Raw genomic sequence first — 72,089 nt, 5'->3', positions numbered from 1 at the left:
TGTATCGGTCTGACGATCCAGATCTGTTTGTGGTGGTAAGGATCTTCTGGGATCTGCATCTTGGTGTGGATTTTACGACACTTGAGCCTGAAAATACTGAGAAAGCTCTGCAGGATGAGCCACTTCTAAAAAATACAGGTTTTGAACGGGTCTTTGAAGTTCCATTATGGCCAGTTGATGCGCTTTTCCGGAGTTCCAGTCAGCACCACATCAACCACTTGTAATGTGAGTGTTCTTCGTTCTTTTTTCTGTATGGGCTAGCATGGCTAGGTACTCATTTCTGAATCTTGAGAGTAAATCATTCCGTAGTTTTTACAACTACCGCAAGCGACGATTTAAATTGCTCCTGTCAATATATCCAGATTCTTTACATCTTGTGAGGGATTATTTGTATAAAATATGCAGGTGTCAATGGCTTCAACTTCGGCGTCTCGTCTTCTATATATGTTAGTGGTCGGGAATTCATTGTTGCTTCAGAATCGCAGTGTGGTTTCCAGTTCAATGTAACTTACCGTCTTGGGACCCAAAATTCGTCTTAAAAGTTCTTTTACCATCCATAGCAACCTCTCCCAAAATCCTCCCCACCAAGCGGCGGTTGAAGGATTAAACTTCCACTTAATCATCTCATTTGTTGGAAACTCCATTATTTTCTCCTAATCAAGTTCGTTTAATGTATTATTCATTCCCATAAATTTCGTGCTATCGACCGTATATATGATGCTTACTGTACCCCTTCTTGCTATGAATCTTCTGAGTGCCATTATAAAGGATTCTGATGATAAAGATTTTGTCAATTCGAAGTGCACAGCACGATAAATGGCCCAAGTAAAAATCACACTCCATGTCTTTTGCCAGACAATACGTACAGTAGGATCCAGATCAATACTAGCCAGATCGATACCAGTGACTTCAATAGCTGTAGCATAATTTACACGGTCTTTTGGTAAGGGTGCGAATGATGGCTGAATAGATTTCACTTTGAATCTTTTGCAATTAACACACTTTGAGTAATTTCTCTTCACAAGACGTTCCACACCGACAATCCAATAATCTTCTCGAAAGTTGGAAATCAAGTTTCCGGTTCTTGTATGTTGCAGTCACTGATGCTTCTGTTGTATTAGTTGATGAAACAGTGTATGATTTCCTGACAATAGCATAGGACGCTAAAAGTCTTCGTAACATAAAATTAGTTTAATTCTTACTCGAAAAAGAATTAAACTAATTTTATGTTACGAAGTGTGGATTTATGTTAGTGAAGATTTATGTTACATATATCTCATCCTTAAATATATGCATTACCTTTTTATGAAAGATTTCGCCCTTATAAATTAAATATATTACATTTTTTTTCTGGAAAACTCATTTCTTCTGAGGTAAACTCATTACATACTGCATTTTTACCAAGATGAATGTTGTTAGAAAATCTAAAAATCGAAGATAATACGCTCACATTCTTATAATAGCTAAACAATCGCGTAAATCTATTGGTGAAGTTTGGGGGGTTCATACAGGAAACACCAGAAACCGTATTTTCCCTTTTTTTTAATTAACTGTCCTTTCATCTACTTCTGATTCATAGATCATTTATCTGGTTCTTTTTAAGACAGTCAGGCCCCGTTCTCTATCTGCTTTATAGCAATATTTTAGCATCGCACCCTCTACAAGAATGATCAGCTGGATTGATTGAACCTGGAACATAATGCCAGTCTTCCTGACTTGAGCATCTCCTTACTTCAGCTGTACAATTTGTCACGAAAACACTCCGGTGGGAATCTCTTTGGATCCACTTCAGAACGAATCACTCCAAAAGTATGCTTGGCTTTTTGTCAATTAAAAATTGTGGATGACTTGACGATACAAACGAGTAGCTATAAGTGCTCCAAGCGACTCTAATCTAGGAATAATTACATATTTTGCAAGCGGTACTCTTGATTTACGTATTACCAATTGTACCGAAGTTTTGCTTTCAAAATATTCACGTAAGATATCTTACTAGCATCACTAAAACAATGTAGAATGACAAAGCATTCAAAAAGGGCCCGATCACAAGCCCTGAAGTTTTACAATAATTCAAGAAATGTACCCTTTTGAGCAAAGCCAGAAATTCTTTTTCTATACCTTACGGAGAATTTTCACCCCAAGAAAGTTTCGTTTTCCATGCTTTTAGAGAATCAGTTTTGGAATTAACGTGTTGTACTAGCAAATTAGATAGGGTCGAATATTCTTTGTGAAATTGACAGCAGAGACCTTTTTGTATGGGTACCCTAAAAAAATGTCAAAGGCATTAAATTGCAATGAATTTCATCATTCTTAGAGTCCTAAGAGAGTCCCAGAATTGGAATGGACTGGAAGTCATGATTCTGTTTTTGAATGATGCTAAAAGCCACCCTCTAAGGTCAAAACCTTCTGAAAACGTTAGAGTATGGGATTCTTCTTTGAACGCGACTATTTCCTCTTCGGTTTCGAAACTAGCTGTACAATTGTCGGCATAAAAGGATTTCTTCAAGCTAAGCGCCATTACTCTTAAATCTCAGATGCATCATCCAAATGGCGGGAAATTATTGTTGCCAACAGGAATGAACCCGAAAAAATGCCGAACACGTCACGACAATGTCTAGGTAATAAATTCGGTTTGATTTGTACTTTTCTACTACAGAAATTTCAAGAAGTCTCTGTTCCTAGCAGACAAGCTTATTTTTAGGAAGGTCTTCTTAATATGGGCAGTAACACCAGTTGAAGTTTGCCTGAATTGCATCAAAAGTTTTGATGAATTTCTTTTAAATTCAGGCCCTTTCCAAGGCAAGCAATCAAGGAATTCCATTTTTCACGCATCAAAGGTGCATCGAATGCATGCCGAACTTTTGTTGTCAGACTGGAATCCTTTATTACCGATTGATGAGATAGATAGTGACCAGTTTTACTATTATTTGGAGTTATTTCTATTATATGTTCTTCGTGCGAGCTTTTAATAATACTGTGGTATTCTTCAAGATATTCCATCTTCTGAAGTCTTCGTGTATTGATGAAAAGTCTCTTTTCCTCTGGTTCTTTATCTCCAAGACTCCGATGATTATCCTTCCAAGGTAAACAGACTTCATACCTATTGACCTTGATTACTTTGATATTTTCTTGAAATAATTTGATGATTTCATTATCTAAATTCTCCTTGGTCTTCACTTCTTCTAGCACTTTTATGTCAATTGTATTTAAATTCTACAGTTCTGTGACGTCTACAATTCTGTAACATCTACGAGTAAATAGCAAAGTCCAACGATGTCAAGCAAGGTAGTGCGAATTTGTACCGGGTTCTTAGAGTCCAGCCCAGTTTTGTTTCAATAGCAATAAGATTTATATCATTTGGAATCATATCTTTCATCATCAACTGTCCATAGTAATCGGCTTCTAGTAATAATCCGATATTCGGAGTATCTCTATTAGAATTGTTGATTTTGATTTTATGTTTTTGAAGTGAGGAACATATAAGTTTGAATTTCACTGTAGGAATATATTCACAGATTTTGTCTTTATATCTAAAACTGATAATTCGTATTTGAATACGTTTTCTGTATTTCGTTTCTCGATATAAAAAATACCATGGACCTGAAATTTAGTTTCAACTCCTCCAAAGAGATTGCGGCTCTTGATCTAATGGGAATAAATTTAGTCTCTTTATTGTGTCCTTTCGTAAGTAAGATCTTTGTAACCCACTGTCAAAAAGCACTTGTACAAGTTCCGTTTTTTCACTTTGAACAGTCTTTACCATTATACTTTGTAGAAGATGTGTTTGCATTTTTTTTTGTTCAATAATAAAGTTTCACTCGTTTCGTTGGCTAATTTAAGTTGCTCTTTTTGGGAACTTCTGGAACCTTTTAGTTTTCTGCACATCACCGTTGCATGACGTTTGTTACAAAGTAGATATTTCACAGAACTTTTACGCTTTTCTGGAACGCGTCCAATTTTTAAGCACTTCAAGCAAATCTTTTTCTTCTTCAGCAAATTTTTCTTATCTTCCAATGAAAGCGTGTGCAGCACTCATAGAAATTATGTGTTACCTTACCAAACTAGACCCAAAAATGAAAGTTTTTCTTCTTTGAGTGTCCTGCATAAATACAGGCTGCTGTGGCTGGAACCGATTCAACTTTTTCTGGAGCAGAAAAACTTGTACCCCCCCCTACTGAAGACGCTCTTCACTTTCAACTTCAGTACGGAGAAAATGTAATAAATTTTGAAGATTTTCAGTGTGTGTGACACTTTTCCTACACTGAAGAAATCGCTCCCATGACCTCAGGATTTCTTTATGTAATGAAGGGGATATAATGACTCGGTAATGAAGGGGATATAGCATAGCTGCACAAATCTCACTTTTTACTCCCAACGTCACCAAAACTCTGAGTTTCGTCTCTTATCATATAATTTGGACAGAGTCATACTTCCTTCTTTGCCAGCTGGAGCCAAAACCAACTTTAATAGTTCGCGAACAATCGTCTCTTGCAAATATGGATTTTGGCTGTTTGATAGTTTCTTTATAATTTGCGTTCAAGGAAGGATAATTATCTATGAGCTCTCTCGCGGGGGATCCAACGACAGTAGCTTATAATAGGTACTGAAATTTGTTATCGTCATCTATATTTTCAACTTCGTCGATCTTCTTAATCTGTCCGCAAAATCCTAACCCATTTCGGGTCTCCCCATTAAATTTTTGAAGCTCTAACTTCGGTAATTTAAAACTCCTCCGCGTATAATTTTCTAAAGTTTCATATATAACTACAAGAATGTGGTTCGCGATTTTATTCTCTACTTTTTTCTTTGTACTAATATATCTATCGCGATATGTTTCATTCGTGTAAAACTTCGCGAAATGTTTGCTTTCATTTTCATATTTCAACAAAAGTTCGGAAATTTGCGATTGAACTTCATCTAATCTGTTGAATTTATCTTAGAGTTGTCTTGGGGAATTTATCTTTTAATTATACTTGGAGTTGATCAAACTCCACGTCAGCCTTTTAAACGTCTGCATTTAAAGCATTGGCGGGGAAGTAAACGACTGCCTTAGTGGCTTACCCTTCCGCAATAAAACTTTTAAAAGAAATATGTTCAGGGATATAATGAAATAAATCATGAAACACGATAAATTCCAATATAAAATCGATGTTTCGTTTTCAAACCGTTGTTCCATTTTCTTCAAATAATCATTCCGTCCTGTCACGGACGCAGGGGCGTACCTAGGGTGGGGCAAGGACATCTGTCCCCGGGTGCAGCGTCCAGAGGGCGCCAAATTGATGCTACGAAATTTTTTTAATGAAATGTTTTCCATTCTTGCCACACAGAAAGGGGCGCAAATACGTCAGTTGTTCCCGGGCGCTGGAATCCTAGCTACGCCACTGCACGGACGCCACTTATTTAAAATCACTTATATTCTTGTGTTGTGTTGTGGCTTATCGCACTTGTCTGACAGTAAAATCAGAACAAGACCACAATATTTATCTTGGCAAGGAGTGCAAGATTGCGCCTGTCGTTAACAAGAGCCTTGAGCACCATACGGGTGACAATACGACTTCGCTGAATTCTGCCTTCAATTTTGATGCAGAGCACCCGGGGGGGGGGAGGTCCGGACCGAGGATCTCCCTCTCTCTTTCCCTATCACCACCCTCTCGAAGGGACTTTCTGTTTGTCGCATATTTAGAGTGCCCCCATGCCTCACAGACACTATACAAACATATGTGCCTTCTCCAGGATTCGAACCCGGAAATTCGGTACTGCAGTAGGCAATACTGCAGTACCGAATTAATCCTTAATCACTCTACCGTCTGGACGGATATTCTTAGCTTATTTTAATGAATGAAAAGAAAAGAAATGAAACCACATTTTTCAACGAAAACCTTTTTAATTAACAACGATAATTTTAGTTAGCATTTCGATATATCAACTGATCATCATCAAGTGCGTTATATCAAGTGAAGTATATATAAGCAAAAAAGCTGTTGCCACAAAAAATCTGCATTATTATAAATATATTAAATTACATTTAATTTATTGAATTCGTTCACGTTCCTGGATCAGTACTGCTATGCATGCGAAGCAGCTCTTGAAGAAACAGCAAGTCACCATTCATCAAACCATTCACCCTACTTTCCTAACATAATGTTTTTCTACTATTTTTTTTTTTTTTTTTTTTTTTTTTTTTTTTTGTCGAAACTGTAATCTATGATAAAAGGAAAAAGGAACCCACTGTTCCTGTGATGTGGGGATAAAGCTCAGTTTTAGAGCATTCGACTGCAGATCGAGAGGTCCCCGGTTAAAACCCGGGTGCCCCCTTTCATTTTCTGTGTAGCAGCTTTTTAAGAGCACTCTCCATATATTTCTCTTACGGATTAATTTACGATATTTTTTTTTACAGTTACTCTCTCTCCGTAATTAAGGGGACTTCATAAAGGCTGAATTTTCTCTATGTGAGAGCTATCGTAAATAGGATTATTATTATTACTTTAGAAAGCGTCTGTAACAGCAATCTAGGAATATGAAAATTGCGTCGTAGTATCAAAATACGTTTAAGAGATTCAAAAACTATGATAACGAAATTTTGACGTGTAGTTTCAAATGAGTATACAAATTGTTTCAATAATTCGCACATTTGAAATGCTGTAGTGAATGCTATAGCGGATAGAGGTGATTATTTTGAAGAATTTTTATTTTCGTGATTTATTTCATAGTGTTGACACCCCAGTCCTGAAACTTTTTAAATGAACTTTTGTAGAATATAATAGCAGGAATAAAAATAGTACTTATAATAGCCGAATGAGGAAATAATATATATTAGTTATTTTATTAACTTTACGTTTTTATAAATATTTTAAATAGGTTTATGACTTTATTAATTTTTATATATTATTGCATTTATTACAGCATTTATTATGTGTTTAATACAGCATATTTTGCTCCGAATTTCTACTCGATTTGTGTGACTCTTTGCTGGTGTTGCCACCTATGGGGCAGTTATTGAACCATATGATTTGCAGATTTTGATAATCAAACCCGATTCCTTTGTAGATGAAAATGTTACAAATCAGCCAGCTCCGAGCTTGAATGCATATATAACAAACTAAGAACTTTTATTAAAAGAGCATATTATTTTTAACTATATCACATCATAATCAACTAAACTCAAATTTGATCCAAAGAAGAGCTTTCTTTTGGGTATTGCCAAAACTAATACTAGATCAATACATCCTAGGTGCAAACTGTATGGACAACCAATTAGAGTTTCTAAGACAATCAAATATTTGGGCATTACGATCGATGAACAGCTCACTTTGATGCCTCACCTAGATCAAATAAAGATCGAATGCATCCATATTCTTAATAGACTTAATAAAATGAATCTCCAAGGTAAAGGTCTTAAGAGTTTAATATAAAAGAGTTATTGAGAGAAAAATCTTGTATGCATGTGGCGCATGGTGGACTGGAATGGTCCGAATGCGTAACAAAATTTTGCAAATTCAAAGAATCGCTTTATTGGGGATTACTACGTGTTTTAGAACTGTTCTTCAAATTTTGGCTGGATGTCCTCCGATCGATATTTTAGCGGGAAAAGAATATGCTATCTTTAAATTAAAAGCTGGTAATAAAACTGTCGATTGTTTCAGTGAGATCTTCTCAGCTAGAGATTTTGATTTTGAGAAAGGATTAGACATTCATCCAGCTTTATTGAAACGGTTGAATTGGCATAAAGGCCTCCCCAATACAGGCTACATGGTTTTTACAGATGGATCTAAATTAAATAGTCATGTGGGAGCAGCCTTTTGTGTGTTCTCACATGAGAAACTAAGCTTACAAAGGAAATATAGACCTTCTGACAATGTCTCTGTCTATCAGGCAGAGTTAGTGGCCATGCGAAAGGCTTTATATTAGCTTATTTCTAATTCTGCTCTAGATCCTGTAGAAATCTATAGTGACTGCGAAAGCGAAATTGTTTCAATTACGGATGTTTGTCCAAGTAACGATTTAATTAAACAGATAAAAGATATGCTCATTTTTCTTAGCGCTTTCAGAGATATTAAACTCCTTTGGGCAAAGAGTCATATTGGTACCGTTGGTAACGAGTTAGCACATAGATTGGCAAAGGCTGCAACTGAAAATCAAATTATTGATTTTGAAGTAAAGACTTCCTTTGACAGTTTGAAATCCTTGTTGAAAAGAAAAAGTTTGACTCTATGTCAAACCTTTTCTTTTCAACAAGGATTGCAGTATGGCAAGCAAAGTGGAACGACCCAGATTTTAAAGGAAGATTTAGATATAATTTAATCTCAACTGTAAGAGAAGATGCCTAAGTGACAAGTATCTAAACTAAGCTTTAACTAATCATGAACACTTTTCCTTTTATTATAATAAGTTTTCGATTAAAAACTGTGCCTGTCCATGTGGCATGAGTAGTGTCGATATTGAGCACCTGTTGTTTAGATGCTCTAAGATTTATTAAAGATATTGCTAAATTTAATACTCTGAAGGATCTAAGTAAAAACACAGTGAATAAATTGAAATTGCTAAATTTCATAAAATATGGATCTGTAAATGAAATGAATTTATATATTGATTGCGTTTAAAATTTCCCTGTCTGTTTTAAGAAAAACTAGGGTGTTTATGATATTCTGTTATTTTATTTCTTTGTATATGTAAGTAACATATTTTTATGTATGTAAGTAACATGCGTTATATTTTACAAAGTATTTAATGATGTGCTTTTTGTTGGTGTAGCTGGTAAAACTCACCAGCTCCTAGACTTTAAGTTCATATTTTAGTTGTTTATTCTATTTAAAGTCATTTCAGGTTGTTTGGTGGTAGTTCTACTGCTTAATGGGCCTGATTTAAGCCTTGTTTTAGATCTTAATGTTTCTTTCATTAAATAGCTTCACTAAGCCCTGTTAAGCCTCTAATGGCGGTACGGGAAGTTCGACTAGTCATCATAATCAAGTATATACAATATTTCCTAGCATATTTTCCCATTTTTTCGTGGCGTGAAAATCTAAAGGAGACTATGTGAATAATATAATTTACGAAGGACATTGTTACAGTACGAACGCAACAAATGAAATGTAGTCATGGAAAAACCAGAGATAACTATCACGATATTATCTCTTTGAAAGAAAACTACATTCCAATCAGAATACATAATAATTAATATTACAGTATCGAATGAAATATCTTCAAATATAACTCGAATCTCGTCAGTTCTTATTTTTATTTCTACTACATCTTAGGTCTCAAATCATCCATAAATAACATGGACGAATCCATTTTAAAGCTTAGGGAAGCTCGTTCTCTCAATGAATTGAGGAAGAGAAAAATTGTGCGAATATTTTTTTTAAATTTCAGTCCCTAGTGCTAAAATGATGAGTGAGGATATGCGAGGAGGAGAAATAAGCAAAGAAATTACGGCATTATTTAATATACCCCACTTTCTTGATTATTTTGATTCCATGGCATCAGTATTATGATACAACTTATAAATGTGGGCGTTATTGATGTTACATATTATAAACATATTGTTACAAATTTTGTATTTAGATAGTAATTTTTAGTAGAATTATAATTAAAATTGTTGTATTTCTCCGTGCAATGCAGCGCGAGACAAATTTTAAGAGTAAACTATGCCGAAAAAGTAAGAATACAGGGACACATGCATTTAACATTGAGTAAATGGATATCTCGGTAGTTTGTATTGAAATTGAATAAATGTAATGGGCACTATGTTAGCTGTAACCGTAATTTCGCACTCGTATTGCTTTCCAGTAATTTTGAGAAGCAGAAATTGCCAGAAATATCTCGCGCAGCCGGTTGAATACTATAAAAGGCCATAGAGAAAGCGTCTGAGTTCAATCAGTTAGTTAGAATTTGTTTGAATTTGAATGTTGATATTTTCTTTGCTCCGCTATTTTGTTGATTGTTTTTCATACGATATGGATCTGTTCAACTTGAAAGCTGGTGAGTATATTGTTAATTATGCCATCTAACATTTGCTCGGTTTAAGACGACGGTAGACATCATGGACAAGGATGAGACAGATTTAAATTCGGTCCTATACCAACCATTGAGTGACTTGAAAGGAAACTTAGTGAATTAAATATCAAAAGTTTTTTGCTGAGAGGGCCAAATTTACTGACAGTAAAGGCCCCGAAGATGATAAAAGACGCCTCTCTGAATATTGGCAAAAGGTGCAGAAAGATATTGATAATACTTTACTTTTGATTGAGGATCTCAAAAAAAAAAAAAAAAAAAAAAAAAAAAAAAAAAAAGTCTTAACACAAACAACAAAAGAAAACAGTTTGCAAGAAAAGGTTGATAAAAATGTTCCTTCCACTTCTAAAGTTACTAAAAAGAAAAAACTCACACTAACTGACAGCGAAGGATTTATTTCCCCTCGTAACTCAGTTAAACGTTCATCGGACGAGAATCAAAATGAACCAACTCAGTCGAATAAATTCGCTAATCTTAGTGATGACGACCAAATGGACGAGGAAATTCCTTTGAATCAGAATCCTCAAATAAAAAGAAAACACATTCCCCCGATTGTTCTCGACAATTTCATCGGGGATTGGGATGCACTTAAGGAAGAAATTGAAAGTAATGGTATCATTCATTACTTAGGAAACATGAAAGGTGAAAGCTTAACTATCCCAGTCTGAGATCCTGATCACTTCAGATTTATCACTAGCCTCCTACAAGAGCGTGAGATACAATATCACAGTTTTAAAGCTAACAATGAAAACATCCTAAAAGCGTCTATTAAAAAACTCCCAAAGAATTCTAATCCAGAAATAATTAAACAAGAAATTCAACAAAAAGGTATTCCTGTTCTTAAAGTTCGTCAGCATACTACTGTAAGAGATGGAAACATTCTTAAATTACCGCTTTTTCAAGTTGAATGCAAACGAGATATTGAAGACAAAAAAAAGTTCATGACATAACGGAACTGAGAGGATTAGATGTCTTTATCACCCCATATAAATCCAAAAAAGGCCCCGTGCAATATCACAAATGTCAAAGATATGGGCATACACGGGAGCTATGTCATTATTCAGAGAAGTGCATGAAATGCGCTAAACCTCATGAAACTTATACCTGCACCCAAAAGAAAGAGGATAATAAACCTGCTTGCTTGCCCTTTGAGGAGAAAATCACGTCTCGATTTATAAGGGTTGTGTTAAACACCCAAATACAAAAAGCCATCGCTGCAGCGAAAGCCAAAAAAGAAGCAGAAGCAAGCAATAAATTCCAACTTAAAGCCGCTGACTTCCCCACGCTACCAAATAATACAAATAAATCAGCTTGGGCAAAAAATAATCTAAATACTGAAAATGAAAATGAAACTTCGATCTTTTCATGGATTAAAGTACATATTAATAAAGCAAAAGAATTCCTTCAAAAATTCAGAACTGAGATGATGAACTGAAATCAATGATGAGTAAAATCGAAGTAGGCATAGCCGCTTTCGATTATTTTACGAGTATTGACTTGGAATTCTAGTTTAATTTACTACAATTCCACAACTGTAACTAATTATTTCATCTCATCCTCATTCTGTATATATCATTCTTCAACTTTTCTGTAAATAGTTTTATTTACTTAAGATTTACCTGTTTTGGACTTGGTTTATTTTATGATTTTATGCTTCGAGCTCTAACTGCACTGCATTGGTTCTCATAAGCCATTTTCCCTATGGACTATGTTTTAAAGCAAAATACAAAAATTTATATCAAATTAAGCAATTTTCTAGCTTAATTAAGAACTTTTAACGAACTTTGCTTACTCCGAAGCTGACCAACCAGGTGCCTTCTCAAGATCACATGACTCTCCTCTGGCTGCCTTCACGCCAACATAGCGCAAGATGCAGAACATCCTTCGTACAGACTTTACAAACTCATGAACTTTCCTTTTGTTTGACTTTCGCCCATGTGTGCTAATGTACATCTTTATTAATTTTAAACCTAAGAAATGCATAATGGTTGTAATTTTCATGATACTGGTAAAACCCTTGGAGGTTGAGGCCAGAAACAAAGATCAAAAGTTTGAGTTCAATGCTTAGTTACTGTTGTTGCGAGTTGTTATTTCCGCATGAATAGAGAAATCCGAGTTAGCTTTCTCTTTAGATATGCTTTGCATTGCGTTGTATTTTAACGTTTTCAGTAGTATACTACGTGATATTATGAACACTTGTACGAATATTTCTGAGGAAAATTCCAGAGTTCTGATGTATTCCTGTTGATAAGAATAAATTTTATTAAATTATTATCGGACTTTCTAAAATTATTACAAACCCGTACGCACGCAGCACTTTTTGGTGTCATGAGTGAGGTTAAATGCCAGTGACATGAGCGATGGATGAGCAATTAAGACAGCTCGTAACTATCTTTGCTGCATTTCAAGAAAAGCTGGAAGGGGCAACTCGCAGTGCGAGGCAATTCTGCCCTGGCTATTGGCCTTTCAGATTAGTGCCGCCCTGCACAAAATTCAATCTACAATGTGGCGACCCAACAGAGCAAGGGCAGACAAGGTAGCACCAGTACGGTCCCTGCCGAGCCTTAAAGCCGCTTTTCCACTACTGCGTATGCGTTGCGGTGCGTATGCGTTTCTCCAATCAGCGAGCGAATTCGCTTTCATTGACGTTTGCAATCCGGTCGATGTGCGGTGACGGATGACGTACGGATGGAGTTCAACAATGTTCAACTTCTATTCGTATATCTGCGGATGCGTTCAAGGCCAACAACTAATCAAAAAAAAAAAAAAAATTATAAATATGCATAAGTGAATAATAGGATTAATAAATTTTTCGAATTATATATTTATGCATGGATTTTGACACTTGCACTTGATTTACATATGCTCTCAGAATTTAAATGATATTGTAGATTAGTTCGCAGCAATAATTAATCATTTATTTGTTTGCATTAAATTTCATTTAAATTTAATTAACTTTAAATTTGCTTTTTACGAATAGAGAATGTTTGTTAAATTCAAATTTCCTTCCTTGCAGCAACAGAACAAGAGAATTGCTTAAAGTTAATTTAACTTTACTATTTATTCTTTTGAAACCCTGTGCATATATATATATATATTCGTTTCACTTTTATGTGAATGCACATACATATGCTCAGACTTTGGGATGTTTACGGCTCTTAACTTTCATTACCAATTAACATGAGACAGCATTAATGCCCTAAACATTTTTTAACAAAAAATTACTATAATAATTGCTTTTAAATTTAGTCCTTTCCAGCAGAAGCGCAGGAATTAATTAAATATTTCCATTTTCTTTACCTAATGTGTGCATAGATAAAGAGAAAAAGCTTATTTTTATATTTTCTGCTATAAAAAGAAATATGAATTTAAATATTTTTAATTAAAAATAATATTTTATGGATTATGCATAAAATATAACTGCCCATAGTGCATTTTAAAACAAACGCGATTTCTAATAAATTATCCAGCTATGACCCTGAAGTCAGCGGTATACAAGCATAGCAAATTTTGTGTAAATATTGTGAACCTTTCTTTACAGTTGCTCTGTATTTTTAAAGTACCAATTATTTTTTAATTCGTTTAACTTTTTTATTTTATTTATATATTTGTTTATTTTTTCACTTACAGTACCTTTTAGTTTTAATAATATATATATTATTTCATTAATATTTAAGGCTTCTAGAAAGGCAATGAAATTTTTAAAATTTACTTCAGCTTCTATGCAATTAGGGATGTTCATAATATGCTTTATAACCTTACTTATCTAAAAATTGCTAGTGTACTTTACTTTCGCAGTTCATAATCAGAAATAAAAATTTCCAATTAAATGGAATTTAGTAAACAAAACTTTTCTGCGTTTTAAGTCAGGATCCATATCAAATCCAAAACAAGCAATACTCGCTTAAGCGGGAAAAATTCAGATGTTTAGCGTCGTAACTCGCGAACTGCTTGTTTGGCACCAAAATATTACAGTGACACCTAGCGGCAGAAAATGAAAATAATGTACGCATACGCGGCAGTGGAAACGCTTGTACGGATGCCGTAGGCGTGTCTTCAACTGACGCAACGCGTTCTTACGCAGTAGTGGAAACTGGCCTGTACTCTGTCCTGAGAGCCTTCAGGCCTTCTGTGAAGTCTGTTTTTATGCTCCCGTGGTTGAGACTGCCTAGGTACAGATCCTAACCAGTACTTCACAGGCGTTAGCCTGAGTCAACCCCGGGGGGCATGGAAGGGGCAGTCAACTCTTTTAAAGCAGAGATAAAAGCGCGCCAAGAATCTGTTAAAGATGAGATGAAAGCCTGTGAACGAAAGATTGAAGCACGCCAAGAACAAATGAAAAGAGAAATTACCCGCATAATGGGAAAAAAATTGAGGCTATGGGAAACAGAATACACGCGGATGAAAATGAAGTTGAATACATTGAAGAAAAAGTTTCCTCTGTCAAAGAACAAATAGAAGAGAGAGTTTCTGCCATGGAACAACAAACTGATGACAGGGTTTCTGAAGGTCGCCAAAGAAGTTGATACCTTGAAGAAATTCGTAGCAACGGTAGAGAGCAATTCTGGTCTTAAATTTTTGCCCATGCCTGCTCGCCTCTCCCTGAAGTTATACGCATATGATGGGAAGACCTCTTGGCAAGTGTATAAGACGCAGTTTTTCATAGTGACGGAAGCGAACGGATGGGATTCCCAAGCTCAGGCCTGTCATCTCGCCGCTTCTTTTAAAGCAGACGCTGTGGATATTCTTCAAATTCTTCCAGAAAACTAGAGACTAGATTTCGGAGCTCTATCTGGCGCGTTGTAGCTGCGTTTTGGTGGTTAGAATAGTATTAAATCCCTTTGAAGCCAGATGGAGCTGCCATCGCTACTGTTTACAAAAAGAATGTCATTACTTTACTTTTTAGAGTTTGCTTCAATGGTGAAGCAGAGAGTGAGTATGGAAGCCTGAGTGTCTTTCACAAATTAGTAAAATAAAGATGATGATATATTACAGCTTAGTTTGTTAATTAGTTTAATTAAGAGTTACAGTTCATTTAAAATTTAGGCGGACCATTTTGAGTGGTCCGTCGAGCCGGAGCTATATCGGCTAAGTAAACAAGCTAGGAACAGTGATTTTGCCACATTTGTTCCTGAAGAATTTGCGTTTGTGGATTATAGCCAGTTGCTGAAAGAAAGAGATATGAATTAAACCCTTGAAACTCTATTCATTATTAACTGGTGCATTTAGTAAATTTTGAATTAAGTTTGTGTGATAATTTGTTATTATTGATAAGTGTAGCGAAAATGGCTACGAAATTAAAAGATGTTCTCACTAAAAAGAGAACTCAGAAAACTATCTTATTGAAGTTGCAAAAGAAACCTTTGTGAGCCAAATTTAAGTGTTAGTGCTTTAGAATTGTTAAAAACTAAATTTAACAATCTGCAAAATGAATTTGATAATATTTTTGATTCCATTATCAATTTAAGTGGCGAAGAAAGTATCGAAAACATCTTCAGTGAGCAAGATGAAATCAATAGTAGTATTATTGATACAGAATTTGAAATAAATAATAGATCGTCGAAAAGTGTTAAAGAAAACAGTAATTTCTGAAAATACTGTTCTGAATTTACCTAAGATTTCATTCCCGACATTATCAGGAGAAATGTATTCTTGCCTTTCCTTTAAGGTTATTTTTAAAGCGAGTATTGATCAAAACCCAAATTTATCAGATGCTGTAAAATTGCAATATTTGAAATCAGCAGTTAAAGGAGATGCCTTTAGAATTATCCAAACGGTAGCTATAACGGATAATAATTATAAGTTAGCATGGTCTCTCCTTGATGAAAGATACTCAAACCCTAGAGAACAAGTGTATGCTCATCTTAGAAGATTTATGAGTATTCACGTTATTAAAAACGAGTCAGCTTCTGCAATTCTAAATTTAATTGATGTTACAAATGAAGTTGTAAGATCGTTAGAATGTTTAGAACAAAAGTTAGATGGGGTTTCATCCTCTATACTTGCCTTTATTCTTAGTCAGAAACTTGATCAGAATACTAAGTTATGGTGGGAAAGGTATTTAAAGAAAGAAAAAATACCGAACATTATAGAGTTATTAGAATTTCTAAAGAATCATGCGAGGACATTATAAGCTTCTAGAATTCCAGTAATGTCTAAACCAAAAGTTCCAGTAAGTCAACCAAAGGTTTCTTCAATGGTTTCATGTGTGACAGAAATATGTATTTATTTGTAAACTATGTAATGGGGAACATAAATTATTTAAATTTCCTAAATTTCAATTTGATGCCTTCTAGACAAATTGATGTCTGTAATATTACGATTCCACAAGGAGTTACGTTAGCTGATCCAGACTTTCACAAAACGGGTAAAATTCAGTGACTTTCAGGATTTGAATTATTTTTCGATTTAATAAGCTCCGGAATTTAGGGAATAAGGGCAAATTTATGTACCAAATACAAATTTAGTGTTAAAAAACTCAGCATTTGAGTATTTAGTGAGCGGGAGCATTGAAGATTTACCACATGAGAAACAATTAATGGGTTGTAGGTTAATTTATGACAATACCGAAGCGCAGTTGAAGAAATCTTTTGATTTGGAATCCATTGGTATTAGAGATGATCCCAATTCTTACGATGAAGATAAAGTATTAGAGATATTCAATAAAACTGTTAGTTTCAAAGATGGTCGGTATATTGTTAGCCTGCCTTGGAAGAAAAGTTGGGAACATCTAGGCGAAAATTTTGGTGTCGCAGAAAAAAGAATTAAGATCCTGATGAGGAAAATGCAGCATGATAATGCATTATACTTAAAATATAGAGAAACTTTAGAAGAATTCCTAAATCAAGGGATAATAAAAAAGTATTAGATTCTACAAAACCAGTAAACAAGCCAGTTTTTTATATGCCGCATCAGGCAGTTTATAGAGAAGAAAGCATTACGACAAAAATGCGTATTGTATTTGCTGCGAGCTCACGTGAACTAGGTAGTCTGTCCCTGAATAATTGTTTGTGGCCTGATGTCAATTTGAATCAAAATATATTTCACTTGCTGACATATTTTAGACTTAATAGAGTTTAGATCTTAGGAGATATCGAAAAGGCATTTTTACAGATCGTGTTAGCTGAGAAAGATAGAGGCGCGGTTAGATTTTTATTTGTTAAGAATATTGATACACCTTTGCAGAATACCGAGGATCAGCTAGAGGTGTATAGATTTAAGCGTGTGCTCTTTGGTGTTAATTCCCGTCCCTTTTTGTTAGCGGCAACTATAAAACTGCATATCCAAAAGTATAGGAACGTGTATCCCGATATTTTTCAAATTCTTCATACATGTATGTATGTTGATGATCTTGTTACGGAGCGGATGATGTATCAGAAGCCTTAAAAATTTCGAGGGAAGCAAAGGAAATTATGAGCTGGGATGAACCTACGCAAATGGGTGACGAATAATTATCATTTAGTTAAGAAATGGGAAGAAGAACATTTTGACATTTATCCGCTAAGCTCAAATGAAAAGATACTCGAAGTATTAGGAATTCAGTGGAACATTTAGGAAGATAGGTTGAGTATAGAGACTTCTTGAAATTTCGGGGAGAAAGAAAAGTACCAAATGCTTCATCCTCCAAACAGCTGGAAAAATATATGATCCTCTTGGACTCATCACACCATCCACTGTTAGAATAAAACTTTTACTACAAAAGCTATGGCTACGTAAATTACCATAGAATGCTGAGCTTCCTTCTGATTTAAACGACGAGTGGTCTCAATGGTGCAGCGAGCTTTCAGAACTTAGAAACATTAGTGTTCCAAGATTTGTTTTGGATTCATGAAAATATAGAGATCCATGTTTTTTCTGACGCAAACCAAAAGTCGTATGGTGCAGCCGTTTACGTAAAAGTACAGAATCGAGAAAAAAATTATGTGAATTTGCTGGCCTCCAAGAGCAGAGTTTTATCTGTCAAAAAAATTTCCTTGCCTCGACTTGAATTGCTAGCTGCACTGATTGCTGCAAGATTGGGAACGGAAGTTAAAGTTCTAGATCGTAAAAGTTCATCTAATATCTTTTTTTTTTGGAGTGATTCTAAAGTCCCACTGCATTGGATTAAAGGATCAAGCAGAAGTTGGAAGTATTTCGCTCAAAATCGCGTTGACGAGATTCAGAAGTTCACTAATCCAGATTCATGATTTCATTGTTCAATCAAGGACAATCCAGCCGATCTTCTAACGCGTGGAGTTAGTGCCTCTTCTCTAGTGAACAATTTTAAGTGGTGGACTTGTGCAGAATTTTTTACAGAGCCGCATCTTGCCAACAAGTGCTTACAACCAATAGTTCCAGAGGTTGAGAACCTAACACTAAGTGAAAGGGAACCCTTTGTGCACGAAAGCAAAAGTTCTAGTGACATTAATGACATTTCTGAGAGAACTATGTTGATTGACATGAAAGCTAACGTTTTAGACGAACTCTTGAATATTAGTAACAATTATTATACAATTATTAATGTTCTTTATTAGGTTTATTTGTAAGTTGATTGTATATTTAAATTTTTAGGTTTATTTGTAATTGCAGGAAAGGTGGATCAAGAAAGGTAGGCTCTCTTCAACTAGAAGAGGTAAGAATAGCTGAGAAAACGCTTATTAAGCATGAGCAGAGGGTTCTATTTTGTAAAAAAGCCATAGCATGTAATTTAAAAAGTTTACATCCCTTTGTTGATCGTAAAGGAATAATTCGTGTTGGTGGCCGTCTTGAAAAAGCTTCTTTACCATTTTCTCAGAAATATCCTGCTATCCTCCCAAAAAAGTTTAAGCTAAGTAAGATTTATTTTTCTAGTGTGAACAGAAGATTATTGCATATTGGCCCTCAAGGATTATTGAGTGCAGTACGTTTAAAATTTTGGCCATTAGGTGGTAGAGATTTGGCGCGAAAAACAGTACATCTTTGTGTTACATGCTTTAAATGCAAACCGATTTTGTCTTTTATGGGTAATTTGCCATACGAGAGAGTTAATAGAACACCCCATTTATTGTTTCAGGTTTGGATCTATGCGGTCTCTTTTATGTAGCTTATCAAGTATTTGTTCGAAAGGTTCAAAGTACGTTAAGGCTATCTTCCAATGAGAAAGTATGCCCTTCTTGAAAAAAAGTTCGAAGAGAAACCTATTTTTCTTTACATTATGTGAAAAAAAAAATCATTTGAATTCGATCTCTTCCAGATAATATTTAAATTACTTCGTACTGCAATAAAAAATTGGAAGCGGTTAATTTCCGTGTGCAATGCAAGAAAAGCATGGATATGAGCCAGTTTCTCTTTAAAAAACATCTTTTCCCCTTTTTTTTAATATCCAACTAAATCGTTGTTGTAGCTCTGCTACATTTGCAACAATGATATATTAAATGCTATAATGTAGGTGGCAGATTGGTTTTTGCACACCAATAATTACACTCGAAATGGCGTTTTCGATTTATTTTGCATCACAACATTTGAGCACAGATCATATACACTACTTGCAAAGATTTAATTTTTTTTCATAAAACTACCAGGTTTTTAAACTCACCACATCAACTATACAGCTTTTCCTGACGAGAGCCACTCTCTAATTTTTTCATCAACATAGTAAGCGCTACTTAATTTTAATTTATATTCTTGAGGATCAGGTATCACAGATATCTTCTGAGTGCAATTATATGAAATTGACTGAGAATGTTTAGAAACGTTTTAGATATTTATTACTCTTACGTCATCAAATTATTACTGAAAACTCGTCATTTAATACAGAAACAGAATGTTAACAACTAAAAACTTCTCGAAGCATTTATAGGCCTGATAAACCATGCACAGTTGTATGTATAAATAGAACATGCTACTTGATCTCATCTGTGCTTATGTTGAACTATAACTGATACTATATAACTTCGCTCCCTTGGAATAGAAAAATGAAATGTCCCTACAAGGAACCTGACCATATGCAAAGGATCGATTGAAATAATTTAGAATGATTCTTACTAAGATCATGTGAACATAACTGTAATATTTGTATATTACAGTAAATTATTCAAGTAATTGTTTAAAAATTTGTTCCAAAAGTGCTTAGACACCCAAATTTTTCAAACTTGTTGGTATTCTGCGTTTGCTTTCTAATGCCCGTTACTGCTCTTTAGACCGGCAATGTCCCGTTTGATCTCCACAAAGCCCCCAAGTAGGTTATAAAGTTTCGCGTTGGAAACTATCCATTATAAAGGTCGTATCACACATTCAAAACATCTCGGAAGAATAACTCTTTAGAACAATTTTTCTGCTTCGTCACCCGGTCAAAAACAGCCAATCACCGCGGATCGTTTAGGGATTACTGTGTAAAGAGGGAACTAGCTCGTCTAATTCAAAATGATTAGATGCTGTTAGCTGATTGGTTGTTCAAAAATAAGAATTTAAAATTTTTTGCGAAAGAAAGGGAAAAACGTGCGTTTTTCTTTCAGTGGTAAAAAAAGGCAGGTAGAAAAATTGTTTGAAACGGTTTTTCGTCTGAAATGAAAGGATGTGTGATACCAGCCTAACAGGGAGGAGGAAGCTTTTCATCCAGATTAAACTTTGACAGCAGGGAATAAGGTAGCACAAGTTCATTTAATATTAAGCATTATTGTTCTGCAATTATTAGAAAATTATTTTTGAAATATATTTACTGTATTATAAATAAAAGTACAAAAAGTAAAATTTAAATGCGAGTTGCATATAAAAATATGAAAATATTAGGTAGTTGTTACAGTTTACAAGCGTAAAACGCACAATTCAATTTAATGCGATTTTTATATTTGTTCGTTGCTGAATAGTAATCCAGTATTTGATTTCAGCTACACAATTCGTAGTTTGAGTTGGTCTTCTAAATGAAAATAGTTACCTGTCATCTTAAATGATTTTTAATTTATATCATGTATGGAAATGTTGATTTTCAAGAGTACTTTCAAAGCAGGAAAGCAAACTGTGTGCATGGTCTAGCAAGTTTAGGAATTCAATTGCATTTCTCCATATTTTTTTTTTTTTTTTTGAATTCATTTTGGAATCGAAAAGAAATTTAGTATTATTATCTTCCCCCAACTCATTTAGTTCCTTCTATAGTTTCATCAGCGCTTTTGAGGCATCGATCAGATCGTTCACTTGTTGCCTTAAGAATAGTATGCGCTACAAATTTCAGCATTTGTCTACGTATTATTCAACTAAGCAGCCAAGACAGCTGCATAATTATCAACTTTTCCATATTCATATTTCTGTTCGTTTAACATATTTGACTATAGCGAGAAACGTTCTTTAGATTCATACTAGCGAGATAATAAAGTTTTGAAAAACGTCAGCTTCTTTCAAAAGACTTGAATTTTTTTGTTACATATCAAATATAGGGTGTTTCATAGATCATGGGACAAACTTAGAGGGTTGGTGGAGCGTACTAAAACATGCATATTTTGTATAGAAATGTACGGTCTAAAATGACAGGTTAAGGCAGGAACGCAAAAGAACGACACGAGAGGGAAATATGTTTATATACAAAATCAACGCAAAGTGCTTCTTTGGAGCAATACAGTATTCACAATAAATGTTCAAAAAGGGAACACTAACAGTAATAAGAACTACAGCTGTGATTGGCTGGCAGTGCAGCGGTAGAGGGTGGTAGTGAGCCGGACAAACCACGATCCGATGCATCAGAGGATCATTCGCAACTCAGATGTCGAGCGTGATGGGTGAGTTGACGCACAGGGAAAAAGCTGACATGCATCTCATGTATGGTGCTGCTAATGGAAACGGCAGAGCGGCGCTGCGATTGTACCAGGGACGGTTTCTGAACAGGAGTATGCCGAAGCACACAATGTTGCATCGGTTGTCTATGTGAAAATGGGTCATTTGAAGCCACCTCTGACACTAGGAGTGGAAGAAGAAGTGCACGACAACCTCGCATTGAAGAATCCATCTTGAACATTGTGCATGAATCACGCCAGACAAGTACAAGAGCTATTGCACGTCGTCTGCAGCTGAGTCATTCCACCGTTTGGAGAGTTTTGCATGAAAATGGTTTGCATCCATACCATTTGCAAAGAGTCCAAGCCTTGCAAGAGACAGATTACTCTCTTCGAGTTCATTTCTGTCATTTGTTCCTGCAGCAGTGTGCGGTGCAGGCGGATTTCTCATCGGATATGCTTTTTACGGACAAGGCAACTTCCTCACAGGACGGCATTTTCAATAGCTACAGCACGCACGTGCGGGCAACTCATAATCCACATGGCACACGTACACATGCATTCCAAAGCCGATTCTCCGTGAATGTGTGGGCGGGTATTGTTAACGATATCTCATAGGCCCATACCTCTTACCTGCACGTACAAATGGCTTATGTCATCATATTTTTCTGCAAGAGGTGCTACCGGAATTGCTGCAGGATGTTCCGGCTGTCGTTCGTGATCGCATGTGGTTCCAGCATGATGGTGCACCAGCCCATAACCACGTGCGGGTCCGCAGTTGCTTGGATGGGACATTTCCTTGCCGATGGATTGGTCGTGGTGGACTCGTTCGGTGGCCAACCCGTTCGCCAGATTTATCCAACTTGGATTTTTTATGGGGCCATCTGAAGAGCATCATTTACGAGACTCCCGTTGACTCACTGGAGGACCTCGTTGCACGACTATCCATTGCGGCTGCAAGCGTGCGCGAAATGCCTGTCGTTTTTTTAAAATGTTCGTCAATCCCTTCTGCGACGTTACCAAGCATGTATTATTGCTGGTGGTCGCAATTTTGAACATTTATTGTGAATACTGTATTGCTACAAAGAAGCACTTTGCGTTGATTTTGTACATAAACACATTTTCCTCTCGTATCATCCTTTTTGTTTCCTGCCTTAACCCGTCACTTTAGACCGTACATTCCTATAAAAAATGCATGTTTTAGTACGCTCCACTACCCCTCCAAGTTTGTCTCATGATCTATGAAACACCCTGTATGTATTTTGTTTTAATTTGAAGGGAAATATTTAAATCGTTTATTTTGTTGGCATATCAGACTAAAATTCAGCGTTTTTGTCAGATTCTTTACCTGATAACTCGCATAGTTTTTTTCACTTTTTGCAGAATGTTAAACTTTCTTTTCGTAAAGTAACGTAAACTTTACGTTACTCGTAAAGTTTCGTAAACTTTATTGAGTTTCCCCCCCTTGTTAACCAACGAATTTTGAAAAAAAAAAAAAAATCGAAACTATGTGTTTAATCGCCTAACATAAACATTTTTTGGAATACATTCTGGCGCATTGCATTCCCTCGAATAAAGTTAATAGTTGCTGTAACCTTATCGATTGTATCTTGCAAAAATAGTTTCTTTTAGAACAAAGATTTTGCTCGAGGAGTAGATACAGTGAAACAGCAACAATTTTTCTAAATGCTTATTTTCCTTTTTCAACAAAGAAAAAAATCTTTCTCCCTTGCATTTCATAGAAGGTGTACCGTTGGTCAATTTAGTTCTAATTGACGACATATTTTTTTTAAGTTGTTAGAAATATCAGTTTCGCTATTTCCGTCTGTAAATATACTCAATGCGAGCAGTTTCTTATAACAATGAAGTTTTTTAGTTATGGTACGAATAAAATATAACTTACGAGTTCATTCATCAGTGCTCTTGTGTCATTTTTTAAATATAAGGTAAATTTATAATTTCGTATTCATTTAAAAAATTTTAATTGAAAGAAATGGTTTTTCATTTCTCGTTGAAACTCCTCATTTGATTTAGCATATTTATGTATTTTTGAGATAAAGAAGAGGATTTGATCAGCTGAGGGCACGAATGCATATAAAATCATTATTACGTTCATCTACTAACTATCCTCAACAACCTCGCTTCGAAAGGAACATTTCCGAGAATCTTGGCTTCTAGAACATCTTGTTGGTTGACCTACTTGTAAACCGATTTTTGGCTAGATTTCTCCGGTAAGTTTCTTCTAGCATCGCCAAATGTGATAACCCCATTGACCTTTACATGAGCGTTTTTTCTATCTCTTTAATTTTTGAGCTTGCGATTCAATTAAAATTGTAAATAACACGTAAGGCTGCACATAAAACTTTAATAGGCCACATGCGATCTTAAATTCTCAGATTATTCTCCACCTCGCACTATCGACAATCGTCGAAAAAGAAAATTGGTCTATTATTCTTTTGAAAGTTTAACGACTTCTTATCATAAGAAACATGGACGGTAAGATAAAACTGTCACAATTTCTTTCTTTTTCTTCTTTTAAATTATTTGGCTGACTATGTTATTTTCAAATATTACTTCTTGCTTTAATATCAAATTTCAGGAAAGATAATGCATTTTCACTTTCGAAATGAATAAAAGTAAGAAATAACTCTCTTTCCTGTATTATTTCTTCTCTGAAGTTTGAACAGATTATATAAATATGATTTTCATATATCTTGAGGAAAAGACATAAAATGAAAGATAAGAAGTTTTTATTTGCTCTTATGTACTTTGTAATTAATTGAAAAAAAAAAAAAAGAATTAAATGGATATGAAGTGTTTAAATTTCGATCTGAGCTACAATATTTTTGCACAGTCGTTTTACTTTATTTGTAACGGGAAGTTTTGTAGCATGAGTATGTGAGGAGTTTTCTCCTTTTTTACCGCGTGCCTTTGAGGTGTAAGGTGGAAGCGCGGCGGCTAGAGAAAGAGAGGTCTGGAATTCGAATCTTGATGAATCCCCAGAATACGAATGTCAGTGTCGCTGATTTTTCACATTAAAATGTGATAAACGCTAATTCGACACCACCTCGAGGAGGATTAACACATTAGTTTGGTGTGGAGGAGAACGTCTCCTTTGTAGTTTTTTATTATGGAATTGAGACAAACTGTGAGAAATATAAACTGAATAGATATAATTCGGTATTTAGAGCGGAAGCCACTGCTATTTATTTTGCTTTGAAGTGGATAAAAAAGATTCCTAAAATTGGGAGTACATTTAATATACTTACGATAGTTTATCAACTTTACAGGGCCTTTCCTGCCCAGATCACAAAAATGAACTGATATTACAGAGAGTGTTTAACATTTTTATAACGATTTCTGGATCGTTTAATCAATGGTTAAAATGTAAAAGGTATTTTTTAAATGTTCGACCTGACAGTCGTTTTTCTGGACTATAAGTCGGCTTCGTAATTTTCATAACAGAAGAGCATTTTTGTAAAATTTCCAGGGATACAGATTTTCATTCCTCTTTCACTACAACAGTCCATAGGTGAAACGTCAGAGAACTTCTCAGGAACACGTTAAAAACGTATATATGCAGTATCCATGTCAGTCTTCTTTTTCAAGTACAGTAGTGGACTTTTCGAGGCATGACTTCTTGCTTCTTCTTGATGAATGGAGTTTCGTTGTAAACATCGGACGTAAAAGTTTCTTGATAGTACGTTGAATTGATTTTTAACATTTTATCCCACTTTTCTTATTTTTTATTTCCCATTGTAAGAGAATCTTGCGACAAACATACTAAAATATACTTTACTAAAACTTTCATTATCGGAAACAGGTTTGTAGACATTTCTTTCTCTTCGTTTTCGATAATAAATATATCCTTTTTTGCTGCAGTCATTTAGGTAAACCCAAGTTTCATTAAGGGTCACAACGAATTTCCATTTATCTCATCCTAAATAGTTTTCATACAGGTTTTAAAAATTGTTTTTTGAGCCACATGTCTCAACAAAAGCTGGTGAACAGAATGTTTCTGAAACTTTTTAAATTTTAAATCTTGGTTTAATATTTTATTGATTGTTGCTACAGACGCATTTACAGATTGCAATTGATTTCTGCGTTGGCGAGTTTTCTGTTGTTCCAACTGTTTAATTTTAGAAACATTAGAAACAGAACATGCCTTTTTCGGGTATTCGTTTAGAGACTTTCCAGGTAGAAGTAATGATTGGCGGTTTTTCCCTTTCCGATTAGTAATTCTGGTTATTTTGCATTTAGAAAGTTTAATAGCATGCATTTGACAACATTTTTGAACTACGGAATAGGAATATTTCTCTTCGACAAGCGCAAAAACATGTCCTTCAATCCACAGCTTGTTTACATGCGACATTTTCAAAGAAGAACATATTTAAATGCAACAGACGTTATTTGTAATTAGCTCAATAATAAGCTGTTGCCAGAAATGTTTATTCTAAAACATTTGTTTTTTCTAATTTTTTAACGAAGTTGTTCTAAAAATGTGTAAACGCTCTCTGGGAAACATTGCTACAAATTCAGCAAACCACATAAAATTTATCATGTTGTAAATACCCTGGTATGCAAAAGATATATGCAATGAAAAAAAATAGAGAGATTTACCTCAAAATTTCAGTTAAAGAGATTTCTTTGTATTTTTGAAGCTAAAAAAGTTCCGAAAAGTGAGCGAGAAACAGTTGTTTATTTTGATGGTAAAGCAGCTAAGCTAGACATCGGTGCTCAGATCAATGTTTTACCGTTACATGTTATCTTAGCAATATATAAAAATCTGAAATTCGAGAAAAGAAGTATAATTTTAGATATTTATGGAGGATAAAAAATGTAACCTGTTGGTAAAATTAAAGTACCGAGTTCATAATAAACAAACAATTGTGGATTTTGCTATTGTAAAGAATAATAAATCACGACCTTTACTAGGATTAGAAGGATATGTGAAACTGTTTTAAACGTGTTGATAAAACAGGTATTGTCCCAATTAAACCAAGGTAGTTTCTGCAAAATAATAGGGAAATCTCTTGATGGTGTAGAGAAATTTAACGCGGAGGGCATTGTTAAAATTAAAGAAAATTGTTCACTGATCGTTCGTCCACCTAGAAATATGCCAGTCAATGTTTGCTCTAACCTAGAGAAGAAATTAAAACAATTGAAAGGGCAATCGATTATCCTTAAATCTGAAAGAGAGGGTTAGTAATCCTGTGGTAATGGAGAAGACAGATGGTTGTCTTAGACTTTGCTTAGACCGTCATACCGTCACGTTTCAATATTCAGATCTGAGGAACTTAATCTTAATTATGTAGTTTTTTTTTTTTTTTTTTTTTTTTTTTCAAACTGAACTGGACAAAAAAGCACTGATTTATTTACGTTAAGCACTCCATTTAGATGCTATAAATTTTTGCGATTTCCAATGGGATTATCGTATGTACCTTAAAATGCTCAAAAAAGAAATGAAAAATATTTTGGCAGCATTTCAGAGGTGTTAGTTTATTTTGACAACCTTTTATTGCTGTGAAAACACGTAAAGAACGTGATGAGAATTTTGTTCAGGTAATTAAAAGAGCTAAAGAATTGAATGTGAAATTTAACCAGAATAAATAATAAAAAAATAAATAAAAATGTAGCCAATGAATAGATTCAGTATAAAGTATACTGGAAAATAGGTATTTTGGATGTGTATTTGATTTTATAGGAATGGAACGTTCTCCCGGTAATGCCAAAACTATCACTGAAATGGCCAAACCAATTAATAAAGGCAAATTGAAAAGTATATTAAGCCTACTTATTTGAGGCAATTTGTACACGACATACTAATTATATCAGCTCAATAAAGGGAACTTTTGAATAAAAATATAATATGGCAAAGATTATCCATGCATCCAAAATCTCTTGAAACTTTGAAAAATAAGATTGATAATGCAGCAGTTTTGTGTATTTTTGATAGTTTAAACCTCATACAAGCAGATAATTCCAAAGATGGATTATGTTTTTTCATTGTACCGGACGTGAACATGTAACGTGTATACCAGCCCAGTTTCTCTTAGAAAGTCCTACACGAAGGCATCCCTCCCCTTAGGCCTAGTGTGCTTTGCCGTAACCAAATGAACCAAACCAAACTACCGGACGCGAAGCCAACTACATTTCGTCTAGAAACTAATCTGAAGCAGAAAAAGATTATGCACAAATTAACAAAACAATTTTAAGTAAAATATTTGCTGTTTCTAAATTTCATTATTTCATTTGTGATCAAACAGTTGATGCGCTAACTCATCACAAACCTTTAGTTTCCATAGTAAATAAAAATATAACCAATGTAATATCACGTAGATTACATCGGATGATAATAAAATTGTTAAAATACGGATTAAATCTCAAGTATCTTCCTATCAAATATATATATATATATATACTGCAGATTTATAATTACGATCATTTATCACCAAATCCATTAAAGACGATACAGAAAAAACATAAAATTTTCGCAGTTTAACTAAGCATTTACAGACGAGTTCCAGTAAGCGAATGGAGTTCGGAATGATGTAGGATTCGCCTGCTTTATGAAATTTAGTTTTAAGGGAACGGCTTTCAGATTAGAAAAGTGTACCCGTTGAAACTCAAAAATACCTTAAATTTCGAAATGAGAGACATGTTCAAGGAAATCGAACATTTTTAAATGACAGCGTAATGGTGTTAATGAATTTAAGAACAAAAAATGTTACAGCCGTTTCATAAGGCTCACTTTGGAATAAAGAAATTAAATACAGAGCAAGGCAAGAATTATTTTAAACTGGTATCAATAAAGATACTACAGATTTATAGATCTAAAAATGTAAAAGAAAGTTTAATAAATCGTGGTATACCAAATTTGCCTTATGAAAAAATGGGCATGGTTATTAGTGAATATGGGGATAAAATTTACCTGGGAAATGGATCTTATCTATTAAAATAACAATATATCATAAAATTATAGAACGCAAACTTCTGAGAAAATTATAATAAAGCTTATAACAAATTTGCATTCTATATGCAACGCATGAGATAACATGCCTTTCCCTAGTATAAAAATGAATTAGTAAATGCCTGGCGATTTCGATGTGGTGTGGTGGTGTATTTAATTATGGCAAAGCATACTAGGGCTATCTGCCTAAGAGGAGGGATGCCTTTCGTGGAGGACTTTCTAAGGGAAACTGGCTCGTATGCACGTTACACATGGGGAAAACCACGAAAACACCCATGCAGCCAGCCCGTTCGCGGGATTCGAACCTCGGACCGAACTACCAGTGTTCAGCGACTTTACCGCTCGGCCGCTGGTGGGCCTCCTGGCGATTTCGACTTTTAAACAGAAGACATAATTCATCCAAATCGAATACCTCATAAGGACACACAGAACAAATACATAATTACCAGTTATTATGTCAGCCTTAAAACCAAAATTAATAACAAAATTATAAACGATTTTAAGAAGCAGGTAAGCGTCACAAAAACATTATCAGTGATTGTTTGACTGATTATATACAATGCTATATGCATAAACTGAACAAAACTGAATGATGGATCTCCGATATAAATTGCTTGCAAACCTTAATTGAAAAAATTTACAATTCAGGCTAAAAACTAATGAATTAAAATTTTTTATAATGTCGATTTCATTATTTTATAAGCTGTGCAGTATTTGATAATATTAACGCGCAAACAATTTAGCAATATTCAAGTACATATACCGCTAACTTTCGTTAATTAATATAACTAAGAAAATTGATGTGAAGAAGCATCTCTTTACTTTGTGATTACTCTCATTACTTCTCTTTACTTGAAGATTTTACATCGTGATTTCGATATTATAAAAGGGAGCATGTTACATATTTATTAACTGTATCCGGTTAATGTTACGTACTTATCAACTGTATCGGAGTAGCAGTGCGTTCTTTGTCCACAGAGCACTGCATCTGACGGACTGTAGTTGGTTTGTAATTGTGGTTTTTGTAATGAAAATTCAGATGTTATTAAAAATAATAAATACAGGCAATTCTTAATGATTTTGTTTTAGTAATTTAGTTATAGGCAAAGCTAAATTCTTGAACAGTCACCAAACGAATTGTGCGTGTACTTTATTTTGTCAATACGTCACATGTGCATCGAATTCTTTTTAAATTAATATATTCCATAAAACAAAACATTTTCTATAAGGATATAAGTTTTAAAAACTTGAAAATTTAAAAACATTTGCCGCGACTTCGGGCATCATTTACTGTACTGAGAATTATAATTATTTTTTGGGTTAAGTACACTGCGGAGGAGGGAAAAAAAAAAAAAAAAAAAAGAGAGAGAGAGAGAGAGAGAGAGAGGACAAATCTATATCTCCCTTTCTACTAGGCCGATTGACGAAATTCAAATTGCGTTTTTCATGTCTCGAAAGCGCGACTTAAAATAGCATTATATAAAAAGAATTCTACGCAGAAATGATTCATAAAGAACTTTTCAACGCAACTACTTATCAATTAGCCAACCTTACAGAAACATCTATAATAAACAGAATTAAAACTTTTCATAGAAACTTAAATATTACTTTAAATCCAAGCTACAACAGATTTACTAATCTATATGCACTTTCCAAATTCCATAGAACACCATTAAAATTCAGATTTATAGCAAATGGAACTAATAATTACAAGAAAAATGTAGACTGTTATTTTTCAATTCAACTTAAAAAATCTGTAAATTTATTTTCAACGATTGTAACACTAATCATAACTATTGCTGGATCATCTATAATAACACTCCTGTCATTAATGCCATTCAAACAATTAACATACAGAACATTAACTGCTATGACTTTGAAAACTTATATACCTCACTTCCTCTAGAAGAAATTTATACTAGTGTACTAGATCTGCCTAAACTCTTCCCTGATATGCTCGCGATTATGAATCTTAACAAATGGAAAACCTACCTAAAATGCACACTTTTTCATAACTACATCAAATTTCAAAATAAACTCTTTAAACAAGTAAGAGGTCTTCCAATGGGATCCCATTCCAGTATCTCGCTCTGTAATATCTTTCTATTTATCAAAGAATTTAACTTCCAAAAAAATCTACAACCACAAGAATTAAATTACTACAAGCACACTTACAGATATATTGCTTATCTTATTACAATTAATAATTTTAATAAAATTGAACACTCCGAGATTTATCCAAATTGGCTTACACTTAATAAAACTAATAATTCACAAAATAGCATAGACTATCTAGATCTTCAAATCATTAACTACAAAAAAATTTTACTTTTTGACAAAACAAGAAACTTCAATTTCAATACTAACAAATTAATAAATTGGAATTCCAACATATCCAAAAAAGTAATTAACAATACAATAATAAATCAAATACAACGAATTAAAAATATCTGCACAAATACGATAGATCTACAACGCGAAATTTTGCTCCTTATTAAAATTCTCAAAAATAATCTAATACCCAATCAATTTATTAATCATTGCCTTAAAAGAAGCAGGCGTTAAATACTCACTCAAAATCATTTAACTGATAGGGATATGATAATTTGTTCCTAAATCTGAGAAGGCGGTATAAGTTGGATGACTATCAGTTGAAGGATTTGTACATAGTGTAATTACAAAGTTGTATATAATGTAAAAAGCTAATTGTCTTCAGAATTATGCTGTTACTAAAAAAATGGGCCTATTTCATAATCTTTAGTCTGTCAAATAGCTCTTTGACAGTGAAAACTCTTTTTTTTCCCTTTTCTTAATTTCTTAATCGTTACGACACGACAATTAGCCAGAAATTAATTAATTTCCATTCACTAGTATTTTCAAAAAATTTTAACAGACGGTTTCACTCAAATAAGACCTCCACAACATACGTCCCTCAAGAATTCCTAGTCCCTCCCACTCCCATAAATTACTTCACACAAGTCTTACCGACTGATATAATTCAAAGCCCTCGCTGCCGATAAAGAATTTCGGAAACACAACCCTTCTGAGTCAGATGCGAAGAGAACACTTTGCCCACTTCCCACTAGAAAGAAAGTAAGTTAATTAATGCTTTTTCTGGCCTTTTATGTCTTCATGTACATTCCCTTTTCTTATTATATATTTTTTTAATGTAAATTTTTATTTTTTATGTTTTGATTTGTTTTTGCAAAGATTGCATTATATTTCTTATATTTTGTAATTTTCTAATGTTTATTTCAATTACTTTGAATGCTATTTCATAATGCCAATTTCCAATGTTTAATTTTTACAAATAGTTTTGAATTAAACTGCATAAACACGAGGGTGTCGGGGGACAATTACTCGAGCAATATCAATTTTACTGCAGAAATTGCTTTTCACTCAAAATTGAATTAGCTAAAATGCTTAATCAGAATGAGTTCTTTGTTTCTCTACATTGGTTCTTGATCCCTTCTATTCACGGAAATGTTTGGCCTGGCTTGAATTGCCGTTTTGGCATCGCCTTATTGCTCGATTAAAGGACGAAACACCTTCGTATTTATTTCTTAATTATTGTTCATTGAACGGGAATTGGTTTGTTCCCCTTGAAAAGTCAACTAATTTCCGATCAATGGCAATGATTACTTGCATTTAATTTACTTACTTGCTTTTAATTTATTTCTTTTTACAATTGAAATTTTGTTATTCATGATTTAATTCAAGTTCCTATTAAACATTTTTAACAATTTACATTCAAGTTACTTTAAAACAATTTTCGAAATTGAACTTACTTACTATGGATTCACTCTTTTAAGATAATTCTACTAAAATTAATCTTAGGAGATAATATAGTCAATATTTCTTTGGTAAATAAATTATTATTAACTTACTTTGCAGCAATTGCGCAAGTAGTAGAATAACTCGATTTTGCACCAAGTGAATTTAAAATCATACAACATTATATATGGAGATATATATGACTTAGGATATGTATATATATATATTAGATTTATATATAGCATTGTTCTAACATAAGTATTTTGACACAAAATGGGCCTTTTTCTGAAATAGCATACCAATTGTTTTCCATGTTTCGATTCTACGACTCAAACTATGGCTAAATATAAATTTTGTAAAATTTGGGAGAAATTTACGGAGAAATTCAAAAATTTAGCTTAACGCTTTTTTTTTTTTTTTTTTTCAGTTTACGCCAAGTATAATTCACTTGGCGAATTTCTTAATGCATGGCATCCTATTTTCCTATCCTTTCCTTTGTGCAATAGCGGAAAAAAAGTGACTTTTCCTGCTTTCAAATAATTTTAACAAAGTGCGTAAACCACATTAGATGTTATTATCGCTTTCAACAAATATGCCAAATTTTAAAACGTACCAATATACAGTGGCTCCCAAAAGTGTTCGTGCACTTATGATTTTCATTGAAATAGGGCTCTATCCATTAATTAAAAGTAAACTTTCTGAATGAGATTTTAATTATAAGATCTATAATCTATTCGTAACAAAATTACATGAAATATTTTTAAAATATAGCGAAACTTTATTTTTAAGAAATTAATAATCAAAAAATGATAAACATCTTATCTCACAAAAGTCTTCGTACACTGAAATATTTTTGGATAAAATTAAAAATAGAATTATCGTTTGCCGCTTTTTTTAATTTTTGCATTGTGGTGGCATTTAAAAAATCGTTTGCTTTAATTTTTATTGCTTATTTCATAATATTCCATTTATTATTGAAAAACGGGTCGCAGTCGTAAAGAAATTTAAAAAAGCATTCGAAAATTGATAATTTTTCACCACAGTAGGGGTAAATCAATTCGAAATATTGCTAAATTAGTTAATTTATCCCATTCTACAGTGCAGTATGTAATAAAACGCTTTAAAAAAGAAAATCGGATTGAAAACGTAAGAAAAGATCGACTGAGAACGTTAACTAAACGTGATGAGAGATTTATTATTAGAATATTTGTGAAAAACCCACGTTTGAGTGCTCTAAAAGTTTCTGCAGAATTTAATGCAAAATTTTCTACTTCAATTTCACCTTAAACTGTTCGACGAGTTCTCAGAGGAGCTGGATTACATGGGCGTTCTACCCATAGAAAAATTTTGTTAGTGCAGAAAGCTTATGCTTTCATTCGCAAAATCAATGATAAATACATCTGAAACGTACTGGAATAATGTCCTATTTGTTGACGAAAGCAAATTTAACATTTTTGGTTCCGATGGTCGAATAACTATATGGAGAAGAAAAAATAAGGAACTCCATTCTAAGAACTTAGTTGGAACAGTTAAGCATGGCGGTGGAGGTGTTCTTGTGTGTGTGTGGGGGGGGGGACATGACAGCATCGGACTAGGTAATTTGGTATTTATTGATGGCATAATGAATCATTCTCTTTAATTAAATATTTTAAGAGACAATTTAAAATTATCAGCCGAAAATTTGGGGATTGGGAACAACTTTATTTTTAATCATGATAACGATCCTAAGTATACGGCTCTCAACGTTCGCCTGTAGTGTCTCTATAATTGTCCACAGGTTTTCAAAACATCACCTCGGTCGCCAGATTTAAACCCCATAGAACATATTTGGAAAGAGCTGGAGGTTAGAGTACGAAAACACGACATCAAAACGAAAAGCGAACTCAAAACAACCATGATGGAAGAATGGATAAACGTTAATACAGAAATTAAAAAAAAAAAAAAAAAAAAAGTAAAATCTACTCCCAGATGTTTAAAAGCTGTCGTGGATGCTAAAGGATATCCTACTAATATTAAGTTAAAGAAAAATGTAAATATTTACTAATATGTCAGTTTTTTTAAGTGTACGAAGACTTTTGTGAGATAAAATGTTTGTCATTTTTTTATTATTAATTTCTTAAAAATAAAGCTTTGCTATATTTTAAAAATATTTCATGTAATTTTGTTACGAATATATTATAGATCTTATTATTAAAATCTCATTCAGAGAGTTTACTTTTAATTAATGGATAGAGCAATATTTCAATGAAAATCATAAGTGTACGAACACTTTTGGGAGCCACTGTATAAATTCACGTAAACCTTCGAAAATGTTGAATAAAAAGCTTTCATTTTCTGCAGGTGTACTTAGAAATACATCTGCTTTAGGATAATGGTAAAAATTTTATAATGCTTTTAATTTTATAATTCAAAATGTTTTTCCAAAAATTTATAAAAATTATTTAAAAATATAAATTTTAAAAATAAATCATAAAATGTGGATGAATTTTATTTGGAATGAGCCTAAATTTCGAACTGTGAAAATGGGAATCAAGTAATAAAAAAAGAGAGATTAATAAATACATACCAAATGGAATTAACATTGAGGAGCTAAAATTTTGTGAGCTAATTTTTTAAAAACTACTCGTGCGATTTCTACAAAACTTGGCAGTTTGGCATAACGTGAGTCTTAGAATCGAAATATGGAAAAAACTGGCATATCGTCTTGGAAAAAATCCGCTTTTGTGTCAAAATACCTATATTAGAAAAATGCTATATATAAATTTAATACATATCCTAAATCGCGCTTGCGAACAATGCAAAACGCAGTTTGACTTTCGTCAATCGGCCCAGTAGAACCGGAGATATAGAACTGTCCTCCTCCCCTTTTTTTTTGCGCAAAGAACCTGCTTAATTTATATACACACTTTTGCGAATAAATCGAAGCACCATGAAGGAAGTGGTTGTTTTTGATGAAATTGAATATGTGTATAGCTAATAAAGTGATTAAAAAATCAAGGTCATAGTACCTGTTCATGGCTTACAATCACCCATTGAGTATTCAAATTAGTAGTTGGTCGAACCACCCCTGGCGGCAATGCATGCTTGAATTCTTCGAGGCAAGGAGTAGTAGAGGTTCCTAATGTCATCCTGCGACACATTCTGCCAGGCATTCACCAGTTGTCGCTCCAGATCTGCGATATTTTGGGGTGCCCGAATCAGGCGGCCTATCATGTCCCAGATATACTCGATTGGTGAAAGGTCTGGTGACCTTGATGGCCAAGGAGGAGTATCAACCGCACGGAGACAGTCCAGAGATATGCGAGCGGTATGTGGCCTGGCATTATCTTGTTGGAAAATGGTCCCAGGATTAAGTGCCATGAAGGGTAATGCAGCCAGCCGCAGGATGGTATCAACATATCGTTGAAAGACGTACGGAGGATGACTAAAGATGACCTGCTGTCATAAGAAAAAGCGCCCCACACCATCACATCAGGAGTTGTGGCTGTATGCCTTTGTAAAACAAAGACTGATTAGGACCGCTGGCCCCGTCCTCCCCAGACACGAACACGGTGGTCATCTGCTTTAAGAGTGAAGCAGGATTCATAGCTGAACACTATACGACACCAGTCTGATGGCAGCATGAGGATCGGCTGCAACACCACTCCAGACGATTCCGCCGAGGTTGTGGGGTCAAAGGCAAACGTCTTAAAGGCCTCTTTAAGCGTAACCCCGCGTCAGACAAGCGCCTTGAGATGATGGACGGTACCGCGGGAGGTATAGACGTGGCTGTAGTGCGTTGACTAGTCGACAATGATAGCGTTGGGGCGGTTTGGGACTGGCGAACAAGCATCCTATCTTGCCTCGGATTTGTGCTCCTTGGCCTAACAGAGCCTTCATTTGGTCGGCAATTTCCTTGTAGCAACCATTGCTGCCAATATCTTTCTTTGCACAGCACTGTCTGTACGCTGCAGGTGGCGGCCTATTGCTGAGTATGACCACCCAACTTCACGCAAACCTACAATGCGAGCACGTTCGAAGTCGTTTAGTTGTCTGTAAGGTTTTCGATATCGTCGTAATGGCATCTTTAGTTGCTTCTTTACGGAATTGCAATAGCAGCAACAAAAAAAGATAAATTTTCCGTCTCTGTTACTGGTTTTATGCTTTGCGAAATGTGCACTAGAAATGCGCGTTATGATCGCAATTCCTGTTCATTTGCATGTTCGATCAAGGTGTTTTTGCATACCCCATTTTTTCACGATCGCAAAAGTCCTTTGTGGTGCTTCGATTTTTTTTTTGCAAAAGAGTGTATACATAAAGAAGAATTTAACAAATATTCTCTATTCGTATAAATGTAATATAAAATTAAAATTTAATTAAGGAATTTTAATTGCAAAAATAAAAAATAAAAATAAAAATAAAATTTATTATTGCTGCGAACTAATTTATTATTGCATCATTTAAATTCTAAGAGCATATGTAATGAATGTTTGTGTGTTTGTTCGCGATTAACTCAGTCACTACTATAGCGATCGTCACCAAACGTCCTACAATTATTTTCTGGGTCCTGGAAAAGGTCGACATCCACTTTTTTTCCAAATAAAATTAGCTAATATCAAAGATATTAATTAAAAACTATGAAAACGCCAATTTTCGCTCTCATTTTTCAAATGGCAACAATCTCGCACGCTGGAGATAAAAATCTGCTTTATTTCGAGAAGTGTTGCCACTGCTCGCTTTCAAATCGTAGAGTTTGTTAATAAAAAATTCGAAGTTTTACAACGAAATAAAAATAGCATTGCCGAGCATTAAATACATTATTCCCCAAAAAATTATTCCTTTTCCGAAAATTCGTAGGAAACCATTTCGACTATTCCCATCTTCGCACGACTTTAATCAGCCGAAATATTAATTTAAAACACTAATTTCCGCACTCATTTTTCCGAGTGGCAACAGTCTCGCGGGTTGGAGATAAAAATGCTTTATTTCGATCGTAGAGTTTGTTAATAAAAAAATTGTAAGTTTTTCAAAATCTATTTATATAATGTTTGTTTGAGTGTTTGTTTTTAGTTTGCGTTATTTATTTCTGGTCAATTATGATAAATTTTTTTTGCACCATTTAATCGACTAAAATTGAATATAGGTGAAATATACGATGGAACTTGAGCTTTTACGACCATTTGATTAGAAAGACGAAAATCGTTAAAAACTGCGTGCTATTTATTGTTGCTAGTATAATGAGAGAAAATTAGTTTATTTTTCTATCGAAATGTCTTATGTGGGTTCCATATCGCATCAGACTAAAAAATGCATGATTATGAATCGTATTTTTTGTATCGTTATTAGAGAAGTATTACAGCGGTATCGTTCTGTCTGTTGCTAGACACATCACTCTCGATCTAACTTAACTGGCATCTTGGTACTTCTGCTAGTATGTAAATAAATATTGTGTGGTAAAAAACTACATGACTTTGGAATATGGAAAGTAAATATTTAGCTTACTTTACATAGATAAAATTTAGCAAAAGGCATGAATTCGAAACATTTTGTATGACTATTTGATACCATAATTGATTATAAATAACAAATTTTCACTGTTATATCTAATCTGTATAATCTGTGTAAAGACTGATCGATATTTCTGACCTAATTTTTCTTCTAATGGTCTCATGGTCACATTGTCAGATACTTTCACGAAACGACAATGAAAAGAAAAATGATAATTCCGTTCTCCCTATACGTGTTTTCTCGTTATCATCCTAAAGCAGACATATGACTAAAATCAGTCAACAAATAACACAGGGCAAAAACCAAAAATCATGCGTTTTCTAAACTATGCAGATATGATTAGAGATTACTGCTGACATTGCAATATCAGGCAAATATATATAACACAGGTGCTCGTCGAAAATTTTATCAGTAAAGGTGTGTTAGCTGTGTTTTAGGTTTTGCTTTTCCTTATTTAGGTAAGAAATAGTTTTTATTAATAGTTCGATTTATAATACCTTGAAAAATTCATTTCAATTTTTACAGAAATACCTAAATTTCTACCTGATTGGCAATTTGTAGAATTTTAAATATTTAAAATGTTATTTAAAGTATGCTCAAAATGTACACCTTGGACAAAAATAGGGGAGAGGACAGTTACATATCTCCCATTCTACTGGGCCGATAGACGAAATTTAACTTCGATTTTCACGTCTTCAAAGTGCGATTTAGGATATATAACTCCTCAGTGTTCATTGACTTTGATATGTATTTATTGTATCTCTTTTTTTTTTCCTATTAAACTTACTTGATTCCTTCTTTCGTAGCTCGAAATTTAGGTTAAAATTCGCAGATGTTTTCTGATTTAGTTTTAGAATTTTTATTTTTTAGTAATTTTTTAAATTTTTAGAAAAATTCTTTAAATTATAACTTATAAAATTATACCACCACCTTAAAAAGATATATTTCTAGGCATACCTGCAAAAAATTCGAGTTTTTTATTTAAAATTTTCAAAAATATACTGGAATTTATATATTTGCACGTTTTGAAATTTGGCATATTTTTCATAAGTGATAATAACGCCAAATGTACTTCACTGATTTAAAATTAAAAATTTATTAAAATTATTTGAAAGAATGAACGATGTACCTTTTTTCCCCCACTCGTGAACAATTAAATGAAGGAAAGGAATAAAGGAAAATAAAGGAATGGGTTGACATAAATTTTAGTTTCTCCAAGTGACTTATTTTTTTGGCCCAAATTAAAAAAAGTGAAGCAAGAGAAACTTTTAAATAATTTTATGTGTAAAATTATCTGCAGTTTTATAGCAGGAATAATAACAGCGCAGGACCCTATATAACGAAGTCGAATAATAGAATCGCATTATCAAAAGTATAAGCCATTATCTTTATAGATTTATCTTGACTTCATTATGCCGAGAGTAGCTAGTGTAATTAACTAGCTGTATTCCGTCTCAATTCAAGTAAAATTAACAGGCAAGTTTAAGAAACACATAATCTAAAAATACAAAAACATAAACATAAAGTATGAATTTATCAAAGGCTCTCATGTTTTTATTATTCGTGATTTCAAATTTTAGACGGATTTTGTAAAGGAAAATTCCTTAATTTCTAGTCGCAATTAAATTACATGATAAATTATTTTCCCCTTTTATCTCATTAATTATTTTATAGTATTTAAGTAATAACTTAATTTATAAAAAAGTTTTTATAAATATTTTTTTATTAACCATTAAGAAATACGTTAACGACTTCTTCACCGAAGCTTTTCCCCCCCCCCTACCTTTTTTTTTTTAGTATAGACTATAGTTGCTAATTTTACAGAAAACATTAAAAAATAGTAAGATTAAAAATTTTAATTTCTTTTAAAGAGGGCTAAAACAGCCGAAACTAAAATGTGCGGATTAGGATTTAAGTAACTGGACAATAAGCTATGATGTTTCTTTTTGACGGTTATGGAAAAGGAGAGAAACGGAAGGAAAAATAAGAGTTAATATTGGATAAACCGACATATAATGTATTTCATATTTGAAAGTGGAAGTAAAACAATTCCATTCTCTAAGTTCAAACATTTTTATTCATTAGCCGGAAGCAACGGAGTGCTGATTCATCAAAATTGCTTTCTCTTCAGTTCTGATTCAAAGTTCGCGGAAGCGCATTACCATACTTTTCTCATGGGAATGTTCAATAACCCTCATGTATTGTGGCATAAGTAATTAAACATAAAGTATCATAGAAGACTAAACAGTTAAAGTGAAAGCGTATTACGTCTTTCTGGGTTAGCAAGGGATGTGCGTTACAAATGGTCATAGGTTTTGGAAAACAGTGGATACGATTGTAGATTGTCGCTAAGGCTTCATTATCAATAAAGAGATATACATTCAAGTACTGAGAGAAAGGGTTAGTTTTCGAGTGGAAAGAAAATTATTTTCCCGTTAGAAACCCATTAAGGTAAGAACTGAAGATTTGTTTTTACTAAATTTTAAGTTTGAATTGATTTAAAACTCCTGACGCTTTAATAATTCATTTTCAATTTCCTTTTTTAAATTTCCTTCTTATAAATTTAATTCATTATAAACAGGAATATTTAAAATAATTTGATCGGAGTAAATATTTTATTAATAAAGAAACCAAAATATGTCATTGACTCAGGAATATTACTTATTTGCGTATGATTGACCGCTTATAATGGTAAATTATCTAATATTATAATTCCATAGTTATCTAACAAGAGAAGTAATATTAAAAAATTAGGTAATTTACTAATTAATTAATAAATTATATAATCAGATAGTAGTTGATAATCTATTGATTTAACTAATTAATTAGATAATTTATAATTAGATAATATTTTGTGCCCAGTCAGTTTAAAAATAAGAAACGTTGCTTTCTTTTAATTCAAACTTTACTTATGTGTCGTACATCCTTCTCTTCGTATTGTTTCGTTAATCTAATTTTTGTCGCTTCATTTCTCTTTGTAAGTTCAAAGGTTTATTTATTCGTACGTCATGATAAAATAAACATAAATTTGCAGCATCCCATCTTATTAAGCTGCGAATAGAATTTTAGTTACAATAACTAAAATATTTTAGAATATTTTAAACTTAATTTATTACAAAATGAGAAACGAAAAGCTTGTGCATATCCCTATGTTATATTTCAGAAACTTTTCGGAATTTTAGGGGGCAAGTGATATAACAGGACCTCCTCGAAAGAAGCTCGCCGAATAGAGTGCCGGTTTTCAGAGGATGCCAACTTAACTAGTATATTTCGGTTTCAGTTATTTATGTTTGATTTATACGAGTCGCAAACTATACTGATCGCCTATAGGGGTCGGAAAATGCAGAAACCGGCTCTGTGTTCTAGTAAAAGCAAGATCTAATTTATTTAAGAAACTGGCTGGGGAAAAACCTCTTATGGAGGCCTCTTATCCTCTTATTCTTATGTAGTGGACGATCACAAGTACGAATTATATGAAGTATATCGCCAAATAACTTAGTTTTTTTTTTTTTTTTTTTTTTTTTTTTTTTTTCATTTAAAATGATTTAAACAAAAGTACATTTCATATATTTATGAATTTTTTTCCTCGTGGGTTCGATTTATGCATCGCGTAAAGTATAAACTTGTAGGGTTTATATTTATTTTAACTAACATTTATTTTAAGTTTAAACTATCTTTCCTGTCAAGCCTTACTTTCCCCTGGAATTGCCAATGCCAGAGTATGTAAATTTTAGTAGAACGTGCAAGGATTCAAATTATCAGCGGAAGTATTCTGAGTTAAATAGAAAGGAAACGAGTTCGAAAGGGTGCTTTCTTGCTTCACGAGTGTGGAGGTGGCTAGTTAGAAATTGAAGAACCACGCGTTTCGGCCTGTGTGCTTGCCTCGGCAAATTGTTAATCTTTCAACGTAATATTCAGAGTTTGCTGAATTATCAGCGGTATTTTAGAACGCGGTGAGGTTAGTTCCGTTTAGAGAGCCTCGTAGTTAGTCACTTGTTACTATTCTTTTCTTAGTTTCTTATTTTTATTTTACGCCGGGTCGGCGTAGTTTGTGAGCGTCAAGAGCACGCATTGTAATTTCTAAAGTTGAATAAAAAGGGATTTAAACTCTTCTCAAGACTTTGGTCTCTTTCCAGTTCTCAGCAGTCACCATTTTGTTGCGTGCAGGTTGGAAGCGCGCAACTTTACAAACTTATGTATTTTAAACCACGGAATCTCTTTAATTTTTTAGAGTTTTGAGATACAGAGAGGAACATAAAAAAATTCTTGCATAAATTTATAATAGCTTTGCAACATGTGTGGGGGGGGACGCTTAGAATAGTGTTGCGTTGGGCAATTTCTCGAAAGGTTTTTGGTAGGGGAAGAAGGATAGAAGACTCTTGGTCATCGGGTGTTTTCTTTAAAATTGGGAAGAGACTTCCCTTTCTTGCGGGTGTCATTTGGCCGCTTTCTGTTGTGATTCTGGGCAACGCTGTCGGTGAGAGACGACTGAATTACCGAAAACACTGCATGCATTACTTTCGAAGGGACGGCAATATTTATAAGGTTTTGAAACAGTTAATTTTATCTAAAATATCAACTAATTAAATTAGAGGTAAGACCAGAGTAATGCAATTAAATTTTTATCAGTTTAATAGTGTATGATGTGAACAGGCCTGTAACTGTGAAAAGATTCTCATGCTCATACGAGGGCAGTCAATGCCGCATTATTTTCGGTGTTTATATGAAATTATCCGACAGAGTGGCGCAGTGAGCTGCGTTTTGCCATTAATGTAGAACCGCTGAAATTTTAATTTAATTTCGAATGCTGCTGTTTCTTTGGAATATCATATTTTAGTTATATTTCAGGTCATTTATATATGCAGTCATATACATCAAAAATATCCAATCAATTCTCATCTTTTAACTGAGCATTGCATAAGCTCATTCTTCCATCTTCTTTACTGGTATAATGGTACGGACCAAGTTATGGCTTGAGGGGCGTAGGTTGGCACATTAGCATACGCGTGTAAGACCCTATATCTGGTAAGATTTTGAAATTTAATTTTAAATTCATGAAATTTTAACGTTTTTCAAGCCACGAAACAATTGATTTTCATGATCAATATCTAACCTGCATTGTAATAATAACAAAATTCTAATTTTTCTATCATTGGAAGGAAACTCCATTTGTTTTGAGAGTGAGGCAATAGCATTATGGTCTAGCATAGTTTAATTTTATATATTAAAAAAATAATATAGTTTCAGCTTTTATTGAGTGTTTAGGGTATTTATTAATTTTATGCAATCTACTCTCATCTTGTATTTTGCTGATGATAATTGTTGTATACGAGCCAGTTTCCCTTAGAAAGTCCTCCACGAAGGCATCGCTCCCCTTAGGCAGATAGCCCTTGAGGCTTTGCTATAATCACACACACACGCTGATGATAATTATAAAATTGAACTAGTATTATTATTGGCAAATGAGAAAGTTCAAAGAACAAACGTGAAATTTATTGCTGATTGCAGTTTCGTTAAAATTCAGTTCACCCTTCAAAAGCATTGTTTTTATTGCTTATTCTAGTAATTAAGTGTTTGAGCCTATATAAGATTATAATGCCTACTGCATATGTTAACTCCAATAATGGGAGCTCAAACTTGAAAACTGGAAAAAAAAAAAAAAAAAAAAACTGGACTGAATTTTTAACGAAATTTCAGACAGCAATAAATTTTCTTGTGGTAAATTTGTGTTGACTTTCTTCTTTTAACTTCTGTTAAAAAGCATAACATTATTTTCCTCATAATAATCTTTTTTACATTAAGCGGGAACATGACCTAATATTTTTTATATTATAGAGTTCCATTTGATGACTAAAATTTGTCAGTTTTGAGTTTCGTAATGATCAGCCGCACATTTGATATTGTTTATTATTCCATAAAAATTAGCCCAAAATTCAAATTCAATTTTATTTAGTATAACTGGGACAAATCCTAATGGATCCTAAAAGATTTCATACGGTCTTTTGAATTTGATGTCAAATCTCTCAAATCTTTCATATAAAAATTAGATAAAGAGGAAAAAAGCTTATTTAATTATAAAATATTTGATTAAAGTAAACTTGAAATCTGTGCATAGCGAAGAATAACTTTAAAATGCAATTTTTAAATAAATTTCTGCTTATTTAGACGACAGAAATGATACTTACAAAATAAATACATAATTTAATCAATGACTCTTCAAAGTTGAGGTTTATTTTCTCAAGAAAATTTGGCAAAATATATTTTAGTATTTTTTTGCATTCCAAATGTTTATCAATCAAAACAAATACTGAGGATTTAAACTTGACTCAAATAAATATTAAATATTGAACTCTTAAATTCTTTATAGAAAATTAAGACTGTAACAATTAGATTCGCATAAGGTTAAATTAATGATCCAAGTCGATTAAGCTTGCAATAACCGCGTTCTTGCTTGAATATTCAGTAAAATTAAGCTTTCCGATGCTATTTAATGATAAGTAAATTAATCTTTCCAAATTTTTGAGTTAAAACATTTGATTTGTATCTAAGATGCAAATGATTCGAATGACGAGAAATGTGTGGGAATTTTAGTTTTTGAATCTAGAATTCTTTTTTAAGATTCGTGAGATTCAAATATCCAACCTGTAGTTTCATTTAAAATAACATGCCGAGTAACAATTATTGGAGGTGCTAAGGCAGCATGAATCAGCGTAATATTCATATATTTGGCAGGAGTAGTTTTCAAAGTGTAACTATAGAACCTACTTCTTTAGCTGCAGAAGTGTAAATGGCGATAGAGAAGACTGCTAAGGCGACTTAAGCACAAAATCCTAGACGTGGTTACTAATTCCGGAAGTCTAATAATATTTATCATCAAATAATCGGGCTTTTTCGACGCGCGTCTTAGTGAATTTGCGAGCTCCGTAACTACCTAATTTGGGAAAGAATTTCAGGATTTATATTTACATCTACGTTTCGCACCTGACTTGATTTAAATAAAAGAAGGCTCAAATCAGTTCAGGAGCGATAAACCGAATAAGTATAACTTCTCTATAGTCTGCTCTTTTAGAACAGGCATTTCAAGGCCATTTTTCTCTTAAACCGTACCTAATAGCCATGGTAACGACTGCTGCGGAAAATGTCAAGTACTCTAATTTGCTAAAGTTCTCTAACTTCCATTGTGCGGAAATAACGACACACATTAGAATCGTAAACGACGGCAAAGTCACTATGACTTGTAAAAGACTATAACAGCAGATTTTTGCGATAAAGAACCATTTTCGTAGGATACCAAAGATATTTGATTAACAGTATAATGATAGAGATGATGTTCCCTGTTATTTCCATACAATGGTTAATCCGAAGGCAATTAGAAAAGCAAAACGAAGAGTAATTCATATTTAAATTAACAGAAAAATGGTATTAAAAATTTACGTTTGTTTTCAAGTTGCAGTTTAACCTGAAAATTAAATAAGTTAATATGGTTAAGTAAATTAAATCAATATTCAAAACGAAGAATAATCGTCATTAAAAGTAAATAAATTGAGTTATAACTGACATTATTAGAATTTACATTTGAAAGAATATTTACTGAATTTTTAATTAACGTAGCATTAAATTTATGCTGTTGAGGATAAAAACCACTTCAAATTGCATGACAACCATCTGTTGTCATTATTGTTATATTCATTTTGACTTTTTTTGAGTGTGAACTCCCCCCCTGCGTTGATGGGTTGTAATCGTATTTTTTTGCATTCTTTCGCCTTTAAATAAACTTAACTTTTTTATCGTGATTCCTCTTCAACTCTGTTAATCGAGAGTTGACAGCTCTTTGTTTCCAGTGAAGAGTATTCATGAAAAACTTGTGCATGTTTCGCATAATGCGTAGTTTCAGTAACGGGATGCAGTTGTGTACATTAATCAAAATATGAAGTACATTGCATTGTTTCTTAAAAATCTAATTTAATGTTTATATTCTATTAGTCTTTATTTTTCAGTTTCTTCCTTTTATTCAGATAGACAAGATGAAGGTCTTATTTGCTGCTGTGTTATGTGCCGTGGTGTTTAGTGTTTACGCAGACGATTGCCCGGCTGGTTTATGCAGCAGTTGTAAGTATATCAAAAATATTAATTATACAAGATTTTTATAAAATGTCGTGGCAACACGTCGATAATTCTGAAAGTTCTTTCTTACAATAAATACAAACATTTACAATCTCTCAGAGTATTTGTCTACCATGTATCGTCTGTCAAACGACAGGAAGACGTCGTTCACCATTAGCACGTCCACTTCTGTTGATGCTCTATAAGCCACCACTTTAAATCGCAGATAATCTCCTCCTCTATAGCTACTGTAATGCTACTGTAATGTTATAATAGATCCGCGGGAGTGATTTTTCATTTTGAAAAAATAATTATAGTCACATGCATTTATATCGATTATGTATAATGGGAATTCTCATACCTCCTATAAGCACTAACGCAGAAGATCCGTTACAATACTAGCATTATTAAACAAACAACACTCCATAGCAATGCGAGGTGTACCCTCGCATTGTTATGGAGGCTATTGGAGTTCGTCACCAGAGACATCATATGGAGAAGCGATGACACTTCCTGATGATGAATCTCATCATCGTGCGTGGTGCCATAATGCGGGCCCTGTCTCGGATCTCTTGCAAAGATGGCACAAGAACACCCGCCATACTGATCGTATATAAGTCCGTGCGATTATGATCTTTTGGCTAAAACAAAATAACCACTGCAAGAAATCCATTACTATACTTTAGGGAGGAGTTTGCTCATGCTTTAGAGTGGTCACTGTAAAGCAACTTACAACCTGCGGGTCACCGAGTGATCCATTTGAGTTCCGAAAATAAATTATAATATATAAAAGTAAATTATAAAACATAAATATTGTTACGAAATGTACAGGCGCTGTGAGATCGCTTCCCCGCAAAGCAGTTTAGGGTTGCCATAAAAATGGCAAGGGAAGGCAGAGTTGCCTCATTTGGCGACAAAATTAGCGATATACCATGGGCGGATGGAGAATCTTCTGGAACGAGTTCGTACCGGTTTAGCCCAGAATCTGCTCGAACACAAGCCGAAAGCTATATAAACCCTGCTGGTCCGCAGTCAGTTAGTGTGTGTGTCTCGTCTAGCGAGTCAATCCCTGCGGAGTGGATCGAGTTGACAGCCGGGCAGCGAGTGCCGAGTGGGTCGTCGAGTGCACCACAAGAGTCTCGTAGTATATCGCGGTTAGTGCATCGTCGAGAGAGCGTGTTGAGCTCCGGGAACAACTGAACCGAAGAGTCGGAAGCTGTGCTCGTGTGTTGTCGAGTGCATCGCGAGTTGTAGCGTGGAGAGTCTCGAGAGTACGTGAAGTTCCGAGAACGACAGAGCAGAGTCGGGAGCATTGCAGTGAAGCTGTCTCCACCGTTATTGCCTGACAGTGTGAAGGCTGTGTCACTGATTGTTCCAGCGTGTTTATAGTAGATCTTCGACGACTGTAAAAAGTGTTGTTGGTGCTGTCCTGATTAATATTGGCTAACTAAAAGCGTGTTTCGATACTTCATCAAGTGTCGTCGTTATTCACTCCAAATCCACACAAACCCCGTGCGAATGTGAAGGAAGAAAATAACGTAACAACTGGTGTTAGGAAAGAAAAATGCAACAAGATGAAACGAGCATTTGAAGAATACCCCCCCCCAAATAATAATAATAATAATAATAACAGTTAACATTTTCGTTTGATTATAAAGTTGCAGTAACAGCTAATGCATTTTTATTTTAAAAGGAACTGTAACATAATATCAAGGAGAAATTGGTAAATTTGGAAACACTGATCCATAATCCATAATTCTAAAAAATGGCTTTGCAGTTTTGTTCGCATTCGGTTCAATTTAAATGCGAGCAAATATTTTCTCACATGAAATTTATTTTAAGTAAGAACAGGAGCAGCTTAATAATCGAAAATTCAGGTGCTTGAATTCGTCTTACGACGACTAACTATAAGGTAGGTTTGACTAAACTGACGTCACGTTATCAGTATCAGAGGATCCTTATGTTTGTTTTTATAATAGTAATAATTTTTATGCTTAAAGCGTATTATAATTATTTTCTCAATAAAATGTATCTTATTATTCATAAAAAAAAAACTGTTCTAAAATGAAAATACCACTGACCCGAAACGTCTTAATACACACATTTCGGTTGATTTTGACAAAAATGTTGCCGACCAAGTTGCCGCAGTAAAAGAAAGTTGCTGATGCCTGCTGTGGAGAATCAAAAATATATCTGCTGTAGGTATATAACGCTTTTTAGTAATTTGGAAGAAGAATGGTAGGTTACTGTATTGAGAGATCGTTAATGTTTGTACTTATGGTATTTAGAACTATAATGAGTTGCCTCAGTTTAATGAGTTGCCTCAGTTTATTTTCTAACCTTTGTTCTCAAGTATTCTCTTTTAGAACGTGCAATTTATATATTCTGGAATACATGTAATGCCATAACATCCTATTAACTTTATCAGAAAGAGATACTAATTTAAGTACTACAGATCTCTCAGAACTAAACTGTATTTCTCCCCCCCCCCGAAAAAATGCTCCTTCAGTTATCTAATCTTATTTACACAATGATTATAGGAGGTAATTGTAAAAATGTTTTAGCTTTTGTTGAATGTAGAAGCATCTGAAAATGCTTTCTCAAACATAACTCTGAACTTCGATACTTATTTTTGTTTTAAGAGTGTTACTGAAGCATCATCACTTCCTTTTATATATATTTTTACGATAAAAGAATTTCGTAATCTGTTAAGAAATTCATTGAAAAAGGTTTCGTTTCTGTCGCGAAGGAGCTGACTTCTATTGACTGTGAATTAAAATTATCTGTTCAATAGTGTAGAACTCCTGCAAATGATGGAATGAATGAATAATGAATGATGAATATATGCTATTACAGACCTCTAAATGAGTATATACTATTACGCAAGTGAGGGTAATTTATTACAGTTTTTCATATATGATATTTTATTTCAAAGGACCGAAATACTGAAACATATAGAATTTGTACTCAAGGGAATGGTAAAATACTGTGCCCCCTCAAAACAAATTGCAACTTGATCTTGATCAACTTGATTATCTGATTGAAATTATTTAGATTATTATAAAAATTTCGTGCTTAGAAGAGAATAAAACTTAATGTTTTCAATTTTATTTATTTATCGCATACTTAATATTGCCGCATTTATTTATTTGTAAGAAAATGAGCTGAATTACAATGATGAGATGATGTCTTCAGCATAAAGTTTCACGTCATTAAACTGTTGAGATGTGTTGTTCAATTCATAAATACAGCAATACGTCTTTTGAGCATCAGAATTGCAATCCTTACCTCAAAATTAGCTTTATAGCGTAAAAAGTAACTTTTTAACTGATGTCTGTATGCCTATATGGATTTAACTGATGCCTGCATAACGTGATCCTTGTGTTTATCAAAGTCCAAATTAGTAGGGAGCAGTCAAGATAGCAATTACTGTCGTGACAAGGATAAGCAAAGCAAGTAATCTTTCTTCTTGTAATAGATAGCACAATCTTTCTTTTTAATTGCGGAACTGCCGAAGAGGCAGAATTCCGCACTATTCAATTCATACACAACGCAATCTTCGTTACATTTATCACAACTTGAGTAAAATATGGAAATCAAAAATAGCGAATTTTTTTTTTAATTTTTAAGATTTATATTTTATCGACACGTAGATCGGCAGAAAAGTTTGGCCATGTGAATATTTTGTAGTTTATTTTAAACGAAAGTAATACTGACTGTTGTCTCCTAATAAAATCAAATCTTTACCATTTCATCAGAGTTAAAAATAATTTTGTTAAACTATAATTGACTTTGTAAATTAAATATAGCTTGCGACAATTAATTTATAAAATTAATTAAAGTTTGGGTCCTATCCCTAACTGTATCCAGCCCTTTGTAACTGTAACCGTGTTTGCCTTCCAACAATTTTGAGAAATCGAAGTTACTGGAAATTTATTTGGCAGGAGGAAGAAAATTATATTTAGGACAGAAGTGAGCTCATCTGGTTAGACAAATTAATTACTAAAAGAATATTTCCACATGTTTGCTCCTTTTTTCCACATCTTCCGACGTATTTGTAGTGAGATATTAATTTTTTCATACTATGCATTTAAGACTTTCTGACGCAACTCACGTGACTTCAACCTTCCTGATTCGTTGTTTATCATGTTTCTGATTCGCAAGCCGATGATCCTAGCATTATTCTGGCCCCCTCCTGCCCTATGATTATCTTCTCCTTTCCGACCAGCAGATGAAGCTACATGTGTCACCCACTTCGAGCTCTTGCTGATGTTTTCTGCTTTATGGACGATAAAGTGTCCTCGGTTTCTATTTTATTTCTGTGATCTTCCCTAAGAAATTCAGTTAAGGAACTCTCACTTTCGTCAATGCCCTTCGTGGACTCTCTAAGGAACTGGTAAGAGTCATTTAATAAAAGCTGCATGCCAGCATAACATCTAGTTCCAAGTTGCAAGTTCAGTTTTCAGTTTTTAGCTCAGAAGCTCAGAGATCGCTGTACGAGCTTTTGCTTTTTAAGGCGCTTTACATTGCTTTGTTTTCGATTCTTTTGAGTTTGAAGCGGTAACTACTTATTATGCTCTGTCATTCTGAGAAGAGCTGTAAATGTATTTTTGTGTGCAAAGTGAAGTGTTTTCGGAAAATAAATTTCATCAAGCTTTCCTCGCTTCTGTGTGGATTCATTCCATGACGAGCTCGTATGCATGTACCAATATGTGATGATTAGGGAATATCGAAAACATGAGGTACTGAAACATGAAGCAGTAATTGCAAGCGTAACAGATTTAACAAAAGAAGCAGTAGCGACAAATTTAAATAATATTCCTTTTATTTTAAACATTTGCGGCTAACTATAACTTTGCACACTAATCGTACATTTACATTTTTGAATTGATGCGATAAGAAGAAAGCAGCGCAGCAGCAATTTGATTAGGCCAAATAGCAGAAGCGAAGAGCGATGTGGTCAGGACGAAATCTTAATTCAGAGAGGATTAGTTTCGGTTCCGCTACCATTTGATTGGCTAATTAACAGCACTCCAAAATTATTATTAGCCGTTTGGGTTTTAATTCGCAAAACCTTTTATATCACCAGCGCTATGTAAAAGTAATATGATATGATTAATCTGGAACAATTACTGTTTTGAGAATAGAGAGGGGAACTATCCAAATTAGAATGAAGAATTAAGGATCTATTGCAAATTTAAGTTAGAATTTGGATCCACAAATTTTTACCTTACATATATATATGTGTGTGTGTAAGAAATGTAATTTTTCGTTTTCTTTTTTATAGCCGAAACATGCTGTGCAGGCCCAATGCCTGGTGTATTCGGCTGCTGCCCTGAACCTAATGCTGTCTGTTGCTCAGATGGGTTGCACTGCTGCCCTGCAAATACAGTTTGTAACCTCGATAAAAAGCAGTGCGACAACAAAACAAACAATTTCCTTTCTCTCCTATCCAAGAAAGAGAAACAACGTCCAATGTTAAAAGCGAAAGCTGCTGAAGTTCAGCAAGCAGATAAAGTGGAAATCATTTATTGCCCAGGTGGACTGTACTACTGTCCAGATGGTAACACTTGCTGCCTCTTACCTTCTGGTCAATATGGCTGCTGTCCATATCCATCAGCTATGTGCTGCAGTGACAAAATACACTGCTGTCCATACGGCACCCACTGCGATGCAACCTCACAATACTGTCTTTCAAGTGAAGGCAAATTCAAAGCATTGTTTAAAAGAAGAGCTTTTCCAATGAAGTAGTGAAAAGTAGTAATAAACCTGCCATCTAAAATAACTTCCACCTAAAAGTAAACAGAGTTATTGTTATTTGAATTATTTTCTCCAATTTCTGCTTTTGTTGCTCAATAAAATATACCGTTTATTACCTTATTAGATATTTCTTGTTTTTTTTAATTGAAGTTTGCAACCTGAAATTATTTCCCCATTGTTTAAAATTGCTTTTTTCGATATATCATTTGATCTAATGTAAGATACGGAATTAGCTCTTGGTATACATACATGTGAAGTGATCGAGTGATATAAGGTAAGGAATCGACTGAATTGACAAAATACAGCTGTCGACTGATTAATAGATTAGAAATAGATTAATCGAATCAAATAGAAAAGATAAAATGTATTAATCGAATAGAAAAGATATAAACCTTATAATTTAATATATAATTTGTCTTTTCTTGGAAGGTAGAAGTTATCAAATAGAACTATAAAAAAGCTGACAATGCTAGTATATTTTCGAACTTAAAATCCAAAAATAAAATTTTCTTGTATTAATTGGCTAATGTTGTATGACATGCTTGATTTAACAAGTGAGAAAATCTGGTAATTATCTGAAAAGGATTTCAGTGAAAACGCGGCTTAAAAAGCTAATTAAAATGTAATAAGTTGAATTCTGTAATTCATTTGAAGTTGATGTACATTTCTTGCATCCTACAGTAACTTGTAATTTAACTCAAAGGAGCCATTAAAATTACATAGTAATATTAATACTAATTTCGAATTAAATGAAATTTTGAAATAACGGCTAAAATTCTTTCGGCATATAATGATATTCCTTCAATCTGAACATAAATTACTGATCCTATGATTAGTGCACCAAATGGCTAACACGTATCTCAAATGATTAAAGAAATTTGTTATATTATTAAAAGTATTATTTCCTTATTGAAATGGCTTATAATTAACTCCAGCTCCTTTGTTAAAGCAAATTATTCTTTGCTTAACAACTACTTAATTGTTTATAATCAAAAACAAAGAAATTAGTATCCTAATTTCGGCATTTTGTACTTAAAAGTTAAGGTGATAGTGCTTAAAATAACTGAAGTTAAAAACAAAAACCTACTTGATTCAAATTAATTGATATAGCAAAAAATTAAATTGCTATAAATCTTCTAAACATTCTTAAAGCATCGAATTAAATTGTGGACTCTGTATATATACGAATATAAAATTCGTAAGAGAATAAATATATGGTCTACCTTTAAATATCTGAAAATTTTTTAGGCAGTGTAGTAGCATACTAGGAAATTATTTTATACTACAGGAAAATTATATGCATCGAAAACTTTAAACATCAGCAATGAATAAAAATAAAAATAAAAATTTATGGCATGCTTTTTCTACAAATGTAATAAAAAAAGTATTGTAATAGCAAAAAATTCCGGATATCTTATTTCAACAGAAATATCCATTTTGACGATTCCCAAACCCATTTGGTCGATTTTTTTGCGGGACTTATGGACAGAATAAAGGACTCTTCCCCCCCCTAAAGCGGACTGTAAAATTGATTTAAAAGAGATTTTTTTTTTTCGTACATACATGCATTTCGCATAACTCGAAAATTATTAGACGTAGGACGTTGATATTTTGTGTATGGGACTGCAATAACATCTAGTTGTGCACCTCGCTTTTTTATTGCAGTCGGCAGTACCAAATATGTATATTATACCAAACGTATACACCCCCATACCCGTTCTTTATTTTCTTCATTGTTTGGTCGTAGTCATATACTTCCAATTACAGTAGTGTTTTAAATGAAGGAATTGACAAGGTTATTTAATTAAAAAAAATTTGTAATTTTTTGTATCGTTTTCAACTTGCTTTGAGGAATCGGTTAATTAAGTTAGAATAATTCGAAGAAACAAATTTAAATGAAGAAAACAAAAATACAAAAGTGTTTTAAATGATAAAAGTATTCATGTTTTCGCAACGTCAAATTAAAAAAAAAAAAAAAATCGACAAATAACGAAATCTAACTTTTAGTGAGATCTTCCGGTTCTTATATTTATATCTCAGAAGTTTTATACCTGACACTGAAAAATAAAAATACAAGAAATTTGATTCCCATATGAAAAAAATGTTTCCAAAATTTTACAATTTTTTATGTTATTTTTAAGATTTTTAAGTTGCCTTGAGGAATCGTTTTAGTTAGAATAATTCGAGGAAATAAGTTTAAATAAAATGCAGCAAAAATTGTGTACAATTTAATAGGCCGTACAAAGAAGCTATGTGGTGTCCAAACCAGATTTTGTTTTTAATATTGTGCAAGATTCAATCGAAATAATATATTCAGACTTGATAAGCATTAGCTCACGAAATTTTAAGACTACATTTTTCACATCACACCATTTATCTTGTAATTTCTTACTCATGCATTGCTCAAATTTTACAATATAAATAGTAATAATCGACATGCTGTAATATATTAATTTAATAAAAGGAACTATCCTGAAAGAAGCAGTTCGTTTTATTAAAAGAGTATGTATAACTCGAAAGTAATACATTGAACCCGTAATGCATAAAGTTTTGCGTATATTCACGGAACGAAACATTAAAAAAAATCTGTTTAACAATTTCTTTTTGTTTTATGGCAATGTTTATGCACTAATTAAACAAATAATATTACTGGCTTCACAAATTGTCTTGATGAGAAGTTAATTTTTCGTTATGCGTGAGACAAAATTTATAAAACTATTATAAGCATTTATTATTTGTAGAAAATCAAAAATGAAACTTTAGACAAGAAGGATTTTTTACCTCTCCATCAAACATTAACAAACTATGTTACTAAACAAATCATGTGTTACATATTCGTAGTTTATGAAACTGCTGTGCAGTGGAAAGGATCCCAATATTTGCAAAACAATGAATCGCATAATCGTGCATCTGCAATACTGATTTTAATGAAGTCAAGTTTGTTAATATATTTGTTTAACTCAAAACTTCCCAATTTTTTTTTTGGGGGGGGGAGCCATCAACCTCCTTTAAAAGAATGGAATACTTCATCGAATACCTTATCTTTTTCTGTATAATATACACATACAGCATGCAACATAATCGTAATGCAAGTAATTGTCAAGTAATAAGATAATAATTAGACTAGAAATATTGTTACGATTTTTGTACATATGTAAATAATTTGAGTGCAATTATATGTGAAACTGTAAGTTTGAAGAGACGAAGTTCTTCCGGAATCCCTGTTTAACATTGAGGTAAATACAAGGTGGTTAAAATTAAAAGGCCCCCTACTCTGAGCTCTCTATACATCGAACTACTGAGTGTAAAGGCCTCATAATTGTTGAACATACTATTTAAGATATGGGGAAACGGATAACGTGAAAAAAATAGTTCCAGAAACACCGATAGATGGCGCTGTACAATAGAACATATGCTGAAAAGACGCAAAATACACTTTATAACACATTTTATTCGAACGTACCAAACATTCATATCATAAAGACCTTATCGATGCAAGGGAAGCTGCTCAGTATGGTTTCCTTCTTGAAGATGTAAAATCTGCAGTCTGTGGACAGCTTGTTCAACTGTGGATCGTAATTGGTCGATTCAGATGCTTCTCACATGCAGAGTGATACTATCTTTCAAATCTGCCAAAGTTACCAGACGTCGTCGATAAACAGGATTTAAGTGACCCCACAGCCAAAAATCACATAGATTAAGATCTGGAGAACGAGATGGCCATAAAGCGAAATTGCAGTTACAATGACAGTTTACGTTTCTTAATTTTTTTTTGCGTTCTTTTTTCATATCAGCAACAGAAATTAAAAAGGAATATTTCCATACCTCATGTCCCCCCCTTTTTTGTGATTATTTGTGCCTTTTCAGCATATTTTCCGTTGCACAGCGCCACCTGTCGATATTTCTAGAATCATTTTTTTTCACGTAATCCATTTACCCATGTCTTGAATAGTTAGTATGCTCAACAATTTTGGGGCCTTTACGCTCAGTAGTTCCATGTATAGAGAGCTCAGAGTAGGGGTGTTTTAATTTTAACCACCTTGTATATATCTCACTAAATTGGCGAAATACCGCCAAGATGGCAATGGTTTTGGTAACTTATTTTTGACGCCAAATTTGGTGAGAAATCGCCAAAAGTCGCTAATTGCTCCAGTTCCTGTATAACTACGACTGGTACTGGAATTGAATAATTGTCAGTGATCCTTACGTGTAACTTTAACAGTAGAAATTTCTCGGCGGCCTGGATGAAACTATACAAGCCCGGAAAGAATATCAGACCTCCATTTTTCATTTTCCTACAGTCGATTTCGCAGCATTATCTTCGTGTGAAATTCGCTATTTAGTTTCGTTTTGCACTGCATTTGTTTAACGTGCTTAGTAGTTTGAAGTGTAACTACAGATTGTGCTCTGCAATACTAAAAGCGAATTTTATCAAGCTATCATTGGTTCTAGGTGCATTCAACCCATATGAATATGCCGAAACAAGCAACATTTTTTTCTAATCCACGAATGTGGGCGTGGGCTCGAATCCCACTTCTGACACCAAACACTGTTGTGTGCTTTCGGATTCGTAATGGTTTAAATGCATTTATTACGAAAGATCTCTAGTGCCTTCCATTTCTCGAAATTACTGGAAGTTACACGTAAGGATCAATTACAGTTATTCAGCTACAATACCAATTATAGTTACACGGAGACCGGATCAAAATGTCCTGGAGTTTACCGAATTATGGCGATTTCTCACCCAATTTCGCGACAAAAATAAGTCGCTAAAATCATCGCCAGCTTGGCGATATATTGGCAATAGCAAGATAGCCATCTACCTCAAGGTTAAAGAGACTTACTCCTGTAGTCTTATTTTACACACAGAGCTTTGTATCTTCAGATTTTTCAAGTTATGTTAAACAAAAAATACTATAATTTCGCATGCAATTTCATACAAATTGTTTACATATATAGAAAATTCGTAACAATATGAACGAAAGCTTTGAAAAAAAATGTTTTATTACATTTTATATCATTATTTTTTAATTTTACAAATAAAAGAAACGAATAGAAATATATCTTCAGGGGAAAAAGTTGCAAGTTCTAATTTCACAAATATTTGATTTTAATTGATGAGACCACTGATGAGACCATGTACTGACATCATTTTTTAATATTTGGCATAAAATTCCTTATTTCTTAAAATCACCTTGTTAAAAATATTCAACCTGTTTCCGGTTTTTTCGTAGTAATTATTGACAGAACTGCCTGCTTCTACTAGGTAAAAAGAGGAAAAGGTCAAGAATGCAACAGTTTAGCAACAGTAATTGTTACAAGTTTAGCAACAGTAACAAATCTTGTGGAATACTTCTGTGGGATCATTTTTATATTCCAAACTTTGAACACATGTGTTTTGAATTATATTTGTGCTTTAAGTTACCTTTCAATGCAATGAACTCTTCTTGTGTCATAATATAAAACTTGAATATATCGCAGTTCAGCGATTTTATGAGACATGCTGGCACATTCAAATTTACAATGTCTTGCAAGCGAACATTAAACTCTTCTTTTAAATTTTTGTAAGGTATTTATCATATAACAATACATTTTCTAAGGAAATTTTGCTTTCTTCGCATTTTTTTGCGGGGGGGGGGGGTTGGTTATATGTGTTTTGCGTTTTTATTTTTTACATTGCTCTTCTTTTTGCACAAAAAAATTAGAGTTCTCTGCGGAGCCTTACATTGAAAAATTTTCCTGACTTATCTTCATGGAAGAATGTAGATAATATGCCCATGCATATTCAGCTATTGACCTTAAGTAGACCCCCTTTAAAATTTTATCGACCCCCAAGGGGTTAAGACTGACTCTACTGAGAACCCTTGCTTTTGCTGAATATGAGGAACTAACAGTTAAAGGGGAGGCATGACTTTGTAAGGTAAATAACTAACATTCTGTTAATTATGGGTAGAACCATTATGCGGACAACTATGTTTATGTCTCACAGTTATCATGATTTGTAGGCTCACAGCTTTGAGATTCAAGTCATACTGGAATTTATATTTTCTTCTAATTCAAGAAATACGAAGATTTACGCATCAACTTCTACAAAATGATACAGCAACTTTATTTTATACTAATTTAACAGACTTAAGAGTATTTCATCAAATTTTATTTAAATATATCTGGTTAAGTATCACAAGATATTAAGATTTTTGGAAAGGGATTTCTTGAAAGATTCTTTCTTCTTTTGCCTTGCTTTTGACAACCGGATCAGATTACTGATCCGATTGTCCAAAGTAAACTATTACGCTACCAGTGTATCACGGGCTGTAGAGCCTTATAAACCTATTCTAAAGTAATCTTTAACTCATTTACGTTTCAAAATAGGTTTGGATCGTAAATAAAAGATCGCTCATGTAAACAACATTCTTTAATAAGCCTACATGAACATAGTGTTTTTTTTGGGGGGGGGGACTCGTTCGAAAAGTTGCTTGGTTCCCACTTCCGAGAAACAAAACTAACAATAACTATAAATGACCGAAAAATGTAAAATAAATAAAATTAAATTAAAGTACGTATAAAATATAAACTGCACGTCATCTAAAATCTGACATCTGTTACGTAGAATTGCAAACTGATATTATGATCAGAATCACACATCAGAGAAATATCTTTAAATTCTTCCGTTCTCCTCCACTTAAACAACGACTGAGAGAACACTGATTTATACGAGAGAAAGACCAGTTCGCAAAAAAGGCAGCCTTTGTTTGACGTAGATTTTGAATAAAACTCTGCCTATTTTTCTCGTTTTCAGAGGTCAAATTATTTTTTGCTTCTGAAGGAAAGAGATCTGTGTCTAATCGCTTTCGAATTCAAAGAAGTTTTATTTAAAATCTACGCCTAACAAAGGTCCTTTTTTGTTTTACTTTAAATTCTACTATCTCTCTTACATTTAAAAAAAAGTTCTTGGCAGCAGTTTGAGAGGCCATAGATTTTTGTTCATTCTCATATAGGCTGGCATCATTAACAGTGAGTAACATAATTCGATAATAGTAGCCCTTAATAAGAGAATTAAGAATCTTCTCTTAACACATTTTTTCGCTACTTAAATATTTAGTCTTTATGCTAAATATAACGACACGAAACTTACTTTATGTTTCAGTCGTCCCATCTAATGTGGGCGTTTACATACTTATGCATTATGCTTCAAATAAAAGAAAAAAAAAAAAAACTTTTCAAATTTGCATAAGCATGCCATTGTAAAAATTCTACGAAATACTAGCATCTTTTTCATCTCTTGATTAAAATTTATCCATTAAATATATATGTGGTAGTCTATCATTTTCCCCGAAGGGGACTTGTATGAAGAAATATTACAGTCGTCTCCGAGAAGATACCTAAGGTGAGTGGAGTAGTCTTCTTAGAGAGTTCAAAGCCACTTTAGTTTCTATTTGCGTTCAAAGAAGTGCTGGTCACTATGGCAGTCATGGCAGGATGAATTGTAATTTTGACTTTGAAGACAAATGAGTACATGAGACATGCGTAACATGTTTTGATAAATTTATGAAAATCGGGGGGAAAAACGGAAAAAAAATGATCATGCTGTAATAAGGAAGACTGTAAGGTGTATTTTTGAGTGTTAACTTTAAGTTAATCAGAGAGTATAGACCTTGAATAGCAGAATAAACACACAGATCTGTTCATTTTCTTTTCATAAATACAGTCTTGCTTTGATGATGATGGGAATTTTCATTTTTTTCAGACTTTTTAGAAACATTTTTTGGAGGATCGTTTAAGCGCCAACATAAAATATCACGTTATTACAAAAGCCTCCAAGGCTTTCTTCTCAGCCCAGTCCAGTCAAGGGTCTTGAGCATTATATCTCGACTTGAGCGTTGTATCTCAAAACATTGATGGGCCTTCTTTGTTTTTATGAGAGATAATGAGGCATTATAGAATGATTTTAGAGTGCTCTAGCCGTTTATGGGGTTGATTGATAATCAGCTCTTAGCCTTGCGTTTGAGTGTTCTTCTTACAGCTTAATCTACAGCTTTCTTCCAATTAAAATCTTCCGCTTTCTTTTAATTACCTGTCTTCCATAACTAGTACTGTGAAAGAATTACATCCATCATTTTAAAGCAAATGATCTCACTGAAATTCTCTTTTAACATTACATCCATAATTTCAGAGAAAATGCCTCATTTAAATCTTCTTTTAACATTACCGCCAGGGGTGTAGCTAGAATTTCCAGTGCTCGGGGACAATTGAAGAATTTGCGCCCCTTTCAATTTGCCAAGAATGGGAAACATTTCATTAAAAAATTTCGTAGCATCAATTTGGCGCCCCTTGGATGGCTGCGCCCGGGGACAGATGTCCCCCCTTGTCCCAGCCTATCTACGCCAATGGAAGAAAATTCTGTCTTTCCTTAAACAATCTAACTTTCGTTATTATATGTTGCCAACTTCCAGAACTACTACATTGGTCTATTTTTCCAAGTTTTGAGTAATATAAAACTCTCAATGACATTTCTGACAATTTTAACGGAATTTGTTCAACGACTTTATGATTTCTGAAAATGAATTATTAACATTGTATAAGTTTACCACTTTTCCTTTCGCAAGGATTTTAGCTCCGTTACTTTTAAAAAGAGGCTACTAATAGGCTATGATTTTAATAATAATTAAATTTCATTGCAAAACATTTTGATAGGTAGTTATGTATACGACTTATGATATGAACTCTATATTCAACTATCATATAAATACTATTCCTATTTATTTGCCTCTATAGCCAACCCTCTAAGATATAATATAGCATGGCTTAAGTAATAATTTTCGCAATACAGTGTATTGTGGAATGTGAAACATGAATACAGAAACATATTAAGCGCAAAGAACATAGAGAATAAAATGCCATTTTAATCATATATATTTACAAGAAATAATGCTTAATATTTATCAGAATTGTTCAGATGAACTGTTACTAACTGCAATACATGCATCACAATGACAAAGAAGTGATTGGCATATACTTTGAAAGCTATTTAGCAAGTCTCTGCTGCAGTGATGCTAATTGGCTGACAAGGTCTGCAGTAGAATCAATCTCTGTTTCGTAAACAAGATCCACTGTCATTGTAATGCATGAAGTTTGCATGATCTATTTGTACAATTCATTTATAATAATTCTCAAATATCTTACTGTAATCATAAACAATTACCAAGGACTTCAGTTTACTTAATTCAATTAAATAAATCATGAAGGAAATACTGCAAAATTTTCACTATCACATTCTGTAAGTTGGAGATGATTTATATTTATGACAATTAAAATCAAAAATGAAACAAACTATTTTTAGTTTATTCTTATAGCATTTAAATGCACTTTTATTAACTGCATACAACATTAATTTATGACATCAGGAAATATTAATTTATTAAAATTTATTGAGACTTCTCAGTTCATAATGCATTATATATATATAAAATACTATAAAGATGAGGAAATGTTTAATGCAAATTAATCTTTCCATTACATAATGCATGTAACTAAATATGTGTTTAAATACTACAAAATATGTATCCTTCTAGCAGGTTTAATGAAATTTTTATATTTATACTGCAGTTAAAAAATGAAATACAATACCATTGCATTTTGTCGAAATTTTGAACAATTAAGACTTGAGAGCATTACCATGTCTAACAGCACACAAATTTATTGCATACATCAGAGCTTAAATTGCGCCGGAGCCCACCGGAGCATGGCTCCTGTACTTTTCAATTTTTAAGATAAATTACAATTTTAGCCACAGCGCACCGGAGCCCTAAATAAGATGAGCTCCGGTACTTCTTTTTATAAAATTGAACCACAATTTAAAGGAAAAAAAATAGAATTCTTAATGTTTTAATTTAACAATAAGAAGACCTTGCATTATTCTATTTCTCTAGAAATACGAACTCATGAGAACATGAGACGTTCAAGTAAAGTCCCCTCATTCACATGCAGAAACCTTTCCCTTTAGAAAGGGCAATAAATTTGGGGGAGTTTGTTTAGAAACTCCTGAATTTCTCGCCATGCCATCGTATCTAGTGTATTGTTATCGATGCTTACAGTTAGTTATCCTCACAGGAAGGAAAATTTGTGTTCTTAAATGTGCGATAAGTGACAGCGAGCACAATAAGAGTGAAATACTGAGATAAACTGCTCAAGCACGTCATCATCTTCCCCCAGTATGCACTAATGGGGGGAAGCGTAACCATCAACTTTACATTCATCCTTAGAAGTCAGATTCAGGACTCATTTTACCCCTGACACACATCTGCTTGATGGGTATAATTATATCAGCAGAGAGCTGCGATCAAAGAAAACGTTCTCTCTCACCAAGATTTTCCTCATTTTTTGTTTTGACCCACTCATACCCTCATTCTGTTTCGCCTGAAAGTTTCATCAGCTGTACTTTAAGTATATTTAATTTTTGTGATGACAAAAGAACTTCCTCCTCCCTACGATCAGAGCTTAAATTGGGCCCGGAGCCCACCGGATTTCGGCTTCGGTGCTTCTTAGTTTTTGTAATAAATCATAATTCTAGCCGGAACGCACCTGAGCCCTGAATAAGAAGGCTGCGGCACTTCTTTTATGTAATTGAATAACAATTTCAGTAGAAATTTTATTTTAACAATAAAATTATATTAAAAATCGCTTATTAAATTTCAATTTAGCTCTTTACATTTTATTTAATTTTAATTATTTATTTACTTCAATCTTAAATTATTTCAATAAATAATAATTAATTATATAATAACCATCAATTAAATTATAATTAATTATATACTAATTATTGATTAAATAACAATTTATAAACTTTAATTAAATAGCTGATAATTAGTTTGATAATAATTAACAATTTAATTTTAAAATTATTAATGAGTTTAATAGTCATTTTATTTATTTATTTACTCTTGCTCCTCTTTGCTGACGGTCTCCCATAGGGCTCCAGCACTTTTGATCATAGAAATTAAGCCCTGGCATACATATTTCTAAAAAGTTATTATTATTTCTAATTCGTACAATAAATACTAAAAATATTAAATGTGCTATAAACTAAATAGCAGACTAACGCTACAAATGTCCCAGAACAAATATACTGCGAATATGTTTAGTCTGAGAACTTAGGACTGTTTAAGGCAGATATTTCTAGCAACTGTGAAGTAAAACTGCCACTCTATCGGCAAATTTAAAGTTCCTCTGAATTCAGATTACTGTACATAACTATGAATATGATATGAAAGCACACATTGACTTATTTTATTGCACTACGATATGAAAGCATACATTGCAAGAAAGAAAGTAGGATACATTGCAAGAAAGAAAGAAAGAAACTACGATATGAAAGCATACATTGCAAGAAAGAAAGTAGAAAATGTTTATAGATTACTTGGAATCAATGCACATAAAATAAATACTAAAAAGCTATAGAATAAACCATGTTTGAACGTCGATGAGTACAGAGAAGCATAACAAAGCAAATAAAAACAGAAAATAATGCATTAAATTAAAGGAAAACAGAAAATAAAGCATTAAATAAATGAAAACAGAAAATAAAGCATTAAATAAATATTTACAGGTGCAAGACACTTATTTTTACATATATTATCAATATTTTATATTTTATTCAATTATGTGCTATTTCTAATTTAATACTCTTCTCTTGATAAACAAACAGCAAACATAATAATATTTTCCGAATACGTATCCCGATCGCGTATTTCCAAACCCTATCCCCTTTTCGAATTTTTGACGTCATGGACAAATCGACTAGTTTCGCCTGGATGGTAATTCTTGAGCATGCGCTGCAGGGCGAAGTAACATAAACAGAACTTTGGCTTGCACTTGTAAACAGTATTAATTATATTGTCTGAAAGTGCATTCGATTATGTAATTGCATAATTTGACTGTTTCTGTAATAAGAAAACTTCATTCAGATAAAATTTATTTTAATGTTATTATTATCTGGTAATAGGATTATACGAAATGCTGAATACTCTTGGTACTATCATAATCTTCGCACAACCTTTCACAGTGTATTTTGCGTTATCATTGTAAAATATATTGTATTATAAAGATTAAATTACTTTGTTAGAAATGTGAATGTTCTAACTTAATTTTCTTTTTATCACTTATTATTTATTTTCCCTTTGAAAACACATTCATATTTGATAAATAATTATCTCCTCTGAACATTTTTTGATTGTTTAAAAACTATATTTGTCAATAATGTAATAAAAACTCACTAATTTAGTGCTTCATAGATCAATATGACAACGAATTCGAAATGTTTTAAAAACAGTTCTTTAATCTTTAGTTTGTAGTAGATGCAACTAATGTCACAGAGAAAAAATATTTCAATAAAAAAGTTCTCCATGTTAATTCAATAGCAAAATTATTTCTATTTCAGTGAGAAATCCACTTTCAATGCTTATATAACAGAAAAATGTAACATAAGCATTTTAGAAGTTTTAAATATAAGCTAAAGGTTTGTTGTACAATTTTATGTAAGAAACGTAATAATTTACTTTCATTCCTTTTAAATCGGCATATTTGTTTTCAATAGATAACTGAAATTTTTGGCAAGTTACAGACTTAACTTGAACACACAGTATGCCGTCACTTAAAATATCAATTAATTGTTCTTTTTCATTTAGAGATACATTGGAATTGAAAATACCAAAGGCAAAATGGGTCACAGATCCAACCTAATTCTTTATTTGGAAATTTTTCAAAAAATTTCTGTCAGTTTTATCATATGTTGTTTTAAACAAGAAATCTCTATTATTTTCTTTAGTAAATTCTGAAAAACATGTTTCTGTTGTTTTTGTTCAATTCTCCTCCCCAAAGTATTAGCTTAGTTTTAAAAGCTTCAATATTGGTGCTCATTATTAAAATGCTTAGGTTTTTAGAAAATGTCTACTATGTAACTGAGTTTTCCTAATTAATAATTATTAGTGAATGAACTTGCTGATGTATGCTTCTTTTCTTCCGAAAATATGTAAACTGTATTTCTCAAATCGAAAATATGTCTCGCTATTTTTCCGTCTGAAAGCCAACTGACTTTGGTAATAATGTCTAATATACAGAACTTATCTAATTACATTGCATTAAAAAGAGACAGCTGTTTAGGATTTTGCCTTTTAATGTAATTAATTGCAGTAATAACCCTGCAATATCATGTGCAATTCTTCATCAGTTAGCAACAAGAGCTTTTCTATGTGTCATACAGTGATGGAATATTATATGGGGAGCAATTTTCATTATTAACCCTCTTAGTCCTTTATAATTAGCTGTTAATGCTGCAGCATCATTGGTACAAACTGCGACACAGAGTGTCTAGGTAAGATTATTTGTTTCAAAATGTCTGTCAATAATTTCAAATATTTTCTCTCCAGTTGCTTTTCCTTTCCAAATATTACAACATAAAAAATATTCTACTGTGTCGTCTTCAAAAACGGATCTCAGATAAACGATGAATTGAGACATTTTTGTAATGTCGGTAGCTTCATCAAGTTTTTATAGTAAAGACTGGATTTTGTATTCTATAGTGTCTGATATTACAAAAATTTGGTGAGAGACGGTATCTTTTTTTAATGCTATTGCTTTTAAATCATTACTATATTTTTCTGCATGCATAAATGATGTTATTTTAATTGCTGAAGGAAGAATGAGCGATTCTCCAATTGTATGAGGTTTTAAATTTTTTGCAATTAAATATGAAACTTTTAAGATGCCTGTAAATCTTCTCAGGAACTGTTGTATATTTTTTCAAAAATACATTTTAATTTTTCATGCTCTTAGCTCATTCCTTAAAAAAATTCTTCAGATTTATTTACTTAATCTTTATGTTCAGTTTCTGAGGTACTTTCCGTTTCACTGGCGCAAATCTCGCCAAGCAGACTTTGTTGTCGACAACATACAATATAAACATAAAAAATTTTAACAAACGTTAGTTTTAAGAATTTTTTATTTTGAAGGCATAAACATTTTAATACCTTTTAAAATTTTGTAAAAAAGCCAATAAATAAAGACAATAAATTTGTGGAAAGACATTAAGAATTTACTGTTTTCATGGTTCAACATCCTGATTTGTTGGTTTGTATCACGTGACCCCCCTGATCTCATCTCATGTAAACTACGCTACAAAAATATAATTCTCTCATTAATTATACATTAATGACAAGTTAAATCTTAATTTGGAATACAAGTTTAAATGCAAGACTTATTTCAATTCGTACGAATAGTTTATTCAGAAATTATGTAAAACCACAGTGCTTTACTTCGCTAGTCCATTCTCATTAGAATTGATGAATTTGACCCGTGATTTTGTCTTTTCTATATTTTTGCCTTCTGATGAGCGGTGTGATTGCATTCTAATTGACTTAATTACTATGAATGGTCTTAGAGCATAAAATTTAACTATCTTGTACAAATTCTATGTAATTGTATGCCAGTACAGTCAATCTGATAAGAAATGGCTGCGACTTGTTTTGAAAATGAGGCGTAAAAGGTTGCCAGTGAAGGTATTCTGTTTGGCATCAGTTGTACCATTGTTGGCAGCTTTATCGTTTGCACCGGCAAAACGGAAAAGTACCGTTTCTAAATGTGTTTTTAATTTCGCAGGTTTCATACTTTCCATGTGCCAAGTTTTCACTGCATTTAACACACAATGGATATTCATTTTCCATTAATAATGCAACATGTAAAACGGTATAAAATAAACTCTTCTTGATATTTACTCAATTTTTTTTAAAAGTAGAAAGAGAGCCATTGGATTCATTATTGTTTGCATTTTCATTAATAGTTTTTCTCTAAGTTTATTTGATGTTGGTCCATCCATCCCATTTTTCTTGTGAACATTGGGTATCTATTTTGGGCCATTTAACCATTATGAACAAAATTGCAGCTAAAACAAAATTGTTTTTATTATTCTTTGAGACACTACTGAATTTTCCAATACTTACGAAATGTTATGTGCTTACTTGACAACAAATTTGATTAGAAATAAGAAACATAGTTTATAAATGATGCATATTACAATTACATGCAAGACACTACTAAGATAGACGAAAAAAACTACATCTTAGCTGCGCGAATGCAATTGCTTTGAAATTCGATGAGCTGTTTGGAAATCATCAAGCATAACACACAAATCAAGTGGAAAGCAATAAAATCAAAATTAAAATATGGAAATGTTAAAAAACATCCAAAATTCTCTTCAAATTATGTATACCCTTTATTGTCAAAAAAATTTCTTTGAATTTGGTGACCCCCCACAAATTTGTTCATGACACCCAGGTTTAAATTTTGTAAAAAAACAATACAAGTCATCAATTACATTTTGAAAAAAAAAAAATCGGGTTTGTCTTCAACAGAACAGCATGCAATGGCGTATTTTCAAAATTACGAGAAAGTACGACTTATGTGAAAATTGATAAACATTGGCTGTCCAATGTGAAAAGTGAATTACGGTTTAATATTGTTACGAATTTGGCATTTAAAAAGCTAATGTTAGTTCAATTATAAATTAAATGGTTTTATTCCTCGCGCAGTGCAGCGGCTGACGAATATTAAAAGAAAGCTAAGCCGGAAAATTGAAAATACAAGAGCGCGTGCATTAAATAAATAAATATCTCTTTTTGATTTCGAGAAAGTACTGGAAAATTCTAGCGCGTGATTTTAAAATCTTATAAAAGGAGGAAAACATCTCAGTTTGTAGTAGTTGCTTAGTTTGTTGATGTTTAGAAAACTGCTCTTGTTGATTGTAGCGAATTCGCGGATTAGCTTTCTTTAGCTGTTTTGAATTACGTTCTATTGGACATTTGAGTAGTTAAAAGATAACTAGTGTGAGATATTGTAATACTGCATGATAATTTGAGAAGATTTAAGCATTTTTGTTGTGATAATAATAAATTTTTGTTCATTTTTCATCGGACTTGTGCATTCATTTCGTAACGAACCCGTACGCACGCAACAATTTTTGGTGTCAGGAGTGGGGTTTGAATTCCAATCACAAGAGCGATGGAAGAGCAGTTAAGACAGTTGATATCAGCCTTTGCTGCATTTAAAGAAGAAATGAAAGATGATATGAAATCTGGTCAGGAAAAGATGGAAGAATCCCTTAAAAAGGAAATGGAAGCCGTTCACGAAAAGTTGGAAGCTGGTCAAGTAACTTTTAAGGAAGATATAAAAGCTGTACAAGAAAAGATTGAAGCAGGTCAAGACGAAATGAAAAGAGAAATAACCTGCGTAGTAGAAAGTAAATTTGAGGCTATGGAAGACAGAATAGGAGCTGTCGAAAATAAAGTCGGGCAAATTGAAGAAAAGGTTTCTTCTGTCAAAGATGAAATAGAAGATAGAGTGTCGGCTGTGGAGCAACGAGTCGAAGGAAGAGTTTCGGCCGTCTAACAACAAATTGAAGAGAGAGTTTTTGCAGTTGCCAAAGAAATGGAAACTTTATAAAAAAATTCGTAGCGACGGCAGAGTGCAAGAGTGATGATTTTAAATTCTTACCGATGCCTGCTCGTCCATCTCTGAATCTATCCACATATGATGGGAAGACATCCTGGCAAGTGTATAAGACCCAGTTTTCTATCGTTGCGGATGCGAATGGCTGGGACTCCCAAGCTAAGGCCTGTCATCTCGCCGCTTCTCTGAGAGCAGACGCAGCGGATATCCTGCAGACGCTTCCAGAAAATCAAAGGCTAGATTTCGAAGCTCTGTCCGGCGCGCGTATTTCCAAACCCTACCCCACTTTTCGAATTTTTGACGTCATGGACAAATCGACTAGTTTCGCCTGGATGGTAATTCCTGAGCATGCGCTGAAGGGCGAGAAGTAACATAAACAGAACTTTGCCTTCAACTTGTATTAAGTATATTGTCTGAAAGTGCATTCGTTTACGCAATTGCGTAATTTTACTGTTTCTGTAATAAGAAAACTTTATTCAGATAAAATTTACTTTAATATTATTATTATCTTGGTATAGGATTATACGAAATGCTGAATACTCTAGGTACTATCGTAATCTTCGCATAACCATTCCACATTGTATTTTGCCTTATCATTGTAAAATGTATTGTATTACAAAGATTAAAGCAAAGCAAATTACTTTGTTAGAAACGTGAATGTTCTAACTGATTTTTCTTTTTTTATTACTCATTATTTATTTCCGCTTTGAAAACACATTCATATTTGACAAATAATTATCTCCGCTGAAAATTTTTTGGTTGTTATAAAACTATATTTGTCAGTAGTGTAATAAAAACTCACTAATCTACTGCTTCATAGATCAATATAACAACGAATTCAAAAATGTTTTAAAAACATTTCTTTAATCTTTAGTTTGTAGTAGATGAAACTAATGTCACAGAAAAAAAATATTTCAATAAAAGTTCCCCATGTTAATTCAATAGCAAAATTATTTTTATTTCAGTGAGAAATCCACTTTCAATGCTCATATAACAGAAAAATGTAACATAAGCATTTTAGAAGTTTTAAATATAAGCTAAAGGTTTACTGTACAATTTTATGTAAGAAACGTAATAATTTACTTTCATTCATTTTAAATTGGCATATTCTTTTCCAATAGATAACTAAAATTTTTGGCAAGTTAGAGACTTCACTTGAACACACAGTATTCTGTTACTTAAAATATCATTTAATTGTGCTTTTTCATTTAGAAATACATTGGAATTGAAAATACCAAAGGCAAAATGTGTCGCAGATCCAACCTAATTACTTATTTGGAGTTTTATCATATGTTGTTTTAAACAAGAAATCTATATTATTTTCTGTAGTAAATTCTGAAAAACATGTTTCTGTTGTTTTTGTTCAATTCTCCTTGCCAAAGCATTAGCTTAGTTTTAAAACCTTCAATGTTGGTGCTCAGTATTAAAATGCTTAGGTTTTTAGAAAATGTCTACTATGTAACTTAGTTTTCCTAATTAATCATTATTAATGAATGAACTTGCTGATGTATGTTTCTTTTCCTCCAAAAATATGTAAACTATATGTCTCAAATCGAAAATATGTCTCAGTATTTTTCTGTGTGAAAACCAACTGACTTTGGTAATAATGTCTCATATACAGAACTTATCTCATTACATGGTATTAAAAAGAGACAACTGTTTAGGATCTTGCCCGTTAATGTAATTAATTGCAGTAATAACATTGCATCTTGTGCAATTTTTTTATCAATTTGCAACAAGAGCTTTTCTATGTGTCAACATACAGTGATGGAATATTATATGGGGAGCAATTTTCATTATTAATCCTCTTAGTCCTTTATAATTTCCTGTTAATGCTGCAGCATCATTAGTACAAACTGCGACACAGTGTCTTTAGGTAAGATTATTCGTTTCAAAATGTCTTAATAATTTCAAATATTTTCTCTCCAGTTGCTTTTCCTTCCCAAATATTACAACATAAAAAATATTCTACTGCGTCATCTTCAAAATCGTATCTCAGATAAATGATGAATTGAGACATTTTTATAATGTCGGTAGTGTCATCAAGTTTTATAGTAAAGACTGGATTTTGTATTCTATAGTGTCTGATATGACAGAAATTTGGTGAGAAACGGTATCTTTTTTTTTAATGCTATTGTTTTTAAATCATTAATATATTTTTCTGTATGCATAAATGATGTCATTTTAATTGCTGAAGGAAGAATGAGCGATTCTCCAATTGTATGAGGTTTTTAAATTTTTTGCAATTAAATATGAAACTTTTAAGATGCCTGTAAATCCTTCTAAGGAACTGTTGTATATTTTTTCAAAAATACATTTTAATTTTTCATGCTCTTAGCTCATTCCTTAAAAACATTCTTCAGATTTATTTACTTAATCTTTATGTTTAGTTTCTGAGGTACTTTTCTGTTTCACTGGCGCAAATCTCGCCAAGCAGACTTGTTGCCAACAACATACAATATACACATAAAAAATGTTAACAAACGTTAGTACTAAGAATTTTTTATTTTGAAGGCATAAATATTTTAATATCTTTTAAAATTTTGTAAAAAGCCAATAAATAAAGGCAATAAATTTATAAAAAGACATTAAGAATTTACTGTTTTCATGGTTCAACATCCTGATTTGTTGGTTTGTATCACGTGACCCCCCCTGATCTCATCTCATGTAAACTACGCTACAAAAATATAATTCTCTCATTAATTATACATTAATGACAAGTTAAATCTTAATTTGGAATACAAGTTTAAATGCAAGAATTATTTCAATTTGTACGAATAGTTTACTCAGAAATTATGTAAAACTGCAGTGCTTTACTTCGCTAGTGCATTCTCATTAGAATTGATGAATTTAACCCTTGATTTTGCCTTTTCAATATTTTCGGGTGAGTGGTGTGATTGCATTCTAATTGACTTAGTTACCGCGAATGGTCTTAGAGCATAACATTTAACTATCTTGTAAAATTCTATGTAATTTTATACCAGTACAATCAATTTGATAAGAAATGGCTGCGACTTGTTTTGTAAATGAGGCGTAAAAATTTGCCAGCAGAGATATTCCGTTTGGCATCAGTTGTACCATTGTTGGCGACTTTATCGTTTGTGCCGTCAAAACGGAAAAGTACCGTCTAAATGTGTTTTTAATTTCGCAGGTTTCATGCTTTCCATGTGCCAAGTTTTCACTGCATTTAACACACAATGGATATTTATTTTTCATTAATAATACAACATGTAAAACAGTATAAAATAAACTCTTCTTGATATTTACTCAATTTTTTTAGAAGTAGAAAGAGAGCCATTGGATTCATTATTGTTTGCATTTTCATTAATAGTTTTTCTCTAAGTTTATTTGATGTTGGTCCATCCATCCCATTTTTCTTGTGAACATTGGGTATCTATTTTGGGCCATTTAACCATTATGAACAAAATTGCAGCTAAAACAAAATTGTTTTTATTATTCTTTGAGACACTACTGAATTTTCCAATACTTACGAAATGTTATGTGCTTACTTGACAACAAATTTGATTAGAAATAAGAAACATAGTTTATAAATGATGCATATTACAATTACATGCAAGACACTACTAAGATAGACGAAAAAAACTACATCTTAGCTGCGCGAATGCAATTGCTTTGAAATTCGATGAGCTGTTTGGAAATCATCAAGCATAACACACAAATCAAGTGGAAAGCAATAAAATCAAAATTAAAATATGGAAATGTTAAAAAACATCCAAAATTCTCTTCAAATTATGTATACCCTTTAT

General features: G+C 33.0%; 1 protein-coding gene across 2 annotated transcripts; it reads left to right on the top strand.

The window, feature by feature from the left end:
* The first annotated feature begins 38,357 nt into the window (after window positions 1-38,357).
* LOC118198314 (progranulin) lies at window positions 38,358-51,945 on the top strand. 2 transcript variants are annotated; one of them, XM_035369960.2, is made up of 3 exons: window positions 38,358-38,420; window positions 45,978-46,071; window positions 51,353-51,945. In XM_035369960.2, the coding sequence occupies exons 2-3, from the start codon at window positions 45,987-45,989 to the stop codon at window positions 51,814-51,816; spliced, it is 549 nt and encodes a 182-aa protein (XP_035225851.1). In that variant the 5' UTR covers window positions 38,358-38,420; window positions 45,978-45,986; the 3' UTR covers window positions 51,817-51,945. The 2 variants fall into 2 exon arrangements, with proteins under 2 accessions (XP_035225851.1, XP_035225852.1); XM_035369961.2 differs by having other exon boundaries at window positions 38,401-38,420; window positions 45,960-46,071.
* The last annotated feature ends 20,144 nt before the right edge of the window (window positions 51,946-72,089 follow it).

This window comes from Stegodyphus dumicola, chromosome 6 (assembly GCF_044657685.1).
Source record: "Stegodyphus dumicola isolate Sdum_Otavi_A_Nest chromosome 6, ASM4465768v1".
In the NCBI taxonomy this organism is placed as follows: Eukaryota; Metazoa; Arthropoda; class Arachnida; order Araneae; family Eresidae; genus Stegodyphus; species Stegodyphus dumicola.
This window is presented reverse-complemented; position numbering and strand designations above follow the sequence as displayed.

Coding starts and splice junctions, on each gene's coding strand:
- LOC118198314 (XM_035369960.2), top strand. CDS start 45,987: ATGAAGGTCTTATTTGCTGCTGTGTTATGTGCCGTGGTGTTTAGTGTT. Junction 46,072..51,352: donor GGCTGGTTTATGCAGCAGTT/GTAAGTATATCA, acceptor TCTTTTTTATAG/CCGAAACATGCTGTGCAGGC.